The following is a 72,089-nucleotide window of genomic DNA, read 5'->3' as shown; positions in this document are numbered from 1 at the left end:
TCCCCGCCTCTGGCGGCAGCTTAGCTCAGCACCATGTGACTCTGGGCAATAGCTCGCTTAATTTCCATGACGGCCCCCAGCACCTTGAGACCCATAAGGGTGAGTAGTTCATGCTTTACAAATACGGATTTACATTTTGTTTTTTACTCATCTGCACAAACTATCACTCATCAACACCAGCAGCTCGTTTTTTTCTTTCTGGTAAATGTGCAGTATTTCTGCCAATGTCCTGAGTACACTCAAGGTGGCAGCACAAAGGGAATGCAGGAGTGGCATACACACATTTCCAGATAGGAGGCCTGCTCTCCATGAATGTTCTGTGATGCCTTCTATGCTTCCACTCTTCTAGTTAGACCTCATCTCTCCCATGCATATTGGCTCAGAAATGCTTATTATTCCAGAAGGTCTCATAGGCTTTCTTGGGTGCAACTGAGGTCTGAGAGTAGTGAATGTGGGAGACAACAATGCTCCTAACTTAGAACACTTAGCTCTCCTACAATCAGTAAAAAACTGATCTGTTTCATGGATCTGTGGATAAACCTACCAAGGTTAGCAGCTGACCACCTAAGATCTTCCCATGTAGAAGAGAGTGAGTTGAGGTCACTAGACTAGCTAAAAATGTAGCAGCTTCTACGTAGAATTTATCATTATATTGTTCCAGAACTTGGAATCGATTGAGCGAGAAGATGCAGCCAGTGTTTACTACAAGTGGATTAGTGCTTTTTCATCAGCCCAAGAAGGTCCTACCCACTTCTATTCAGTTTGTGGGCAGTGGTGTTCTGTGTCTGAGTTTAAATAGCTATGAAGTTCACTGATTTCAATCAAAACTAACTTATTGTATTTATGGCCATAAACCGCAGTACGGTATCTGTGTATGGAGCTAAAGGTTTAGACCTATTTGAAGGCATACCCAGACACACTCACCCATTTCAGTTCCACTTATTCTTGAAGTTTTCTTCTTGTATACAAGTTAGTAATTGACTGGAAGGAAGCCAGGATCATTGTCTGCCATTGTTTCCACTTACCTGCAATATGCTCCTTGCCATTAGAATCTTACAATTATGTGGCATTTTCCACAAATGTTGGTATTTATCACATTTCCCTCTTATTTCACCGTCTGTTGCAGCAAAAATTGTTCTATATAAAGTTACTAAAAGAAATAAGGAACACATGGTGTGGTGCAGGGGTAACGACTGGTCATAATTCAATTATTGAGTGCTGTATCCAACATGGCAGTTTTAATATCCCCAAATGATGGGCTGATGAAGGAATTTTTCCACAGCATGGAAATTATCCTGACATATTTAAATTTAATTCAAATAAGATTCGCATACTGATTCTTTATTTGTTGCAAAAATGCTCTTTTTTCAAATTCAGCTCACCTAGGTGCAGCTATTTTTAAAGCATTGGTTAATTCAAGAGGGGACTCAAAGTACAGAAAATTCCAAACTTTTGACTTCTCTTTTTCAGGGTTCATGTCTATAATCTTACTGTGTCTTCCGGTGAGAGCCTTGTGGAGTTGGACACTTTCTTATTGGAAACAAGGGCTTCTAAAGGCCATTTGTGAGGCTAGAGAGTGAACCAAAAACTGACCAGTTCTAAAACTTCTTGAGAAAACTTAGAATAACGAATCAAGCTTCTTGTAAAGTATTACATGAAGCGTGGGATTGTTCTGAGTGCAACATTGTATGTTTCTAACACAAATAATGTTACTCTTGCTGTTATGCTACTCTTGGATTTAAAACAAAGGACGTTCATAACATAATGTCCCTGTGCTTCCATGCAAGAAAATAGTAATATTTGTTGAATAATAGAATGTGGTGATTTTGTATTCTTTACATTGCATAGCTCCCAGATCTTTTGTAATCAATGTTAAATGTAATTATAGCAAAATAATACAGCCACTGAAAGCAACTTGAAATGCCATAATTTGAATTTCCTTGCTGCATAATTTTGTCCACCCTGCTACATAATTTGGTACTTCTTTGCCGCATAACTCCAGTGGCTCTGAATGTGCTGTAGCCTCTCTCTTCATGATGTCACATTGCTGCCGAAAAGGAAATCAGTGAACTTGTAGTGCCCATGTGTTGTGTGTGCATTCTTAAATTACACTGTCTCTTTAATTGAATATATTCCTGTTATGTCATTTCTAGAACATAGAGTGTTGTACATGTCATGTTCTGGCATCCTTTGTAAAAGATCAGTTATTCCTGGATGCTGAACCTGCTGGATTAATTGTACTGTGCTCTTCGATTGATTAAAGGATTCTTATCAATATCCTTGGATTTACTCTTCATTTCACCATGCCAGTCGGTATTGCAATTTAGAGTCACTGTACCAGTGTAGCAACCAGGTTCGCTCCTGCAACCCTCACCCCTTGCCAAATTCCTGAAGCCATTGGAGAGAACACAGCATATCTTTGCTAATATTTCTACTGCCGTGCCCTTTGCTGCTGTCTTTGTCTTCAAGGTGTGGTGTTGCCCTTAACTGGGGAATCTGAAACGGAGTTGCCTGTGATAACCAGGAATGCAATCTGTAGTAACTCCTTTGATGTTGTGAAATAAAGTGGAGTTACACGATGGTAGGTTTCTGCTGTACATTTATTCAGGAGTAAAGAGAGCCGTCTCTGGTACAGCCAAGGCATAGATAGCAACTGCCACAGCCAGAACAATAAGAACATACAGCCTACTAACACTCTAGATGACATCATGTAATTCTGACCTCTGACTGTATCACACCACCACACCTCCCTCCTTTTGATCAAATATCTCTTGTGATAACGGTAAAGGGGACAAGATACATAAAGGAAAAAATGGACTAAAGAAAGCAGGAAACAAGCTGAAAAATAAGCAATAAAACTTATACATAGTCGTGTAATTTTCGTGGTCTGACACAAACTCTAGTGCTTTTCCTAACACCACCCCCCCCCCCCCACCCCCCTGAAACATTTTGAATGAGCTTGTCTGTATCGGAAGGAATAGAGTGATCCTTAGCGATATGAGAAGTGCTCCACCAATTTCCATTTGACAACTTAACAGCGTTTTGTTCGTATTTGTACAATTTGTTGTGAGTTAAGGAATTTTGAAAAACCTTTTCTTACTGAAATGGGATTTTTGACCCTAACCCAGTCTCCAACACAGAGTCTGTGAGTTTCTCTTGTAGTGGGGAATTTATGAGCTTTGGAACAAACTTCACTTGAAGTTTCCCTTGCAGATTCCCACATGCACCTCATGTCACAACCAAGATAGAATGTTTTGACCATCCAAAATGGATAAACTTTGGAATATGCCTTTCTGCCCCTCATAAGTTCAAAGGGAGAAAAGTTGGTTGCAACATGAGGTGAGGTGCGATAAGACCAGACAAGATCTTTTACAGCTTGGAACACACAGGATTTAGACCTAAAAGCTGCTTGCACACACTCCACTACAACCCTGTTAAACCTCTCAGCCTTGCCGTTACTTTGTGGATGATAGACTGGAGTTCCGGTGTGTTTGATGCCGCAAGATTGTAGAAATGGAGTCATTTCGTGTGAAAAGAATTGAACACCATTATCGGTGAGAACTTCCTCAGGATAACCTTCCCTGAGAAAGATAGCATTCAAACAATTAATGACGCTCTTGGAATAGGGTGTAGAAATGAGTTCAACCTCCACCCGCCTGGACAGATGGTCAATGAGAACTAGAAAGTGCTTAGAGCTGGAAGGGAGAGCAAGGAAAGGTCCAAGAAAATCCATGCCAAGCTTTTGCCAAGCTCTGCCAGGAGGAGGTTCGGGAGATTCAACTGTACCTTTGAGTACCAAGACTTTGTCGCTGGCATTGCAGCGTGAACATTGTCTAACCAAATAATCTATTTGAATGTTGATTCTTGGCCACCAGAAATCATTCCTAACTTTCCTCTTTGTAATGGTTGCTCCAAGATAACCAGAATGTGCGGCTAGAATGATCTTCTCTTGATAATGAGATGGAGGAACAAGTTTATCATCTCTGACTACTTTTCCACATTCCACTGAAAGTTCGTCATTGACTTTCCAAAACATCTGCAGATCGGGTAACAAACACCTATCTTTTGGCCAGCCTTTCTTAATCAAAGATGCAACTTCCTTTAGGATGGGGTCCTTGTCAATTTGCAAAATACAATCCTCCTCTGCAAAAGATAAGTTGTCTTGACCAATAAGTGCTACAAAGCACTCTTTGACCTCAGTTTCCCAGTCTTGGTCATCTGTATCTGAGATGGGGAGTCTTGATAGACAGTCTGCTCTACAATTCTTTCCACCAGGAATATATTCCACGGTGAAAGTGTATTCTAAGAGTCTTGTAGATAAACGTGCTAAACTTGCGGTAATACTTTTGACGTTTTTACCAGAGAGAATATCGACCAGGGGACAATGGTCAGTCTTGACGATGAAAGATCTACCCCATACGTATGGTTTGAACTTTTCGATGCTCCATACACAGGCTAAAAGTTCTTTTTCAATGAGGGAATATTTCCATTCAACAGGACGAAGAGTCCTGGATGCAAACCTAACTGTGTATTCTTTTCCATTGGTGTATTGTTAGAGAACAGCTCCCAGACCATACTCAGAGGCATCAACAGTGATAATGGTTTGCTTTCCTTCAACAAATGCTTGCAGAGCAGGAGCTTGGGCTATATAATCCTTGATTGACTGGAATCCTTTTTGGCACTCTTCGTATCATACATATGTTGCTCCTTTCTTTAGCAGCGTCCTGAAACACTCTGTGGTCTTGGCAAAGTCTTTCATAAATTTCTAATAGAATTCCCAGAGACCAAGAAAAGACATGAGTTGCTCCTTGTTTTGAGGAGGGGGTGCATCAACTATACTCTTTATGAGACCTGGTATGGGTTTGATACCATGTTCGGAGATGACATGGCCTAGGTGCTCAATCTCCTTCACTTTGAAAATACACTTGTTTTTTTGTAAAGTGACAGCTCTGTTTGCTAAAACTTTAAATACCTGATCAATGACAGAATCATGCTCAGCTTCAGTTTTGGTGAAGATGAGAATGTCATCTTGGAAAACAACAACATGTGTATTGTGTTGAAACATTTCAGTCATCAATCTTTGAAATATGGCAACAGCTGAATCAAGACCAAAAGAAAGACGTCAAAATTGAAATACACATCTGGAGTGACAAAAGCTGTGAGATGTTGGGACTGAGGATGTAGTTCAACATGATGATAGGCGGCCTTAAGATCAAGATTGGTATACCATGAGGAGGAACCTACTTTGGCAATGAGATCTTCAATACGTGGAAGGGAAAAACCGTCAATCTAGATGGCTTCGTTAAGGCTCCTCAAGTCAACATACATCCTCAAATCCCCAGATCTCTTCTTGGCCAAAACAATGGGTCAAAGCCAGAGAGTAGACTCGACTTTTTCAATTATGCCTTGGTCACATAATGATTCTAAATGCTTGGAAAGGTAATTTCTAATAATCAAAGGGACATTGGGAAGTCTATGCTTGACGGGTCCAGCATCTTCTTTGATTTTGATAAAATGTTGGAAGTTAGTGATCTTACCAAGGTGGTCTTCAAAAATGTTACTGTAATTGTTTTCCCAATCATTGACTGATTGAGTACCGGATAGAGAGCTAATGTTTTTACTAAGGTTGGGCTGATGATCAATAAAAACTGGGTTGGGTAGACCACATTTGATAGTGAGGCCAAATTCAGCTTGATGGAGAAGACCGAGGATATTGAACCCCCGTCTTGCTACATATACTTTCCCAATGATAACTACATCAAAAACACTTATTTTAGCCTAAAAAAGCCTAATAAATAAATCCTCTTGCCTTCAAAAGCTACTGTCAGTATGTCGGGAGGTAGTAAACATTTTGTGGACCAAAACGTATACCTATCTTGGGATACAAATGTGAGACGCGCTCCTGTGTCGACAAGAAGTTGAATATGATTAGTTTCAATAGTAACTTCAATATGTTGCGTAACACAATTATCTGAATAATTCTTGACCACAACGACATACTCTTGATTAGTGACATCGTCACAAAATTGGTCATCAGAATCATTAAGTACACATCTTACATTTCCTCTTTTTCCACCCATACAAACATTTGCAAAATGACCCATTTTGCCACATTTGCCACATTGCTGATTAATAGCAGGACAGTTTTTGAAGGAAGAAACATGTGTAGATGATTCACACCTATAACAACTTATTCTATAGTTAAACTGTTTGTTGGATGTAAACGTTTTACTACCTCTATTTGGTGTAAAATTTCTTCCACCCCTAGATATGGTAGGTCTTCTGGGGATAATTGGAAGAGAGGAGGCAGAAGGATTGGCAGTAACAGCAACAGAAATAGTAGAATTAGATAAAGCAGATTCAAGTTGCTTCGCATCATCCATGGAGCTTTCAATGCTCTTGGCAATGTCTACAGCTTTGACCAGAGTGGGATCTTTGCAAGTAAGTAACCTTTCTTGTACTTTTTTACAATAAAATTGTGCAAAGAGTTGATCTCTTACAAGTTGGGATGTAAAGTTATCAAATTCGCATTCATTGGGTTTTTGTGTTCTTGTGAAAAATTGTATCTGTGTACGACGATATTTTTTGTTTTAGTGAAGTACTTGTCCAATTGCATTACCGCTGTGTCGAATTCATCAGGATCTTTGCCTTCAGCTGGTTCATAGGAGGTAGATGATCGAAAACATTTTGGCCCTCAACTCCTAAATGATAGTACATTAGATTCTTCTTTCTCTCAGGTCTGAACCTTTGATCATCGATTGCACCTAAATATGCTTTAAAAGATTTAGGGGAATATGTATCATCTGTTTTTTTAGTCGCAAACGCTGCGATTCGCAAAAAACAGCGTTTGCGAGTAAAAATTCGAAAAATGCGATGTATGAGTAAAATCGCATCGCAAAATTAGGGAATCGCAAAATTTGCGATTCCTTAATTGTGCGTCAGCATTTAAGAAATTGCAATTGCGATTCCTTAAATGCTATGTATGAAGCACCCAAGTTGTGCGATTTCCCATTAAGAAATCGCAAATTACCACCAACTTGGAGTTGGTGGTAATTTGCAATTTCTTTCACAAATGCACTTTTTGGCATTTGTAAAGGTGCCATGTGGCGCACATACATGCCCTTAGGGCATGTATGTGCGCCATATGCGCATACATGTTCATTTCAGGGATGCATCAGGGTTTTCTTATGGCACCCTTGCACCCTCGAAATTATTCTCAATTTGCGATTCTCAAATTGCGAATCGCAAATTGAGAATGACTTCCCAATCATTCCTATGGGCCTCTTGGCCCATAGAAATCAATGGGAAGGTATTCCTTAATTGCGATTTCACAATTTACTAATCGCAATTAAGGAATATTAAAAATTTCCAAAAGAATTGCGAATTTTTACATACATACCGTTTTGCAATTCTCAAATAGCGATTCTCAAAAAATCGCTATTCGAGAATCGCAAACACGGATGTTGAGACATCTGCCCCCTAATCCATACCTTCCATTTGTGTTGTGGTTCTCCAGGTTCTGGCAAAAAGGTGCAGGAGCTGTAACACTCTGCATACTGGTGATTAAGAATAATAATAATAACATAAAATGCAGCAAGAGAGTGAGAAAGAAGAAAAAGAAATATAAAAGAAAAATGAAAAAAAAAATGTATGTGTCACAAAAATAACACTGTAAAAATTCCACCTAAACAGCTACTTATTTACGCAAATATTGCGATTCCTTAAAAGCTATGTATGAAGCACCCAAGTTGTGCGATTTCCCATTAAGAAATCGCAAATTACCACCAACTTGGAGTTGGTGGTAATTTGCAATTTCTTTCACAAATACACTTTTTGGCATTTGTAAAGGTGAAAAGTGGCGCACATACATGCGCTTAGGGCATGTATGTGCGCCATATGCGCACACATGTTCATTTCAGGTGTGCATCAAGGTGTCCTTATGGCACCCTTGCACCCTTGAAATTATTCTCAATTTGCGATTCTCAAATTGCGAATCGAAAATTGAGAATGACTTCCCAATCATTCCTATGGGCCTCTTGGCCCATAGAAATGAATAGGAAGGTATTTCTTAATTGAGATTTCGCAATTTGCTAATCGCAATGTTGATACATTTGCCCCCTAATCCATAACTTCCATTCGTGTTGTGGTACTCCAGGTTCTTGCAAAAAAGGTGCAGGAGCTGTAACACTCTGCATACTGGTGATTAAGAATAATAATAATGACATAAAATGTAGAAAGAGAGTGAGAAAGAAGAAAAAGAAAGATAAAAGAAAAATGAAAAAAAATTATGTGTCACAAAAATAACACTTTAGAAATTCCACCTAAACAGCTACTTATTTACACAAATATGTGAACTTTATTGCAAATTTGAATTAGGCCACAAGATGGCAGAGTTCCACTAGCACTAATTTGTAATATGGAAGAAAAAGAAAGAGATCCATGTAACTGTGTGTGTCAGTGTAAAAGCAATGATGTGACACACGTTGATAAGTGCTGTGTGTATCAGCAAAGACAGCAAAAATATGTAAAACTGAATGCCGTGCGTGTCAGCGAAAAGTAAATTGGCACGCAAGAGCTGACCGTGTCAGCATAGAAACATAAATGCTGCGTTCCACGATGAAATCTCGGTGAGACACAGCATGTCAGAGAAGAGGCTGCACAGAGCGTAACAGATCAGAAAGACGCTGCATGTCACTGAGGGAACAGCGCAGGACGTCAAAGGACGACACAGGAGGACAGACACGCAAAGAATCTCTGCGCTGAGAGAGTTCGATGAGGTGCAAGGGTTGCAGCAGGACAATGGGAGTACACGAGCCAGTAAGCAGGGCAGCGCGCAGAGAAGCTCAAGGGGGTGAGCATATCGCGCAATAACCACTCCACGCATCAGTTAGCGTAAAAGGCCATTTATTAGGACAGGCATGACAGCCAAAATCAACATAACATCATTAACAATTAACAATGCCCCCAAACATCCTGCCTCTCAACCATCATCCACTCACGTACTCCAATAGCCACTCCCAATTCACACCACGACCTGTTCACATATACCATTCACTTCCCCCTTTCACTTCCAAACTCCTCCATCATCTCCATCCATCGCACTCCCGTCTACCACACCCCCATCCTGCACCTGTAACCCCCTCCCCGGAAGGGTGATTCTGCCCGTCATGGATTCCCCACCCCTCCCAGGTCCCACAAACACCCCCCTGCCATCCTGTCCTAAACTGGCTTGCCTTACAACTTGTCGAACCAAAGCGCCCAATACCTCCACTCCTTTAAAACCTTGTAGGGTGGGCGGACAAACTAAACCTATTCCCTGAGGCACTGGGGACAGGAAGAGGAAGTCCTTCCCTTCCTGTCCCCTTAAGTAACCTCCTAACCCCCCACCCCCTAATCCCACCCCCTAACCTAACTTCCTGCCCACCCGTCCTATCGCGTGAACACCCCGGGGAAAAGACGGGTCTGCCGACCTGCTTTCCCCGGGGGCCGCATCGGGCAATAACCACACCATGCATCAGTTAGCGTGAAAGGCCATTTATTAGGACAGGCATGACAGCCAAAATCAACATAACATCATTAACAATTAACAATCCCCCCAAACATCCTGCCTCTCAACCATCATCAACTCACGTACTCCAATAGCCACTCCCAATTCACACCACGACCTCTTCACGTATACCATTCACTTCCCCCTTTCACTTCCAAACTCCTCCATCATCTCCATCCATCGCACTCCCGTCTACCACACCCTCATCCTGCACCTGTAACCCCCTCCACGGAACGGTGATTCTGCCCATCTTGGACTCCCCACCCCTCCCAGGTCCCGCCACCCAGGGAACCCCCGAAGGGCGGTTACCTGCCCCACCAATCGTGCACCTTTCGCACTCAGTCACGCCTACACCATATCGGCTCATTCCACAGAAAACTGATCAGATCCCGCAGCTCCATAAGATAGTACGCAATCCCCATGTGCGAAAGGTGCACGCCATCATCGCGAAAGAGAAGGGGCTCCTCCAGCCTGAGCCCGACATGAGCCAGCACTTTAACCCCATGAGCAGCACAAAAAAGTCTCATTGCCCTGTTCAACTTTCTGCGGGCCCTTTCAACGGCCGCGGGCTTAAGAGCACCCCTCCATATCCGTTGTGGTATGAACTCAGTCCAAACAATACAGGCACCAGCCAGATTGGTCCTCATTGCCTCCAAGTCCCGCTGCATCAGGTGTAACAAGTCATTCTCCCCCAAGTGGATAACAAGCATGTCCGGGCAGCCCAGCTGTGACACTTTCTTTGTGAGCCATGGCAACAATTTGCCCCATCCCATTCCGCTCTTACCCCACCATTGGACCTCATGATGACTGCTCCTCAGGCCCAGGCTACGACCGTATACCTGCCTGTCCGCATACTTTGAGGCCCAGTGTACAAAAGAGTTTCCCACGATCCAGGTGACCGTCTTGGCCCCCGGCCCCCGAACCCAACCTACAAAGAGAAAGAGATTAGTGCCACAGCAAAGCAAGAGTGCAACAACCACTGCAGCCGCCAAGGCTAGCCCGCGCCCCCCCCTTCTACTTGCGTACATAGCATTCACAGCATCGAGACCGCCAACGACCAATCCGCCGAATCTCCTCCCACGACCAACCTAACCCCGCCGCAGCGATGGCTGCCACAATCCGAAACGTGTGCGTGCCAAAACACGCCGGATCCCTGCTAAGCCTCCGCAAAGCCAACCTTAACACCGCCAGCAACTGAAAGGACGTCAAACGCCCCAGGGAAGCGCGCACAAAAATCTCACCAGCCGACCTCTGCACTCGTCCACAAAACCCCCTCCACTCATGTACCGAGCAAACGTCCGCACAACCACTCTCCGTCAGCCACCGTCTTGGAATGTCCCAACCATATACCCAGCCGGGCCCCATCCTACTGCACATCCGCAAACACCCGCCCCGGCGCCCCACGAGCCCCCAACAACTCCGACACCCGAAACGCTCCAAAAAACATCCATACCATGCATAAACGGAACAATGCCACCTCATCCCCATCATAACAGCGAAAAGGTAACTCCCCCAAAATCCTTTCCAACAATTCAAACGTAATCGCCTCATGAGGCAACTCCTCCCCTCCCCCCTCCGCTCTCACCCGTCCCCAACCTTTCAACATAAGACTCAGCAGATCCGTCCTGGCCGGATCAAAACCCAAATAGACCATGCTGTAAAATGAAACGTCTGCCAACTTTGCAGCAATCGTCGTCTGAGGCAATCCTCTGTCCATGCAGTCCAGCACAAATCGCACCACCCCTTGCTCGAATGCGTCCCTGGCCATCCGCCAAGCACCCGTCTTCCAACCCAAAAAGGCTCCAAACTCAGACCACGCCAACCTGTACGACCGCCTAGTGGACTCAGCTATAGACTTTTCCACCAAACCCACCACTCTCCCTCCCCCCAGGCTCAGATACCCTCCGGCACCTTGGTCTTGCAAGCCTCCGCCCCCGGCGCCAGCTTCCTGAAGCGCTGCCACTGCGAACGAGATAACGCATCTGCAATTTCATTAATTACGCCAGGCACATGTTGGGCGCGGAACAGCACATTAAAACGCAAACACAGCAGCATGAAACGTTGTTGCAAGCGCAGCACTCGCAGATCCTTTGCTTTCTGATTGTTCACCAGGTCCACCACTGTCATGTTGTCAACATGGAACAACACCGACCTGTTCTGGAATTCCGGGCCCCACACCAACAGCGCTACCAACAGAGGAAAGAATTCCAGGAACGCAATGCTCCTGCCCTGGCGCAGCCAGTGAGCCGGCCACTGTTCCGCACACCAACGGCTGTCCCAGAAAACCCCGAAACCTGCCGCTCCCATCCTGTCCCACGCAAAATCTAAGGAGACACCACTGAATTCTTCCAGAACCACCAACCAGACCCGCAAGTCAGACCGCACTCCCAGCGTGACCCTGACCCCGTGGTGAGAGAGTACCGCTCCCGACATGGCCATGCCGAGGCGCCTACAAAACGTCCTCCCGGCCCTCACCACCCTGCACGCAAAGTTCAACAGACCCAGCAAACGCTGCACAGACCTCAACTTAATCTTGCGGACAACGAGCACCTGTCTCAAAACCTCCTGCATCTTCGCCACTTTCTGCAACGGTAAGCGCGCCTGCCAAGCCACCGAGTCCAATTCAATTCCCAAAAAGGTGGGACAGCAACTAGGTTCTTCCGTCTTCTCCGGCGCCAACGGCACCCCAAACTCCTGCGCCAACTGCTGAAAATGGCCCAAGGCCGCACCACATTCTCCCGTCTGACCCACACCAACAAAAAGGAAATCGTCCAAATAGTGAGACACCAGCTGGTGCCCACTGCGGTCCACAAAGGCCCACTGCAAAAAGGAACTGAAGGTCTCGAAGAGCGCGCAAGAAACCACACAACCCATCGGCAACACCCTGTCGACGAAAATGGCCCCATCAAACTGCATCCCCAACAAGGAAAAATCTGCCGGATGAATGGGGAAGAGGCGAAAGGCCGACTTGATATCACACTTGGCCAACTCCGCCCCCCTCCCGCTGGCCCGCACCAAACCTATGGCATCATCCACCGACGCATACAAGACCCTGGAGTCCTCCTCCGCGATGAAGTCATTCCCCGAACCTCCTTCCGGCCACGACAGATGATGAATCAACCTGAACTCCCCCAGCTCCTTCTTGGGCACCACCCCCAGAGGGGAGACAATGAGATCCGACATCGGCCACTCATCGAACGGACCCGCGATCCTGCCTTCCAAAACCTCCTTCTTCAATTTGCGTGCCACCACCTCCGGCAATTCTTTGGCAGACCGCAAGCTCTCAGCCCAACGCCTCACCCTCGGCCCCTGATAGCCAATCCGAAAACCTTCCACAAACCCCCAGTACAGTCTCAACGCAGCCTCTCTATCAGGGTACCGGGAGAGCCATGGACCCATGGCCTCCACCCTAACCGGAGTATGGGCCCTTCGGCCCAGCCTGTCCCCTGCCTCTTGCAATCTTCCACTGCTCTGAGGGTGTAGCCAGTGTGAGGCATTGCGTGACCATGTGACGTCCCCTGCACTTGGAACACTCATGCTTAAATTTACAGGAAGGCCGATTGCAGAATCCCTTGTTGAAACCCCGGAAGGCCCCAGTGGATCCCGGCTTGTACTGCTGTCCGGCTGCCCCTGTCCACACTGCCTGAGCTCTGTGCCCTCCGGCAACACCCGGACCACTGGCCCCAGACTGGGCGGGGCGCGACTGAAAAGACCGATAGGTTACCGGAAGACCACTGGCCGTATGTGTAGAAGCCGCCGCCTGCGTCGATGGCATCCATTGGACCCAGAGTTCCTGGTCAACGTCCCCCCATGGCTTGTCCGGGTTAACACTAATCCTGGCTTTGAACTCCTCGTCATAGCTCAACCAGGCAAAACCCCCAAAATGTAACTGCGCCTACCTATATACTTTAACAGCTCAATCGCCCGATCCGCGTGCTTCTCGCAATAGATACTCGCATAGATCAAAAAGGCCGACGTCCAATTCTCCGTCGTCACCGGCACTCTCGGCCGCCTGGTCAACTCCCACTCCTCCTCCTTCGACCCCTCCTTCGCCTAAATCTCCCTGTGCAAGTGTTTAAACACATCAACGTATTCATGCTTCCAAATCCGTGCCTTCGTCTTCTCTGATAAATGAGACCCGAGAGGCATCACCAGACCCGTATACGGCAACTTCTTCCGCACTTTCTCAACCCCGTCATCCTTTCCCCCATGGTCCTCTGTCTTATCAGTCTGCGCACTGGCCGTCACGACCTGTTTCGTACCATCCAGTGGAGCCGGCCCCGCTCCACCTGAGGTCCCTAACTCCAGCACAGATCCATCCCCCACACCCACCGACCGGCAGGCTTTCTTCCTCACTCCTTTCCCCCGATCCCCCCAAGCGCCCCACCAGGCGCCCTCACCTGATAGAGTTGCAGGGACATCCCATTCAGTCCTCCGTGTGTCTGCCGGCTTCAAAGACCTTTTGCGGGCCCGACTGGCGCCACCCCGTGCCTCCTGGAAAACTCCAGGCTTGCCTATTGCCACTATACCCTTCCCCCAGCTTTCAACCTCTCGCACCTCACCTTCTTCCAACTCATCCTCCTCATCCTCATAGTCCAACATCACATCCTCCATCAACTCACGCACCTCAGTCACCACTCTCTTAGCACCTTTCTCTTTCACTCCAGGCACAAACTCGCACTCCAACATCGCCGGTGCCCACTCCCTCGATGGAGGGCAGGCCGCCGCGGACCCCCCTGCTCCTTCGTCCCGGCGTTTGGAGGCCGTCTTGCGCCCCGCCGGCCCACCCCGGCCCCTGCCAGCTGCACCTGCCGGCCTGCACCCACCCCCCCCCGAGCAGTATGCGCCCGGGGAGCCCCCAGTGCCACCAGATCTCTGCGCCACCATGGCAGTCCCTGCCCCCTCTATCCAAACCCACTCCCCAAAGGCCCCAGGAACCCCTACATCCTGGCCTGCTCCAGTCCTCCCCCCACGCACAGGTGCCGGGACCCATTTTGCCCCCAGGCACCCCACACGCCTTCGCCTCCTTGGCCGCACATAAGCGCTGCCACTCACCCTCCGCCTCCTCAATAATGCGACGCTGGTCGCGAATCCGCTCTTCCTCCGACATAAGCTCCCACCTGGCATACCATGAGCCTGCCTCTCCAGGTCCCCTAAGGGACCTTTCCCAGATGGGTCGCCGTGGGGGCCCCCTTCAAAGACCCCAATCCCCCCTGCTGCTGTGCCCTCCGTGGGCCTATGCCCCTGGATCCCTGTGCCTTGACTACACCCTTCTTGCCCTTTGAAAGCTCCACTGGCTGCCCACTGGCGAGGCCCCCTTCCACTCCCCTTCAGACAGCATGAGGGCGAAATCCTCCCCAGCCACCACCTCCCAATCACCCAGGTCCTCCCCCCCACTGCCCTCACTACTCTCGCCATAGTCTATTAACTGACCCCCCCTCCAGACCCCCAACCAGGGGGGCGAGGGGGCCAAACCCATCTGGGGGTCCCTCGCAGGCTGCTGATGGGCCCTGAGCCCCCTCCCAGAGACCACCCTCCCCACCTGGCATCACACCACCTTCTGTGTGGCGAGCAGAGAGGCTCAGCCGCCTCCCTCCGCGTTTGGGGGCGTCCTGCTCCTTTTTTCCCTTCCCCCGCCCCGACATACCTCCTTGAGCCCCCAGGGGCTCGTCCAAGCATGCGGCGACGGCCGCGGCAACCCTCGCAGAAGCGGACCTAGGCAGTCGGGTCATCCCAACCCACGCCTGGTCCAAAACGCCGGGCTGGAGGAGATCGGCCCTCCCAGCCCGGCCGAGCACCTGTAGAGCCTCCCACACCGCCTCTGAATCGGGCGTTGCTATGCCGACTCCCGAAGCGCTCCTCTCACCACCGTGCCAAAACTCTGCCCTGTGACCTCCTGCCTGCGCCGCACACCGGGGCAGCAGTGGCGACACGCTCCATCGACGGTGGATCACCCCCGCCTACACTAACTGCAAAAACACCGCTAGCCACACAAACTAAACCTATTCCCTGAGGCACTGGGGACAGGAAGAGGAAGTCCTTTCCCTCCTGTCCCCTTAAGTAACCTCCTAACCCCCCACCCCCTAATCCCACCCCGTATCCTAACTTCCTGCCCGCCCGTCCTATCGCGCGAACACCCCGGGGAAAAGATTGGTCTGCCGACCTGCTTTCCCCGGGGGCAGCAGTGTCAGGCGCAGGCAAGTTTAACCGATAGGCTCAGCGAAGGTACAACGTTGCGCTATTCCCAATGAAACTCGTATGATCTTCTTTAAATCCCAAAGTCAAGGCACGGAATAAATGTCCAAATGATGTATGCATATAAATAATAGCCAACAGAAGCAGGAACACTGCATAGAAGAGGCACAGGAGTAATTTGAAGGGCACAGCTCTCTTTCCCAATTTTTGCGGACGTGTGCCTTTTGTTTTTTTTTACATGTGCCTTGATGAGGGGATGATAATGAAAGAAATTGACTCACTGTAGGGTCGCTGGGGTGTAAGTTGAAAATACCTCTGATCCAGTGACAGTGAAGTCAAAAGATGTTGTCACTAGGGAGAGCAGAGTAGTATCCCATTTTCTGTTGCCAGTGAAATAAAGTGGAGTAAAGAGAGCTGTCCCTGGTACAGCCAAGGCATAAATAACAACTGCCACAGCCAGAACAATAAGAACATACAGTCTACAAACACTCTAGATGACATCATGTAATTCTGACAGGCCTCTGACTGTATCACATCACCACATGTTGCTACCGCATTGGCCACCAAAACGGTTCCCGCCCATCTTTTCAACGAATGCCAAAAGCTGCTAGAGCTTCTGAGGCACATAAGTGACAGGTCAACACACAAAGCACGCTAGGCACATGGGCAACATGGTGGCAGTGGTACAATCCTATATGTATAAATGTTTGAATAACTGAGGGCAGTTACGTTTCAAAATATCAATGGTGCAACCCCACAATTGGGCACAAATATTGTTACATGGCAGTAGAAACATCTGCAAAGGATCTGACAAATGACTGCAGAACGAACTTGCATGAAGTTGTTTGAATAGACAATTGTATTCAGAAGCGATAAAGAAAGTAATATAATGGTTCCTCAATTGAGCCATTCATTAGAAACAAACATAGCTGCTATAAAAGTAAAAGTGAAGAGATGATCAGTGGTCATATGCTGAACAGAAATGAGTAAGAGAGAGTACAGCACAAGACACAGGCTTGGACATAGGTGTTTCTAAGTAGATTACACAGTACAGCACCAATGTATCTGTCTTTGTTGCAAAACTATTAAAAACCACTGTCCAAATCCATGAATCACTCAACATAATGTTTCGACCCCAATTAGACACTTTATGGGGATCTTCACCAGGGCAAGAGTCCTCTGGAAATAGCATCTTTATAGAACGTAAAGTCAGTGCAGAAATATCACAGGGGTTGTCAATCATAAAAGACAACAAACCAGCCACTAACCGAGACAATGAAGGGACATTCGCCCTGCTAGTCTTCTAATTTCTCAATTGCCCTGCATGGACGATCCTTCATCACATGGCAGTTTTCAACGATAAAGAGCAGATTTTGAGCACCACCACATTAACCCAAGAGCAAGGGAAAAGGCTTCCATACCCCTTGCATTGCCTACATTGGGCTAAGGCTTACCACTGAACCACCCCCTTGTGCTGCCCAAGGGCATGTAAATGAGTGGCGATATCCCTCCAAATTAGTCCAAGTTCAGGGGGAACTTCCTATTCAACTGCTTGAGCCACATTCTTCGAATTTTGTTTGGCTGATGGGGTTTCTCTAACAGCAAAATCAAAGGAATTAGCACAGACATCCATGTTTCAATGTCTAATATGGTTACAAATGTGTACTAATAAAAGGGTGAACACCCTTAAAAACTAACCCATCTTCACCCTATAAATATACCATGTACCCCAAAATCCAAACCTATCCCTAAACCCTAAAAATACCCCTGTACCCCCAAACCCAAACCTAGCCCCGAACCGTATAAATACCCCTGTACATCAAAACCCAAACTTACCCCTGAACCCTAAAAATACCCCTGTACCCCAAAACCCAAACCTACCCCTGAACCCTAAAATACCCCTGTACCCCAAAACCCAAACCTAGCCCTGAACCCTTAAAACACCCCTGAACCCTAAAAATACCCCTATACCCCAACACCCAAACCTAGCCCTGATCCCTAAAAAATAACCCTATACCCCAAAACCCAAACCTAACCCTGAACCCTAAAATACCCTATACCCCAAAACCCAAAACTAGCCCTGAACCCTAAAAATATCCCTGTACCCTAAACCCCAAACCTAGCCCTGAACCCTAAAAATACCCCTGTACCCCAAAACAAAAACCTACCCCTGAAACCTAAAATACCCCTGTACCCCAAAACCCAAACCTAACCCTGAACCCTTAAAATACCCCTGTACCCCAAAACTCAAACCTAGCCCTGAACCCTAAAAATAGCCCTGTACCCCAAAACCCAAAACTAGCCCTGAACCCTAAAAATACCCCTGTACCCCAAAACCCAAAACTAGCCCTGAACCCTTAAAATACACCTGTACCCCAAAACCCAAACCTACCCCTGAACCCTAAAAATACCCCTGTACCCCAAAACACAAACCTACCCCTGAACCCTTAAAACACCCCTGAACCCTAAAAATACCCCTGTACCCCAAAACCCAAACCTAGCCCTGAACCCTAAAAAATAACCCTGTACCCAAAAACCCAAACCTACCCCTGAACCCTAAAATACCCTATACCCCAAAACCCAAAACTAGCCCTGAACCCTAAAATATCCCTGTACCCCACAACCCAAACCTAGTCCTGAACCCAAAAAATATCCCTGTACCCCAAAACCCAAACCCACCCCTGCACCCTAAAAATACCCCTTTACCCCAAAACCAAAACCTACCCCTGAACCCTAAAATACCCCTGTACCCCAAAACCCAAACCTAGCCCTGAACCCTTAAAATACCCCTGTACCCCAAAACCCAAACCTAGCCCTGAACCATAAAAATAACCCTGTACCCCAAAACCCAAACATACCCCTGAACCCTAAAATACCCCTGTACCCCAAAACCAAAAACTAGCCCTGAACCCTAAAAATACCCCTGTACCCCAAATTCCAAACCTAGCCCTGAACCCTTAAAATACGCCTGTACCCCAAAACCCAAACCTACCCCTGAACCCTAAAAATACCCCTATACCCCAAAACCTAGCCCTGAACCCTAAAAATACCCCTGTACACCAAAACCCATACCTATCCCTAAACCCTAAATTTACCCCTGTACCCCATAACCCAAAACTATATCTGAACTCTTGAAATACCCAAACACCCCAAAACATATACCTCTGTACCCCAAAACATATACCCCTATACCCATACTTACCTTATCCAAACATTAAAAAAACATGCTTTTACCATTCATGCATTTACAACAAATTTTGTTGTAAATGTATGCGTGGTAAAAGCATACAAAATGTAATGCCATGCGTTATAATGGCATTGCAGAGTCATGGTACTTTCTTAATAGAGTATGCGGAGTGATGGTCTGTGGAAAGAAATTTGCGGAATAATGGGTGTTTACCCTCCCCCGGTAAGTACATTGGTGGCACGGCGGCCCACATTTCCAGCAACATACTCATATTTTTTCACCACCCATTTAAAAAATACACAGGTCTCTCTCATTGATGGCCAGCACCGACATACACTTTTAGACACACCTCCTGCCACAAGTTCTAGAATTGCGAACTTTAGAGCTGGGGAGCTACATTCGAATCTCGGCATCAGCTCAACATCCTGATTCCAGGCAAATCACTTTGTCTCCCCGTGCCTACCACAAATGAATGTGTTCCTCTGAAATGTAAATTGTGCTCATGCCATATTGTCGAGTTTGTGCTATATAATATTGCAAGGGAAAATAAAGTAGGGAAACTCGAGTTCACACAGTGCTGAACGCGCACTCTTAAGTGCATCAGCAGTGCACTGTGAATCAGAGCGTTTCACAGGTCTGTCACAGATAAGAAATGCTATCAAAACGAAATCCTACAAAACAATATACTACTGGTCGGCAGCAATTCATACTCGGACAACGTCGGGACGGGCTGCTACTATATATATATATATATATATATATATATATATATATATATATATATATATTACCTACTGGCGGTCGCCAGTAGGTAGTTATAGTTAGGATAATTTTCAATGTTAAATCTCAACATTCTATTTTGAATAACTTTGGCGCCGGTTGACGAATCTGCCTGAAATTTTCAGGAAAATGGTCTCATGGCGGTCCGGTCCTTCCCTGAAAGTTTGGGGGGGATTCATCAAGCGGGGGCCGAGATAAAAGGGGGGTCCCAAAACGCGTTTTCCCCATGTTAATTTCCATAGGGCGGTCGATTTCACTTTTAGCCCGAACGGCTGAATGGATTTCCACCAAACTTGGCAAAATTGTAGGGACTGGTAGCCCGATGTGCCTTTGCTATGTCTCAAGATATGTGCTCCAGTGGATTTTGAGTAATTAAGGTTCAAAAAAATATATATATCTATAGCCGCGCTCCGGTACGCGCACCGGTACGCGCACCGGGCGCTTACCGCGACTTGCGCGGAGAAAGCTGATTGGCTCTGGGGGGTCTGTAAACATTCTAAACAGTCCGGAGCGGCCGCCATCTTGTGTCTCGGTAGGATCGAGACACAAGAGGTGGCCAAAACAAAGGGGGAAATGACCATAAGGGGGCAGAGTAGACCCCCCTTGACCCCCTAGGTTTGATGTGGGGGCCATAAAAGGGCCCCACGGGGCAAAAAAAAAATAAAAAATTTTTTTGATTTTCGCGGGGTGAGCGCCCGGTACGCGCACCGGTAAGCGTACCGGGGAGTGTACCATGGGGAAAAAGAATGACAGTTTTAAAAGTAGCTGATTAGAAAAAAAAATGTTTAGTTGTTTTTTTTATATATACACATACATATATATAAATGCATATGCACATATATATATGCATATATGTCTATATGTGTGCGTGTAGAGAGAGGTAGAGAGGTAGAGGTGTAGAGGTAGAGAGGTAGAGAGGTAGAGAGTAGAGAGTGAGTAATAGAGAGTAGAGAGTGAGTAGTAGAGAGTAGTAGAGAGCAGTAGAGAGAGTAGCAGAGTGAGTAGTAGAGAGTAGTAGAGTGAATAGTAGAGTGAGTAGTAGAGAGTAGTAGAGAGTGAGTAGTAGAGACTGAGTAGTAGAGAGTAGTAGAGAGTAAGTAGTAGAGTGAGTAGTAGAGAGCAGTAGAGAGTGAGTAGTAGAGAGTGGGAGAGAGTAAGTAGTAGAGAGTAGTGGAGAATATTCCAAAGTTTGGCACAGCACCACTTTCACAATGAGTCCAATCAAATCATATCACTTAGAGTACTTATTGAAGCGCTGAATCTTGGTGTATATTCAAATGCTTTTATTTTCCTTAAGTTTATGTACCACAGCCAGCCGAAACGTTTCGTTCTGTACAACAGAACTTCTTCAGGGCGTTCTTATTTCCTTCAAGTTATGTCGGTATCCCGTTGTCATATAACTAGATATTTCTTCCAAATGTTAGACGAGACATAAGTATATTCCTATTCAAAGTGACTAGGTATCAATTTTACCCACACAATTCGGGCAGACTTGAGTAATTTATAGCATCCTCAAAGTCAGTCTTTCAAAAATTCCAAAGTATAGGACATGATAATCCAAATCCAAATGTTTCTCAAGAAAAGTCATTTACAATCGTTCGGAATATCGGTGTTTGGGCAGATATGATCCAGGGACCCCCAGTATGCAAGGGGAATTAGTCCCCCCTCTGCAAAGGCGCCAGTGGCCTGCATTGCAGAGAGGTGTAACAAGGGTGTGGCCTCATTACACTTCTCTGCAATGCAGCTCCCTCGTGCATACTGGAGGCTCCTGGTGGACTAGTTGACCCCAGGGACCCCCAGTATGCAAGGGGAATTAGTTCCCCCTCTGCAAACGCGGCAGTGGGCTGCGTTGCAGAGAGGTGTAACAAGGGGCATAGTCTCATTACACCTCTGCAATGCAGCCCCAGGCGCATACTGGAGGTTCCAGGTGGGCTAATAGGCCCCCAGGGGCCCCCAGTATGCAAGGGGAATTAGTTTCCCCTCTTCAAACATGCACGGGGGCTGCGTTGCAGAGAGGTGTAAAAAGGGTTGTGGCTTCATTACACCTCTCTGCAATGCAGTCCCCTGGCGCATACTGGAGATTCCTGGTGGGCTTTCAGGTCTTATATAGTTAGGAATTAGCATTAAAAAAACCTTTGAAATTCACTGAAAAAACCACAGGTTTCACACCAGTTATAGTTAGGAATTAGCATTTAAAAAACCTTTGAAATTCACTGAAAAAACCATAGGTTTCACACCAGTTATAGTTAGGAATTAGCATTTAAAAAACCTATTAAATTCACTGACAAAACCAGTTATAGTTAGCTGGAAATTTTACTGATATAAAACCAATGAAATTCCACGTTATAGTTAGTTGGACTCACTATAACTTGCGCGTGCAATGCACTGCTGATGACGTCACATATTACATCACTCATGACATGGTCAGTGACATCACTCATGACATCACTGATGACACCATCCTTGTGACATAGTGACAGACCTCCTTTCACTGTAATGTAACCCTTGAAACACATATTCAAAAATAGAAACTGAAATTTTAAAAAAAATGGAGATACCCATATCAGTTACAACAAGCAATTCAGTAATTCCACCATCTATATGCACATCCAGTCATTCACCAACAGTTCTATATAGTCACTCATACATATACTCACTTATCATATGAAGTGATACACCTATACATCCTGTTACACACCGACAGTCATCCAAAAGTTACTCACACACATACTCACACGTGCAAATAAACTATTGAACATCCATTTATTTGAATATAGAGTTATACACACACTTCCACCTTACTTGTATTGAAAATTACACATATTTATTCTCTTAAACAATCACTTATAGAAACACATACTTATTTAAACAGGAACTCTTACAATCTCTTACTCTCACATATACTCACTTATATACATCAATATTCACATATACTAGATTAAAACATATGTAGTTACTGATAAAGACACTAGTGAGACAGTCATTCACTCACTAACAAACACATATACACACTCATCCATCCATACAGTCCTGCACATATGCTGTCTTCAAAACACATACAAACAGCGAGTCAGTCACTCATGCATCTATGTGCTAAGTAATACCCCCACCAAACCATATAGACACTCATACTGATACTAAGAGAAACATCTAATAACCCATATACATACGCATGTAGCTACTTACCAACACATGTAGCCACTTATACACAAAGTGAAACAATAATATATATATTTAAATATTTAAACATTACTCACTAATATTTATTTTTCAGAAAGACACATATTCACTGGATGGTGTCATCAGTGATGTCATGAGTGATGTCACTGACCATGTCATGAGTGATGTAATATGTGACGTCATCAGCAGTGCATTGCACGCGCAAGTTATAGTGAGTCCAACTAACTATAACGTGGAATTTCATTGGTTTTATATCAGTAAAATTTCCAGCTAACTATAACTGGTTTTGTCAGTGAATTTAATAGGTTTTTTAAATGCTAATTCCTAACTATAACTGGTGTGAAACCTATGGTTTTTTCAGTGAATATATATATATATATAACCTCTTCACTGCTAATGACAAGGGTAACTCGTCATGCCCCTCCCATTCATTTCAATGGAAATCTCCATTATATAAGCTGGATACCCTTAGCATCCAAGTGGATATTACTTACTGGCGGTCGCCAGTAGGTAGTTATAGTTAGGATTTTTTTCAATGCAAAATCTCAAAATTCTATTGAAAACAACTTTGGCGTCTGTTGACGAATCTGCCTGAACATTTCCTCAAATTTGCCTCGCGGAGCTCTGGTCCTTCCCTGAAAGTTTCGGGGGGATTCGTCAAGCGGGGGCCGAGGTAAAAGGGGGGTCCCAAAACGTGTTTTCCCCATGTTAATTTCCATAGGGCGGTCGACCTAACTTTTAGCCCGAACGGCTGAATGGATTTCCACCAAACTTGGCAAAATTGTAGGGACTGGTAGCCCGATATGCATTTGCTATGTCTCAAGATATATGCTCCAGTGGTTTTTACAAAAATTAACTTTGAAAAAATATATATTGGGCTATATATATGTTAGAGCCCAAATGTAGCCCAATGTAGCCCAATGTAGCCCAAAGATGGCCTCCAGAGACAAAAAAAATCAAATGTAGCCCAAATATCAGCCAGATGTAGCCCAACTATAGCCCAATGACAGAATGTCCCAGAGTGTTCTAAAGAACAACTAGAGCCCTAACAGTCTTACTTATGACAAAAGTATGGCACACCTGAAGTCATCTTGATTGGAATAAAGTGTTAACACTTAAAACATTTATTTGCAAAGGAACAAAATGAGGGGGTTCATTTTGCCATAGAAATTATGATTAGTGCTGAAGAAAGAAAAATTAGGGCACATTTTGAGTGACTTCTCAAATCCTCTTATATTTCATTAAAAAAATTCTGATATGCAGTCTCCCAAGATGGCCACCAGAGACAAAAGAGCCCAAATGTAGCCCAAATATCAGCCAGATGTAGCTCAACTATAGCCCAATGACAGAATGTCCCAGAGTGTTCTAAAGAACAACTAGAACGCTAAAAGTCTTACTTATGACAAAAGTATGGCACACCCGAAGTCATCTTGATTGGAATAAAGTGGTAACACTTAATACATTTAATTTGAAAAGGAACAAAATGAGGGGTTTCATTTTGCCATAGAAATTATATATATATATATATATATATATATATATATATATATATATATATATATATATATATATATATATATATATATATATATATATATATATATATATATATTCACTGAAAAAAACATAGGTTTCACACCAGTTATAGTTAGGAATTCGCATTTAAAAAACCTATTAAATTCACTGAAAAAACCATAGGTTTCACACCAGTTATAGTTAGGTGGAAATTTTACTCGCATAAAACCATTGAAATTCCCACGTTATGGTTAGTTGGACTCACTATAACTTGCGCGTGCAATGCACTGCTGATGACGTCACATATTACATCACTCATGACATTGTCAGTGACATCACTCATGACATCACTGATGACATCTCAAATGACATCACTGATGACATCATCCAGTGAATGTGTATCTTTCTGAAAAATAAATATTTTTTATATATGTATATCTAAAGGTTGATGGAAGAATAAATGGGTAAATAAATGTCTAAATGGATGTTTTTTTGTGTAAAATTGATTGGTTAACTGACTTATTAAATGTATCTTAGTGAATACATATATTAGCGAGTAATGTTTAAATATTTAAATATCTGTATCTGTGTCTCACTTTGTGTATAAGTGGCTGCATGGGTTGGTGAGTAGCTACATGAGTGTGTATATGGGTTATTAGTTGTTTTTTTGAGTATCAGTATCAGTGTCTGTATGGTTCGGTGGGGGATATTACTTAGAGCACAGATGCATGAATGAGTGACTCACTATTTGTATGTATTTTGAAGACAGCATGTGTGCAAGACTGTATGGGTGGATGATTGTGTGTATGGGTGGGTTAGTGAGTATGTGTTTTTATAATTGATTGTTTAAGAGAGTAAATATGTTTCAGTTTCTGTAGAAGTATGTGTAGTGGTGTGTATATAGCAGTATAATCAAGTAAATGGTTTTTTGATCGTTTATTTGCATGTGTGAATTTGTGTGTGAGTAACTATATAGATGAGTATTAATGTGTAACAGGATGTATAGGTGTATGAGTACATATGATGAGTAAGTACATGCATGAGTGACTATATAGAACTGTTGGTGAATGAGTGGATGTGTATGTAGATGTTGGAATTACCTAATAAGTTGTTGTAATTGGTATTGGTTCTCCTTTTTTAAGAAAATGTTAGTTTCTATTTTTGAATGTGTGTGTCAAAGGTTATTTTATGCTGATAGGAGGTCTGCCACTTTGTCACAAGGATGTTGTCATCAGTGATGTCATTTGAGATGTCATCAGTGATGTCATGAGTGATGTCACTGACCATATCATGAGTGATGTAATATGTGACGTCATCAGCAGTGCATTGCACGCGCAAGTTATAGTGAGTCCAACTAACTATAACGTGGGAATTTCAATGGTCTTATGCAAGTAAAATTTCTACAATTTCCACCTAACTATAACTGGTGTGAAACCTATGTTTTTTTCAGTGAATATATTTATATACTACTATATATATATATACAGTGACATGACAGTCAACACTAAGGGGAGCGCAAATCATTGTACTGCATGTACCATGATGCAAAGAAGTAAACTTTTCTGGGCTATGATGTAGTGTCCGGCAACACCCTTTTTACTGCCCAAACTAATTTTTTTTTACCTCCTCCACCAACTTTCACACTTTCCTAATGTTCCTCTTTGTACAAAATTGTATTCCGGCCCATTCAACCAGCCCAAGCCTGAGGGTACAGCTGGAGCCGGAGAGTACGGCCCAGGTGCGGAGAGTACGGCCCGGGTGCAGAGATTCCCGCCCGACTGAGGACGTAAAGATACAACTCATAAATGACCTCTGTGAATACCAAAAGTCGTAAAGTTACACTGTTGTCTCAGATTGCCTTTGTGAATCGGGCCCCATGTCCTTTGACCAGACCACAATACAAAGGAGAGCATATGGGCTCAGAAAAGTTGGACATGGTCAAAGTCTTGGCTTGTCCATAGTCAAAAATATGTTATTGCAATATCTAAAAGACACTGTAAAACCTTTGTAAAGGAAGGTGGTGCTTCTTTATTGAAAAGGCAGAATGTATGCGATAAAAACCACATTGAAATTCAGCTAATAGAATAAGGTGAAGGGAGTCTACACTAGTAACGAGACAAACCCAGAAAATCAATGAATGTTGCCATGTGTGGTGAGTAACACAAGCATAATGTTAGGCATTGCTAGGACGTTTGAGAAAGAACATTAACCAGCAAGTGTATTAAAGCGTTATCGAGAAGCACATCCAATGCACTGGGTTTTCATCTCCTAGATCTTGAATCACAATCCTCATACTGGCTCTTGATGCCGCACTCACAATTTTACCTTGATATCGGTGTAGAAGTTGCCACTTTGTAAGTGTCTTCAGCACTATAGAACTTCTAAAGGGGGGCGGTCACTGGCTGATGTATTTCTCTCTGTGGTTTAATATGCTAGTGTACAAATATACTTTTTTATCAGAACCATTTCCTTAATCTGCAGTATGCAGGCATCAATACCTTAGAAAAATTGTAATTCCCTGAGCCGATATGAGGGGTCAAGCACCAATAAAACTAAAAGAACCTATAGATCTGGTGGTATCCTATTCAACTAAACCTATGTCTTGTACATGTAAAATCCATCACAAACTCCACTAGACAATCTACATTTAATAGCATTACCTCATAGGCTATAATCCCTCCTACAGTGTGTTGCTAGTCATTGCTGCAATAACTGTAAAGTGTGTTTTTTAGACATTAACAGTTATCGGACTTCTGAGGACTGGTGAGAGACAGTTCATTTACTAATTTGCCTATTGATTTATTTAAACTTTTCTAGAGTGTAAGATAGGTCACCAGCCCCACAAGGACATTCAAAGAAAAAAGAACAAAACACATATCTAAAAACAATCAATGACAAACAAAAAACAAAGCTTGGGTAACAAATTGTAGCAACTGAAGAGCAAATAAAAACGAAACAAATCTGCAATAAAGAAAACCTCTCACGTAGACAAAGATTAAACAAATAATTTTTAATGCCTTTGTGAAGGGAATTACACTCCAATTTATCCTCCAGAATACACTAACCTGGCCACCCCACTCTCTCCACCCTCACTACCCTTTAAATGTGCCCAGAAATTCTCCCTTTTACTAGTAGTTACTGCCCATTTTCCTGTGACTCCACTGTTCCCTGCCACATTTACTGCTAAGTAGAAACCTACATTTCCAGCTATGTCTGCATAGAAGATATAGTTTCTGTAGTTGTCCACTCATAGTTTGTGTACTGTATTTTGTTGTAATTAAATAGTAGTCCTGTAGCACTACTGTATTACAAAATTTAGATTGTGAACCCGGCCCTATGTGTCACTTTATTTGCATCTGAGAGGCAAACCCACGAAGGACAAATTATTACTCTGTTAAGAATGTGCTGGTCTTAAATATACTGAATCAAAATTGTCATGCACTTCACTAAACCTACACATCCATTCTAGAGATACATATTGCATAATGCATGTCATATGTTATTGTAGAATTTTGTATGTGACGCAGGACATTATTATTAAAGGAATGTTAATGCTTCAGTAATTTATCTATCTACACCTCCATCCAATCAAAGGTACTCATCTTTTATGTGATAATGTCCATACAATCACCCTTTCATATTTATTGTGTTAGTCGCCTACCGGCATCTAATGATAACTTCTGAGCGCTTCAATACACAGAAGATATGAGAACATAAAACAGTAGAACAACCGGGCACCTAGAACCTTGTATTTCACAGGACGTCCGCTAGGTGGTAGTGTTTGTCTGTCAGTGACTGTACCATGAGCTACACTGACTGGCATCAAACGCATACAGCTTTGTAAACTAACTTTGACAATTCTAATATGCATAGGTCTGTGTTTTAAGTAAAAGTCCCGATTGTTGGGCTGATGATGACGTAAATGGAAACGGAGTGATAATTCTTTCGTTACCTGACGCTGCTGTTAGAGCCCTGGCCGAGAGCTGGTGAGTTGGAGGGAGAGCTAAACTCAATAACAGATTACCAATAAAAATAATCATCAGAACAATAATACCACTACTACTACTATTACTACAAGTACTACTAATAATAATCATAACAATACCACGACTACTGCTTCTAGTAATAAATAATCATATAAATAATACCACTACTACCACTAATAATAATAATCATAACAATACCACTACTACCACCACTAATAATAATCATAATAATAATAACACTACTACCACCACTAATAATAATCATAACAATAATACCACTACTACCACTAATAATAATAATCATAACAATACCACGACTACCACCACTAATAATAATCATAACAATAATACCACTACTACCACCACTAATAATAATCATAACAATAATACCACTACTACCACTAATAATAATAATCATAACAATACCACTACTACCACCACTAATAATAATCATAACAATAATACCACTACTACCACCACTAATAATAATCATAACAATAATACCACTACTACCACCACTAATAATAATGATAACAATAATACCACTACTACCACTAATAATAATAATCATAACAATACCACTACTACCACCACTAATAATAATCATAACAATAATACCACTACTACCACCACTAATAATAATCATAACAATAATACCACTACTACCACCACTAATAGTAATCATAACAATAATACCACTACTACCACCACTAATAATAATCATAACAATAATACCACTACTACCACTAATAATAATAATCATAACAATACCACGACTACTGCTTCTAGTAATAAATAATCATAACAATACCACTACTACCACTACTAATAATAATCATAACAATAATACCACTACTACCACCACTAATAATAATAATCATAACAATAATAGCATTACTACTAATAATAATCATAACAACAATACCACTACTACTACTAATAATAATGTGTTAAAATTATAACAAACATAATTATAAGAAAACCAACATCAATAATATTTTTGATAAGTTGTATTATTATTACTGCTGAGCTATAATGATTATTGAAATTAATATCATAATTATTATCGATATTAAGTAATGATAATACATACTATTATTTTGTTGGGATGATTATGACTTCTGACCTAAGCAGCTTGTGCTATGGAATATCAAGGCTAAGGGCCTGATTATGAGTTTGGCAGTCCTCCTGGCGGCCTGCCAATAAAGCACTGACAGGAGGACCGCCAAGCCCGCAGTGCACCCGCCCGGCAGATTACGAGTATAATCCTTGGAGGGCGTGCGGTGCTGCAGCGGTCTCACAGTGGTGGTCTATTAGGCGCATAGGAGAGCCTTAACAGCAGAATGCCGCCGTAAAACTGCCTGTTGCACCTTCCTGCACGGTGTGGCATGCATCACATTGTGCATGACACACTGTGCAGAAATGGTGCGTTTCTGGGAGGAGGGCACAAAATGTGCCCCCTGCATGCACCCCTGGGCCCACAATAGGGTGGGGGCCCTGTTAGGGCCCCCTTTCCTGCTTGTCCACCACCCTTTTCATGGTGGGGTCACCACCATGAAAAGGGCAGTGGATTTCCAGGTTGTAATACGCTTGGCAGTGTCCGCAGCATATTGGGGGCATTTGCAGACTGCCAGCGCAGTGGGATCCTTGATTCCGACGGAGCCGACAGTCTCGTGGCGGTCCAACCACCACACTCGTAATGCAGCGGGTGGTGTCTGCCACTTATTTCTTTTTGGTGCGGAGATCTCCACAAGTGCAGAGATGTCTTCACATTTACACCTATGTTTTGGAAGTAAATGTGGGTTGGACAAGGGCGAGTGGCTGGAAAATGGAGAACATTTACTCTTAAATTATTGAGGTTTACAGAGCGTTAAGGAGGGGTTTTTGGAGGGACATGTAAGTATAAACACCCTGCCAAACAAGCATTTACAATGCAATGGTCTCGGCATCATTAAAGGTAGAGCTGTTGGCATTGCTCATGACATTTCTTTTTTTTTTCTTTAAATCATAAATAAATGGCATTGTCATTTACATTGCCAATACACAGCACTCTGCACTCAACAGCACACAGCACTCTGCACTCAACAGCACACAGCACTCTGCACTCAACAGCACACCGCACTCTGCACTCAACAGCACACAGCACTCTGCACTCACTACTCTGCACTCACTACTCTGCACTCACTACTCTGCACTCACTACTCTGCACTCAGTCTTTAATACACCAATTTGACGATCTTTTAACAATCGTCCTTTAAAGAACAGATACATAGGCATGGCGATTATGTCTTTAATGGACCAGTACGGCCATTTCTCAAAAATAACATCTATAAGTGTACAGTAATGGCACGTAAAAGATCTACATCTGCTTGGCTAGTGAGTACACACATTTCCGGCGCTGTAGGTCATGAGAATCAGTGTTCGTGGCTTGAACCATCTCGCTTTACATAAAAATATGTTTGTCATAGCAATCCAGGAAAATGTAGTTCAAATCGAGGTCTCTGGCGCTGTAACCACATGGAAAAAATGCTGATGCATGTACGGAATATTAGGAATGTGTGACATGCGCATGCTAGTGAGAGACTGCTACATAACATGGTAATTCCGTTTTAAGCACAGTCAGAACATGAAAGAAATACTCACAAAAAGGTTGGTACCACCGCTTTAACATACGTACGCTTTACATGCACCAAATACAACAACAAACAGGCTACAATAAAACAAGACAGAGGGCATTGCTGTGGGGAGGGGGGGAGGAGAAATGCGACACGGCGGGCAGTTGAGGGGGCGGAGCGGGGAGAGCGGCGATGAGGGTGTGAAGCAGCAGGGGCCTTTGAAGTGAAGCTAAGCTTCACCTCAAAGGTGTGGGAGGAGTGCGGCTGAGGGAACAGATGGCGATTTGATGATGTGCACGCGCATTTTAGGTCAATGCGCTTGCGCATTGACCTAAAAGCGCACGGGCACAGCACCAAATCGCCAGTTAGTTAAAGTCTGTTTAAAGCCCTATAGTCTCGCTCCGCTCAATGTGCATGCACATTGATAGGTCACGAGACCTAAAAACACAGGGCAAGGAGTGGTATGAGTGGAGGAGATGTAAGGGGGCATATGAGCACACATAATGGAACAGAGGGGACAGGAATAGGTAGGGCATTAAGTGGGCCGGGTCCTGCTGGTACTGTATATTTTTGGCCTTCCCCTCAGAGGAGAACTATCTTAATTCTGCAGCAGTACCACCCTTGACTGCCTTTGATGTAACCTCAAAGAGATTCCTTATAGTTATTTCACAGTCTCATCCTTTCAGAACTGAAGCATTTTCAATATTATACACAACAAAGCCATAGTTGTTACTCTCTCATCTTATGGAGAGAACAATCATCAACAAAGTCAACAGTACTGGCTTGTTTTAGGTGTAAAGTGAGCTGCTGTATTATATATCTGGATGCAAAGTCCGAAAGAAGCAGCAAAATACCAGTGGGAAGGCACACTATGCTAACCACAGCTTTTTAGTTAAGTGTTTTAAAGCCACAGCCTTAATTACATAGGCCACGCCCCCGTGATAGACTCCCACCGTTTTTTCATCCCAATTAAAGCCCTGGGAAGGGGTGACACAGGACCATGAAAGGCATTGGAACAGAGGATGCTGGGGCAGCGAGGAGTGTCAGATGAGCACCCAGGGGACAGACAGCAAGGGGTGAAGAAAACGCAGGGCAATGAGAGAGATGCCAGGGCGGCAGATGAGCACACATAGGGGTGGGATACAGGGTGTCAGGAAGGGGTGAGGGAAACACACACAGGAACGGAGACGCAGAGCAGCACTGGGAGGGGAACAGAAGGCACAGAGAGTAAGCGGGGACAGAAGGCTCAAGGGGTAACACAGAGGCTGCCCCTGAAAAGTGATGGATAGCACAGTGGGCAAGGGAAACCGTGAATGTAGGAGCAAACCACTCAGAGGATAAGGGGGAACTAAGCCACAGAAGACAAAGGTGAGGGCGCAGCAGGTACAGACAGGAGCAGGTCAAGTGTGTAAGGGCAGCAGGGGCCTACCAAGGTAAGGTCACCAGATAGCACAAAGTGTAAGGGCAGCAAAATGCACAGAGAGGAATACAAAGTATGGGTAGGATACACAATAGCGGGTAAGAAAGAGATCAGTGCATACGGGCAACAGCATGCACAGCAGCTAAAGGGATAGCAGGCACTAGCACGTACAAGCAGTAAGAGCAGCAGGAGCCTAAGAGCAACAGGAGCCCCAGAGCAGCAGAAGAGACACATACATGGTGAGAGCAGCAAAAGACACAAACAGGGTGAGAGCAGCAAAAGACACCCAGGGTGAGAGCAGCACAAGACACACACACAGGGTAAGAGCAGCACAAGACACACACACAGAGTGAGAGCAGCACAAGACACACACACACAGGGTGAGAGCAGCCCAAGACAAACACACACAGGGTGAGAGCAGCCCAAGACACACACACACACAGGGTGAGAGCAGCACAAGACACACACACAAGGTAAGACCAGCAAAATACAAAAATACAGGGTGAGAGCAGCCCAAGACACACACACAGGGTGAGAGCAGCCCAAGACACACACACAGGGTGAGAGGAGCCCAAGACACACACACAGGGTGAGAGGAGCCCAAGACACACACACAGGGTGAGAGGAGCCCAAGACACACACACAGGGTGAGAGCAGCAGAAGGCACACACACAGGGTGAGAGCAGCAGAAGGCACATACACAGGGTGAGAGCAGCAGAAGGCACACACACAGGGTGAGAGCAGCAGAAGGCACACACAGGGTGAGAACAGCAAAAGACACACACAGGGTGAGAGCAGCAGAAGGCGCACACAGGGTGAGAGCAGCAGAAGGTGCACACACACACACACAGAGTGAGAGCAGTAGAAGACACGGGGTGAGAGCAGCAGAAGACACACACACACAGGGTGAGAGCAGCAGAAGACAGGGGGTGAGAGCAGCAGAAGTCACACACACAGGGTGAAACAGCAGAAGACATGGGGTGAGAGCAGCAAAAGACACGGGGTGAGAGCAGCAAAAGACACGGGGTGAGAGCAGTAGAATACACAGGGCGAGAGCAGCAGAAGGCACATAGGGCAAGGACTGCAAAAGACACATAGGGCAAGGACTGCAAAAGACACATAGGGCAAGTACTGTAGAAGACACATAGGGCAAGGACTGCAGAAGACACATAGGGCAAGGGCAGCAAAGACAAACAGGGTAAGGGCAGCAAAGACAAACAGGGTAAGTGCAGTAGAATACACAGAGGGTAGCGTCGGTAGAAAGTGTAAGGAGCCAGAAGAGGACAGGCGAATGCTGAAAGGGTAAGGTCAGCAGAATATGAATTGATAAAGACGGAAGATAATTAAGGTATGAAAGTGAACGGAAACATGTAGGGGGCACGCATTACACTAAGAAGGCACAGTGAGATGGAAGTGTATCCAGATAGGACATAACGCAGGGGACGAAACGTGCTGTCAGGTCTCCACTTTAAAGAACACACAAACAAGGTCCTGCCTGCCGACCAAGTTTACGGAACACTTTACGCGTCCGGCACAGTTTACACCTTTGAACAAATCTAGTCAGCGAAGCCCTGTTTCAGCACTTCGTTTGCTCAGTTTTCGTTCAATTTTCAGTGCACTGAAATGTGGCCGTGTCTCGGTCACCGCTCCGAAAGCTCCGAGCCTGCAGCCATTTCTGCGGTTCCTGCCCGCGGTGGTGCCAGGCATAAGCAGCCCTGCTCTGCCCCGGGAGGCCGCACAGCAGTGGGTGGGGGTGTCCAAGGGGCCGTGGTGTACACAGAACAAGGGGAGAGGAGTCAGGGGAGCTTCACCAGCCAAAGGGGTAAACACTCGGATCTCTACCCCGGACCCCTAAGGGGGGGCTGGGCCTCGATCACTCACCTCACTCCGCGGGACAGTCCCGTCTCCCCGGGGGCAGCGCTGTGGGTGAACAACGGCCTGACAGGGCCGGGAACCCCGGGCGGGAGGCGCACAAAGTCCCGTCCTCCGGCCACCGCACGGATCCCTCGTCCCTAGCTCCTCGCAGACCCGGATCGGCGCTCTCCGGTCCCACAGCGCCTAGCACAGACGGAGCTCGGCTCTCTCCAGTGGGCCCCACACTCCCTGGGCGGCCAGTCACAGTCCCGGGACCACCCGCCTCCTCCTCCAGCCGACGCCGCGGTGCAGTCAAGCGCCGCCCGCTCTCCTCCCCTCCCCCGCCCGCCCTGCTGCTGTCTGAGGCAGGAGGAGGGTCCGGACCCGCTCTTCGGTAAAGCCTTTCATCTTGGCCGAAAATGGCAGGGAGTAGATGGAGCGCCCGGCCGCGGCTGCCCGGGTATCGGCGGGGATCAGCAATGCACCTGAAGGGAGAGGGCTCCGGGGTGCCAGTGCCCCCTGCGCTACAGACCCGCGTTAGATCTGATCAGAGCGAACCCCCTTTTTGCGCTGCAGTACATTTTGTACCACTCACTGACAGCGTAAAACAAGAGGACAGCAGAAGGCAGGGGGAAGAAGGCAAGAGGACAGCGAGGAACGGCTCACCTTCATTTCGAAGGAATCAAAATGGCGGCCTCAAGCTTCAGGAATTTTTCGGATTTGGGGGCGTGTTCGGTGTTCAGAATGGGCGTGGCCTAAAAGTGGAATGAAGAACACCGAACACACCTCCAAATCCGAAAAGGACGGAGGCTCTTTGGAGTGACAGCTCTCTCCTCCAATGGCTGGCCTCCGTTTAGGAAGCCAGCTAATGGGAGAGAGCCAAAATTAGAGGCGGGATAAAGAGCCCCTCTAAGAAACATAAGATCTCGCTACTTCCGGTTCTACCGAACCGGATAGTACCTCGACCTAAAAAGGAAGCCCTTGCTACTCTAATGTTACTCCTGTCAAAAAAGTCCCAAAGCAATAGTAAATGTGCTCCAGGTCAGCCTTGGAGTAAATCTAGCACCACAAGTGGCCACTCAGAGTTGCTGCAACTCACACTCATGGAACAAAAATAAGGCATGGACATAAAACAGCACACTATAAAATAGGAAATAAATTAGTATTTCCTGTATTAAAGTTAAATATTGATAATTAACTCATTTTAATAATTAAAGTACACTAATTAAAATATTTTAAATTAATACAAAAACAGATAATTAGTAATTATCTTTAATAAATATTAAGACATTAGTGGAGGTCTTTTTTCAATTTTAATTATAAATAATACTTTCATATTACTAATATGGTAATTTAAGAAACATTTACTTTGATGAGTTAAGGTGCTGTAACCTCTTATTTTATTAGTTCTAGGTTAATAATAACTATTTTAAATGAATTAACATATGCATATTAACTAGTTTGAATATTGTTTTAAGAAGTATCAAACATTATTCATTTTCTCTATATTTTACTATAGGGAGATCACCCCGGTGGCAGAGAGCTCCACCTACATGTGAAGAGTTACTAGTAGTAACTTTACACTTGTAAATTCAGTCTTAGGTAACTCCATGCTGAGCTGTAGGGCTGGAGTCATGTAAGTCTGCACTTAGTTTTTACAATATCTTCTCTTCTTTCACATTTGCCAGTTGACTATGGACGGATATCTGATTTGAGGCATATGTGGAAGCTGTGGTTCAAGATGGTATAGAGTCAAAATATCGAGTTTTTAATATCGACTAGACATAATATCGAGTAAAAAATATAGAATGGACATAATATCGACTAGACATAATATAGACTACCAAAATATCGACTAGAAAATTTTAATATCGAATAGAATGGACGTAATATTGAGTCAAAAATATAGAATGGACATAATATCGACTAGACATAATACAGACAACAAAAATATTGAATTTAAGGTAAGTTAATATTAATTTTTATTTTTTGTGTAATATAATTCTGTAGCGGGTTGTGGGTTTATAGGGGAATAGGGTGGGAAGTAATTTAATTATAATTAATGAAATATGTTATTTTATTTATTGGTATTTATTTAGAATTAATTGTTAAATATTTATTAATTGGTAATTAATTAAAATATAATTGGTAATTAATTGTAATTGATTCATTGATAAATATGTTAATTTTAGTTTATTTTCTGTAGCAGGTTGTGGGTTTATAAGGGAATAGGGTGGGAAGTAATTTAATTATAATTAATTAAATATGTTATTTTATTTATTGTTATTTATTTAGAATTAATTGTTAATTAATTATTAATTGGTAATTAATTAAAATATAATTTGTAATTTGTTGTAATTGATTAATTGATAATTATGTTACTTTTATTACATCATTTTCTGTAGTGTGTTGTGTGTTTATAGGGGAATAGCTTGGGAAGTAATTTAATTGTAAGTAATTATTTTTTTATATATTTTTTGTGTCTAATTTTTATTTATTTTTATATTGAAAATTAATTTATTGGTAGTTGGTAAATAATTAGTATTAGTAAGTAATTTTTATTATTAGTTAATTTTTATTTGTAATTTAATTGATTAATTAATATATTTTATAAAATTGTAAAATATTTTAATTATTTTGTAATTGGTATTAATATTTATGTTATTTATATTTATATATGAAGTATTTACTTTCCCTACTATTGCACTCACTGGAGTGGGAATAGTCATTTTTACCCCTACGCTATCTGACGCTTTCCCTGCTGTTGCACTCACTGGAGTGGGAATAGTAATTTTTACCCCTACGCTATCCAACGTTTTCCCTACTGTTGCACTCTCTGGAGTTGGAATAGTAATTTTTACCCCCTCGCTATCCAACGCTTTCCCTACTGTTGCACTCTCTGGAGTAGGAATAGTAATTTTTACCCCTTCGCTATCCAACGCTTTCCCTACTGTTGCACTCACTGGAGTGGGAATAGTAATTTTTACCCCTACGCTATCCAACGCTTTCCCTACTGTTGCACTCACTGGAGTGGTAATAGTAATTTTTATCTCTACACTATCCAACGCTTTCCCTACTGTTGCACTCTTTGAAGTAGGAATAGTAATTTTTATCCCTACGCTATCCAACGCTTTCCCTACTGTTGCACTCACTGGAGTGGGAATAGTCATTTTTACTCCTACGCTATCCAACACTTTCCCTACTGTTGCACTCACTGGAGTGGGTATAGTAATTTTTACCCCTACGCTATCCAACGCTTTCCCTACTGATGCACTCTCTGGAGTTGGAATAGTAATTTTTACCCCTACGCTATCCAACGCTTTCCCTACTGTTGCACTCACTGGAGTGGGAATAGTAATTTTTATCCTTACGCTATCCAACGCTTTCCCTACTGTTGCACTTTCTGGAGTAGGAATAGTAATTTTTATCCCTACGCTATCCAACGCTTTCCCTACTGTTGCACTCACTGGAGTGGGAATAGTAATTTTTACTCCTACGCTATCCAAGACTTTCCCTACTGTTGCACCCTCTGGAGTGGGAATAGTTATTTTTACCCCTACTCTATCCAATGCTTTCCCTAATTTTGCTCTCTCTGGAGTGGTAATAGTAATTTTTACCATCTCACTATCCAACGCTTGCCCTACTGTTGCACTCTTTGGAGTTGGAATAGTAATTTTTACCCCTACGCTACCCAACGCTTTCCCTACTGTTGCACTCACTGGAGTGGGCATAGTAATTTTGTATCCCTACGCTATCCAATGCTTTCCCTACTGTTGCACTCTCTGGAGTGTGAATAATAAATTTAACCCTCTCGCTATCCTACGGAAAAAATATTGTATATGTTTTGTTAATAATATGTATATATGTATGTATATATATATGTTTTAAAATTAATTTATTTTAATTTTTTTAAAGTTTCATTAATTATTTATTAATGTTAAGTTTATTTAAGTATTTTAATTATGTTTAAATTAATTATATTTGTTATTATATTACTTTAAAATTACCTTTAAGATATTTAAAAAATTTGATATTTTGACTGTCTATATTTTTTCCTATCGATATTTTGGAGTCGATATTTTTGTACTTACCTGTTTGTAGATAGGAAGTCGATATTCTGGCAGTCGATATTTTGACTGTCGATATTCTATCAGTGATCCGTTCAAGATATATTCACAGCTTTGAGAAAACTAGAAATGCTTAAGAAAATGCAGCGGAGCACAGGGACGTTATGTTTTAAAACATCTTCCTCCTCTGTGGTAGTTGACAGTCCTCATTTGAGCCCGTGGTTGCGGGTGGGCACCACAAGCACTTATGTTGCCTCAACACACTTTGATCATGAACAAGCAAGAGAAAAACACAAAAGGAGCAAATGAGGAGGAAGAAAAAGACAGAAAAACTGTAACAAAAGAAAAGTAGGAGTGAAAGAAAATCTGCATGAGTCAGATAAGGGTGCAGGGAGTGTGTGAAGATGGATTAAAGAGGCATGAGGTGCAATCAAGACTACACAGCTTTGGGACTTAGCACCTAAACTTCAATAGCACCAACTGTGGGTTTTCTGAGCTGGACTTTTTGTCCCGGCACTTACTGTTTTACAACTTAAGCCTTTATATTTAAAGAAAAAGAAGAGATTGCTGAATATAGCCTACATATTGTAAATTGGATATAATTATGAGAAGATAAAACATTAAGGGGTCCATTAGGATGGCGGGCGGAATAAGTCCACCCGCCACCCTAACGGAGATCGGGACCACCCGCCTAAAGGGCGGGGGTCCCGATATTGGCATTAGGATGCGCCCGCCAAAGTGGCGGGCACATCTTTCATTTTTAGCATTGTGGCGGGCGGTGCACTCTGCACCGCCCGCCACAATGCTAAAAATGCATTTTTGCATTTGCATATACAAAGCGGCAGGCACCGCGCGGTGCCTGCCGCTTTGTATATGCAAATGAAGGGGGGTACCACAGTTACCCCCCCCCGTGTGCCACCCCCCTATGGCCGTCACTCTGGGGGCCCACATGGGCCCCCCAGAGTGAACACCGCATGCCTTTCCGTGGCGGCATTGCCGCCACGGAAAGGCATTGAATAATGCCCATTGTAATATTGCGGGCGGTGTCTGACAGACACCGCCTGAATGTTACTCGTTTTCCGCCCCGGCCGCAAGGTGACCGGGGCGGAAAAGTGGCGGGCGGTGTTTGCCCCCGCTGCGGTCCCCCCGCCATTGTAATGTGGCGAGGGGAAAAGGGTGGCGGGCGGGCATTTCTGTCGGGCGGATCGCCACCGCCTCCATGGCGGTGGCGATCCGCCCGACATCATAATGGAGTCCTAAGTTGGAAAAGATTCAGATTTATGGGCCGGTTGCAACTTCCTGGGGAACCTGTGAAAAACTATATAGCAACACTCAGTTCACTGGTAGATACAGGCAGCTAGAAGGCATTCCAGGATGAGATGATAAGAGACAAGCAAGTACAGGAAATTTACAAGAAGGTTAAAAACAAAAGTATTGGACACTGAGAATTTAACACTGAAGAAAAGAGCAGGAAGTATGTCTCAGGTCTTTTATGGCAGCTAGTAGCGTCAAAAATAAACATAACATGGCAGCTTCCAGGGGGAAAGAGGATTACAAGAGAGGACATGAAACTAGAATAATATGATAAGAATTCCTAAAAGTCATAAATCTGCACTCATGTGAGGATGTAGATCTTTGGGTTCCCACTCACCAACTCTCCACACTGCAAATAGAGATTGTGAAACAATTTCAGAGCCGCTTTTGTTAGTAACATATGCAATGGTAGTGGTTGCGCTAGGTGACAGCTAGAGGTGCAGCTGTAGCACACCTCGGCTCTTGATTTGCATCCTGGTGCCAAGGTCTTTAACTCACTAAACGTGGACGTTTGTAAACAGATTAGTTTGTGGCCATTAACAAACTTGTCCAACATTTACCTCTTCCCTCATATGAACTCTCCACTTTACACCCTCACCCCCCTCTCTAGAACTGGCTCTGCCCTTTGTTCCTGATCCAACTCCCTTCTCCCTTTCTGTCCTGGAGGACAGTGCCCTCATCCTGTAAGGAGTGAGCACCACCTCTCAGCAGAAGTGAGGAACATTAGAAGCACCGCAGATGTGTGCTTTCTTAGAACTGGGGGTGAGTGTAATTTCCCCACAGAGTATGTTAAACTGCAGCAAATGCTGTTTTAAAGGGGGTAGATATAGTAGTAGATTTCAGGTAATTATTGAAAAATCTTTGATAAATAAGTGAAGTAGAGCACCTGCTTGTTTCTTACCTAATTTACCCTCATTCCTTTTAGGTTTCACATGAACATTGCTTAATAAGACTAGAAGAAAACCATTGAGAATATGCAGATATTTGTCACTGGCCTTGTTGCAGCAGGACCAAATCTTGGGCCATATTTATGAAGCTAATGCGCATTCGCAAAGGCTGAAATTCGCAGAATTTCGGCTTTAGCGAATGCGAATTTGCTAAATGGGATGTATGAATCGCAAAATTTGTGATTCCTTTTTTTGCAATTGCATTTAAGGAATCGCAAATTTTGCAATTCCTTAAATGCAATGTAGGAAGCTAAAAGAAATTGCTAATTGTCCCTAAGGAATCGCAAATTACCACCAACTTCAAGTTGGTGATAATTTGCAAATTTCTTGAAAAATGCCCATTTTTGCATTTTTCTAAGTGCCATGTGACGCACATACATGCCCTTAGGGCGTGTATGTGCACCACATGTGCACCCATCCTTATTTCAGGGGTGCAAAAGGGTGTCCTTTGTAACCCCTGCACCCATAAAATTATTCGCAATTTGCGATTAGCAAATTGCGAATCGCAAATTGAGAATAAATTCCCTTCCTTCCTATGGGCCAGGTGGCTCATAGAAATGAATGGGAAAGTATTCCTTAATTGCGAATTAACCGTTTGCAAATTCCCAATTAAGGAATATCAAGAAATTTCTAAAAAAAATGTGATTTTCTTGATACATACCAATTAGCGTTTCTGAAATAGCGATTTCTTAAAAATCGCTATTACAGAATCGCTAATTGGTATCTTGATACATATGGCAATACTTCCATAATGTTTTTGGCAGAGGATACAATGTTGCCCAATGAATATATCCTGGATGACAGAGTCGTTAACCCATTGTTAACCACAGCAAGAGATTTCTCTAAATGAATACAATCAATTTCTCGTATTCTTTCTGCGGCGTCTGCTTGGGTAACCTTCCATATTTCATTATAAGCAGCATAGATACCGGCATATATGAAATGTTTTTGACGCGGTTTTCTTAGACCTAGCAAGAAATCCCTACGGTCTGTGCCTTCTTTAACTAAAGATAACTGTTGTTTCACATCCTCTAGTGTAGATTTCTGAGGCCATTCAAGGCATAATTTTCCTACACTGTATGTTGTTTCAAACCCTGGATGCTGTCTTTGAACATAACTTGGGTCTGGCTTATAGATTGTAAAACCCTGTTTTCTGTTCAGGAATCTTTCTTGACAGATGTTTGTATTTGTGGGCCAGAGCAACCATTTTTCCCAATCAGGATCTGATCTGTTGTTTTGTAAAATAGTATGTACGTCGACCTTTCCCTGTGTAGTACTATCACTTGCAGGTGTAGGTATGGACTGAGTGTTCATGTCTTTGATCTTGGCTAATCCAAGGCAAGACGTTTGTTGGACAGTGTCATTCAAAAACATTATTTGCTGTGGAATGATGCAGGCTGTAAACAAAGCTTCTATCCCCTGTACTTGCCAATCTTTTGTACCCCAGACAGATTTTGTCTTTCCAAAAGTCGAAACCCTGTCTAGCAGTTTGGCAATAAAGGATGCAGAATAAATCTGTTTTGTATTGGTTAACATATTTTTCATTCCTGTCTTGTTCAGATTTTTAAATAAAACGTTTCTGGACTGGAAGTGTTGAACCCTGAAAAATATGGAAACTTCAATACAAACGTTTATGAGCTACCCCTTGGTGGTGTAGGACAATGTTCCCATTGGTTATACATAAATACATTTCTAGGTGTTGCAGATTTATGCAAGAAATGATGACCATAGTGGTTGTAACAAAAAAGCTTTTCATAGTCTTTTGAACCCTCTAAGTATTCATTGTTAGTGAATGCGGCAGACATTTCTAGATCAGACATCATGTTATTAACAGTCTCAAAGTCCCAATCATCAGAATAGGTACTGGAGGCAATAAAGGGCCCGATGTAGGTAATCTAAATTTACAGATTCTTAAATACCGAATTTTACCGATTCGGTATTTAGGAATCGGTAAATATGATGTAGGTAAAAATCGGTCAAATTTACTGATTCTGTAATATTTCTTATTACCGATTCGGTAATACCAATTCGGGAATAAGGAATACCTTCCCATTCATTCCATTGGGCCTGCAGGCCCATAGGAATGAATGGGAAGCCATCACTATTACCGATTCGGTATTACCGAATCGGTAATAGCGGGAGCATATTCAAGGGTGGCAGGGTGTCACATGTGGCGCACATAAATGCCCAAGGGCATGTATGTCTGCCACATGGCACTTTGAAAAATGCAAATAATTGCTTTTTTAAAGGTATTCGGTATTTACCACCAACTTGTAGTTGGTGGTAAATAACGAATCCTTAAAGCAAAAATGCACTCACTTAAGTGCTACCTACATAGGTTTTAAGGATTCGGTAATCTACCAATTCCTTAAAATAAGGAATCAGTAAATTACTGAATTCTTATTTACAGCCTCCTACATTAAGAAAGGCTAAATATCGGTTGGTAACGGGCAATTCAACGATTTTCGACCGTTACCAACCAGTATTTAGCTACCTACATCTGGCCCAAAGTCACTCAATGAAATTTTAAATAAGTGTGGAATCTTCAAAAGTTCCGGCAAGCCGAATATATTCAGTTTTGTCCCAAACTATACCATCTTGTATAGGAACAGCTGTGATGTTCACTGCTGACAAGTCTCTTGCTTCACGATGGGATGATTTGAGTGGTTTCAAAAGTAAGTCCACATTTTTACTTTTTGTGTCCAAGTGAATATATCTTCCATTTATCAGCATGCTCAGAGTCATTACTAAAGCTAGCCAAAGCAGAAAGAAAAATATTCCAGAAATAATCCATAGTTCAATCCATGGTGAAACTAGATAAGTCTTTTTCAAGAGATGAAAAAAGTATTTTGCTTGTTCTTTGAAAGTTTTTTTGCCGGGCGTCATTTCAGGTTTGCTTGGATCCTCGGAAAACATATCAAAGTCAATGAAATAGCCAGAGGCAGTTCTGTCAATGGTAGTAATTGCATCAGGATTTGTTGAAATCGCTGGCACCAGTTGATCATGTGTTACATTGGTGTAGGCAGGTCTATCAGAATGAACTGTTATTTGGGTTTCAAGAGGAATACGTCCCATAGCATTGTTGCTTAGTCCTTCATTTCTCACTGTTGAATTCTCAATGGTGGTGAGTCTTTCAGTTTGAACCTCTTGGATAGTAGCTAGAGGAGGGCATCTGCTACTCAGTCGGAGTTCACATGGCCTACTGCTTAGTATTGGCCACATATTCTGGTTTGATGAGGTCGATGGACACAAATCTTTTCTCCTTTTTTCCAGCAAGGGGCGGCAGAAGTACTGTTCTTAATCCGTGTATGGCTAGGAAAGGTACTGGTTGTCTATAAGAAGGCCCAAATTCCTTCTTGTCCACGATCTTCTCTCTGACTAGAACCCCAAGCTTTGAGATTCAGACAGGCCTTGCTGGGATGGCAGGATTTTCCCCAGTCGTGGTTGGCTTCAGGAACATGTTGCTTTGTTTTGATCTTAGTTCATTTAAGTCCTGTAAAAAAGCCAAACGATCTTTGATATAAAATTGGACCACTGTGCCTTTGCATTCGAGATCTGAGACCCACATTCTTGTCCCAAACAGGTCCTCATAATAATAATAATACTTCCACATTGGTAAAGCGCGAACACTCACCCGTAAGAATCTCTAGGCGCTGGGGGCCGTCGGGGAGATTAAGCGATCTATTGTCCAGTGTCACATGGTGCTGGGCTGACCTGCCGCCGGTGCCAGGGATCAAACCGTGATCCCCAGATTCCAACGTCAGTCGCCCTGGCCACGGCCCACACCTCTACCATGGAGAGGTATGGAGTGGCACCCCCAAGAGAACTTCTTGGCAAATTGTTTAATGAGCGCTGGATCCCATAAAGATGTTTGACCCACCCATCACCCAGACCTAATACTCTAGCTGTTATAGACCGCTTTATGTCCCGTTTTTTCCTTTCCACAACCGAATTTCCCTCAGGATGGAATGGAGAGGAGTACCGCAATGCAACGCCCAAACTGGCCATGGCTTCTTTGTAAGCTCGGGAGCTAAACACAGGGCCATGGTCAGAGTGAAGTGTGCCTATTGCGTATGTGCCGATAAAGACTAGCAAATCTTTTATAACAGTTCGAGCATCAGCCAAGAGCTGAGGCCACATCCATAGGAACCTTGACTTGTGGGACTGCATTTCTCCAACAGGACGGATGTATGTTGATATCACGCATACCTTTACCACGCATACCATTAGCACGCATTTTTTACAACGCAGGATACCTTACAACGCATACCTTTACAACGCATTACACTACAACGCAGCTACTATTACAACGCATACCATTACAATGTAAGTATAGGTAAGTATATATTTTTTTTAAATAATGTAATTAATATTTTTGTAATTAATTTAATTATTTAAATTAAATTTTAATAAAGATTTTGTTAATATATATCTAAAAAATACCCCTGTACCCAAAAACCCAAACCCAGCCCTGAACCCTAAAAATACCCCTATACCCCAAAACCCAAACCTAGCCCTGAAACCTAAAAATACCCCTGTTCCCCAAAACCCAAACCCAGCCCTGAACCCTAAAAATACCCCTGTACCCCAAAACCCAAACCCAACCCTGAAACCTAAAAATACCCCTGTACCCCAAAACCCAAACCCAACCCTGAAACCTAAAAATACCCCTGTACCCCAAAACCCAAACCCAGCCCTGAACCTTAAAAATACCCCTGTACCCCAAAACCCAAACCCAACCCTGAAACCTAAAAATACTAATGTACCCCAAAACCCAAACCCAACCCTGAAACCTAAAAATACCCCTGTACCCCAAAACCCAAACCCAGCCCTGAAACCTAAAAATACCCCTGTACCCCAAAACCCAAACCCAAACCTGAAACCTAAAAATACCCCTGTACCCCAAAACCCAAACCCAGCCCTGAACCCTAAAAATACCCCTGTACCCCAAAACCCAAACCCAACCCTGAAACCTAAAAATACCCCTGTACCCCAAAACCCAAACCCAACCCTGAACCCTAAAAATACCCCTGTACCCCAAAACCCAAACCCAACCCTGAAACCTAAAAATACCCCTGTGCCCCAAAACCCAAACCCAACCCTGAAACCTAAAAATACCCCTGTACCCCAAAACCCAAACCCAGCCCTGAAACCTAAAAATACCCCTGTACCCCAAAACCCAAACCCAGCCCTGAAACCTAAAAATACCCCTGTACCCCAAAACCCAAACCCAGCCCTGAACCCCAAAACGGAAACCCAGCCCTGAACCCTAAAAGGTTAAATTAAATGATATGCTTACCTATACTTATACTTACGTTGTAATGGTATGCGTTGTAATAGTAGCAGCGTTGTAATGTCTTGCATTGTAAAGGTATGCGTTGTAAATGATCCAGCGTTGTAAAGGTATGCGTGGTAATGGTATGCGTGGTAAAAAATGCGTGGTAACAGTTACATACCAACAGGACGCTTGCACATAGGCAGTCTAATGTTGTCTAACAATGGTGTCTGTACTGGGTAGGCTACTTTGTAGTATGGTGGCTGGTGTCTGGTGGAGTTCTGTACTGTGATCTCTAGTGCCGTCTATGCAGTTATTGATGAAGATGTGAATAAGTGTATTTATTCCAGGCCACCAGTACCTCTCTTTTAATGTTAATATTGTTTTAGAGATCCCCTGATGTGACAGACCCTCTCCCAGATGTGCTTAATACAAAAAAGCTGCTCTACGTTCCATGTTTGGAATTACCCTATCCCCCACTCCAGGGATTCGAGCAAACGGAATGTTGTTCACATCAATTACATACGAGTATTTGAGTGGAAACTTTTTAGGTAAAACTGCACTACTGCCTTTGCTTGAAGCATTGACAGCCAATAATATCGCACTGTCTATTCTCGTTTTTGAACGAGTGATTGCAGCTACGGAAGCCATTTACACAGCCCCCTTCGTAGCTTCGTCAGCCAATAAATTCCCTGCAACGTGAACGCCATCACGTTGATGACTCAGCGAGTGTATAACGTGAGTTTTTTTGTAGTCCATCTCGCAACTGAACTGCTTGTTCCCAAAGCGTTTTATGCTTGATTGTGGCACCTTTTGTATCTTTGTAACCATTTTGAAGCCAATTCTGTAAATATTCATTATATGATTCAACACATTAAAAAGAATCGTACACTATGAGTGTGGGGAATTCCCGATCCGTATTTTCAAGTGCCAATTTGAATGCTTGTATTTCAGCCCGCTGAGCTATACAATCTCCTAGAGATTGAGGTTTAGTGACCATCGTTCAGAATTTACCATTGCGCATACAACCTTTAACGATTGCGCATGCTACACTGTAAGCGTGCTTACTTGCCGTAGCAGGTTGTGCTGATCAGTCAGTATAAATTATAAATTCGTACTGATCAAGAGGGAGAATCTCAATAGGCAGAGGACATTCGTGTTCGTATTGCAGGAATGCTTCTGTTTTTAAATAAGGATCAAAAACATATTCAACGTCTGTTGCAGCAAAAGAATTAACCCATTGTATCCATCTTGGATGTAAAGCTTTTGCATTTGGAAAGCTCGCTTTTTTAACTGCCTCTAAGGCTGATACTGGAGTCACAACAATGATCCGTTTTCCCTGGGCCAGGGCTCTCTCTTTTTTTATCTACAGCGGTTTGAACTACTGTCAGAATTTTTTCTGTTGAAGTAAAGTGCATTTCCGCTTGTGTATACAAATGTAATTTGTATGCACTTGGTATTTTATCACCTTCATTGAAAGTTAAGTAGGTGAACCCGCATTGAACCAAAAATTATTCGGATCACTAAATTGCCTGTATTTATGCATGTTTGTAAGTGATTCATAGCTAACATGTCAACTTGAAGTGAACGCAGGATATCTGTGTTTTCCTGTGTCCAATCTTTGATTTTGAAATCAGTTTTGTTTAATACATAGAGAGGTTTAACCCTTTCTGTGTAATTTAGAGTGTAAGTTCTTCCAAACTTTAGGAAACCTAGAATCGACTGTAAGTTTTCAGCGTTTTTGGAGGTTGGAGCAGAGCACACTTTTCTAAAAAGTTAGATGCCAGGCTTTTGCCTTCACTTGAAAGCTCATATCCTAGGAATAGGACATTGAGATGGGCAATTCTTGATTTCTTAAAATTTAATTCGTAGCCCTCAGAGGCAACGCCCAGTATTATGGTATTCACCCTGTTCAAGTGCCTATCCAGGCTATGGTCTGTCAGATAGATATCATCGACATATGTCAATGCCTCGTCATCATACATTTGTAGTAACTCTGTTACTCTTGCTGAGAATAACCCCGGGCTGTTCTTGAACCCTTGTGGGAGTCGAGAAAAATGACGCTGGGTCCCCATTATTGAGAAAGCTGTCAAATACCTACTTTCAGGTGTTATGTTTTGACAAAAGAAACCGTTTGAAATGTCTAATGTGGTTTTATATTTTTTACACACAATGTTATTCTTTAATGCTGTACTATGTGCATTTTGCACTGCAAATGTTTTAGAACAAGTGTTCAGGTGTCTGTAATATAAAACTAGACGATATGTATTGTCGGGTTTGGAAACAGGAAACAAAGGATTGTTCATTGATGAGGTGCATGTTTCAATCACCCCTTGGTATTCAAGTTGATCTAATGTCTCCCTGGCCTGTATTTTAGCTTCTTGCTTAATTGGGTACTGCATTTGTGCAGTTGGTTGATTTTTTGACCGGATCTTGTGGTGAGTTCTCATTCCATCTTACATGATTTTTATATAATGCTGTGGCCGGGGCAACTGCCCATTTCCTGGCATAAGTATATTTTAAATGTATTGGAACATGGTTGGAGAAGGCTGGCATAATGATGTCTTCGCCATGTAGGCACTCCTTGACAAATTGTGGTGGACAGTCCCATTCTGCTAGAAATATATCATAACCCTTTGAAAGTTTTTCCCAAAAGAGTGCCTTCACTTTTCTTGGTATGTCTCCCTCCATCCGGAGTGTTATTTCATATAACCTTTGTGGAGCACTAACCCTGGTGTCTACAGTCTAAACTGTGATGTACTCATTCAAGTCCACTATCTCCAGAAGTTCCTCCAGGTTCTGGTGAGCTATAGTTACTTCTGTGCACTGTCCAACATTGTCAGAGCCCATTCTCCATTCTTGAGTTGTGTTCTCAGAATCGTTGGCATGTCTGATCTTCAGACCTGCTACTTTTTTCTTATAGAATTGAGGTTTTGGTTTGTTTTTCTGAACGTGTTGATCGTCTTTGGACATGACGCATTCTTCTTTGTGATCTGACCGTCCTCTTCTTTCCGATGTCTGTGAAGATGTCTGAAAGGTACGAGAGGAACTTGTATCTGTATCTTGATACCTGTCAGGTTTCTTTCAAATTATCCCTATTCCTGAGGTTATACCTCCTTTAAGAGGGCTCCTTTTGAGGAGACCTACCTCGGGATTGAGAGCATTTCTCTTTTGAATGTTGTTTGTTATTATCCCACTTCTTTTTAGCAGATGTAGGATTATGTTTAGTAGAGTGCTTCTCAGGACATTCAGACAGTTGTGGTTTAACTGGTTTTCCACCCAAACTGTCTCTGCCTAATTCTTCATAGGATTTTTCTATTATTCTGGGTAGTTCTTGTTGATGTTCTGTTACATCAAATTCCCTTAAGCATTGGCGGATCGCCACTGATGCTGCCTCCCCTTTAATATTAGATAATAATATTGTTGAGACCTGGTCGACGTTTTTCAGTAATCTCATACCTATTCATTTTGAATTTGTTTCAGGACATCAGGCATTACTGCAATAGATTATCTATACGAAAACACGATGTGTTTTAGTATAGTTGGCAGCAAAGACTGTGCCCCAAGTGGTGCTGTCTTCCAGATGTGGTGTGATCCCCATTTGGTAAACAGATTGTTAGGATTCTATGTTTCTCATAATGGCTAGTATTAGGAAATACTGCTTCGGTTTGAGTCTTTTTTTGAGCTATCCAGAATGGAATTTGTTCATGTTTTGTGGGCATTTTACCCATAACTGCGTGTAAAAGTCTGTGGAGTAATTTTTAGTGTATTCCTCTGGTGAGGGGTTTGATTTGGAATGGTTATTTGGAACACTGTATCCTTCAAGGTTAAACAAACCAAACAGCTAATACATAGGTTCTCGTCCTACTCAGCTATGGCGTATATAACCCTACCCACTCCAGATGTCTTATGGAGTATTATGAGTAGGGGTCTCTGAGAAAAGCACGACTGAGTTACTTCAGTATCTAGCATTAAATTAGTGCTTTATCAAACCGTTGGGCGCCATGTAGTGTAGTTCCTATTTCCCTTGTAGGCTTTGCGCATTTGAATAATATACACTATAGTGTTGGCAAAGGACTGAGGTCAGTATGCCTCTATCGAGTACATTAAACTTAATTACTTTGTGTACCAGCTAACTCAGAGGTCACTAGAAACTTCTCAAATAAACAAGAAGGGAGTAGTTTCTGACAACCGCATAAACATGACAACTTTGTATACGTTAGAAGCGGAACAGTCTCAGAATCGTGGAAACAATAGATAACAGTTTCACTCAATCAATCGTGCATGCTTAGTTTCTTCAGAGTTACACAACAATAGATAGACGGGTGTTTTAATAAAAGGATTTATTGAACAGTCTTGTTTCTCGTGTAAGAGATATGAGTTGTTACAATCGCAAGACAGTGTGCGAGATATAATACACACAGCGTGAGCAGTAAGAAGAAATAATACTGCAAGAGCACTATCTTTTAGCTATAACATATATTCATATACACATAGATAAATACCACAGGATAAAAAGTAGATACTCTGCTGATGCTATAAATAGTTCTACTCCAGTGTACCTAACCTAAGTGTAGTACGAGGTAAGAAGTAGGTGCTGTTTTCTTTTGTATGATATATAATATGTTTGTATGCCAAGAGTCCCTCTAGGTTCTAGTCAGCTCCATACCTTAGAATGAGTAAGGTGGGAATCTCTTTCCAGATCTCAAACTCTAACACCCCGCGAAGGGAGTCAGAACACTGGAAGCTGGATTCTCTGGGAGCAGTGTTGACAGCGTCTGGTCAGTGCATCAGACGGGGACTCAAATTCGTTCCGAACTTGCCGTATCGAGCTGTGTAGCAGAGGTTTGCCATGGTAAGTGAAGGTATATTTATACCTGGAAGGTGCCTAGGAATGCTAGCATTGACGTAAAGTTGGGCAGAAGAAGACATCATGAATGAACCCCTAAGGAATATTAATTCATGCATAGTAGATGAGTTCTTGGAGAAATCAATAATCCAAGCAGGGAAAGTCCCAATGGCTTAGGGGTCTGGTTTCTAAGAACTCGTTGTGACGTGGGATGAACGGATGTAGGTGACAATGCCTATATTTGGATAGCATGGCTAATGCCTAAATAAAGACTGGGATTCTATGCCTAAATAAGGGCAATGTGAGTTGTATAAGGACATGATTCGGGAAACCTATGTACGGGCATCTAAATCGAAACACAACAAGAGGTTGGTGGAATTGAGGACGCATTTGGGCTCCATATTATCAACAAACAGTGTTGCAAAGTTTGCGAAGCCCTACCCATTCATTAGAGGGAGCTTTCCCTGGATTAACTCCTCTTTTTTTTAATGTTTTTATTTTAGCTTTGCAAATTACAACAATATGAGAGATATCATGTATCACATAAAGTTGACCATACAGAGAACCATCCGCCTACAGAAGACACGCATTACAGTTGATTAGCAGCTTATGCCAAACATGCAAATGGGGTTGTCGTAGACGCAACTACAAGCTTAGGCACAGCAGGTTATATATATTCCGCCAGGGTAATAGCTTCCATATGCTTGACGTGGTTCTTGTTTGGATCGTATAGTACGGATAAGTGCACAGATGTTATAAACACAAGAAAACAACCAACCAAAAGTTCTGAACTAGCAGCCGCATCATGTAGAGAAGTGCAGGTGTATGTTTCGCACCCTGCCTCTCCCCCCCTACATGCCCCCCTTCACGTCCTCCCTCCCAGACCAGCCCCTCCATCCGTAGTCCGTGCCACAGCACACCTTAGATGCCAGGTGGTATGCGCACCCTTACCCATCCGCACGGTTACTGACTATCTGGTCACTTCCCCTCCTATGAGGGTATCGCCACAACTTCCCCCCTGTCCCCTGGGGCCATCCCCTCAATGTGTATCAGGGCTTGAAGTATCCCCTCCCATTGTGCTGCTATGGGTGTCTTCCGTAATCCCAGCGTATCCTCCCGTAAAATGGCGATCCCTTCTGCTTTGGCCCACGGTAAGAGTGAGTACCTCCAAGCTCGTATGTGTGGTGGGTCTTTTGCCTTCCATTTCTTGGTTAGGAGTCAATGGCTACCACCAAACCTAAGTCTAGGAAGCGAGAGGATACCTTCATAGTCGGAGACCCGCTGAAATGGTGTAATAGACGGACCATTCAAAGGGTATGTCTCGGCCTGTACAGGTGTGCAATGCTGCGCATACGGCCTGCCAGTAGGCGTGTAGCTTGCGGCAACCCCATAACATGTGCACTATTCCCACCCCCACTTCCATACACCGGGGGCATAGCACATCTGTGCGATGAAAGTAGCTGTTTATCTTTTCGGGTGTGAGGCATTCCCTATGGATTATGAATAGCTGTATTTGTCGGAATCGCATATTCCTGGGGATCCGCGTTGGACTTTCTAGTATCCTTTCCCTTTTCCTGTCCTTCAATGGCCACTCCAGGTCTGCCTCCCACTTCGACGCAACGGGTCTAGGGCTATCGCTGCATGTATACGAAGGGACGCTGCAAACCATTGAATCAAGTGTCTGCCGCGGCCCATTACATGAAGGTACTGGATGTTGAGTTGGTGGCTGGGTTCCTCCTGCATGCCTCCCCATATTGAGGACAAAGTCTCAATGAGTGAGCAGTGCCTTAGAAATTGTCCCGGCGGCAGCCCCATCTCATCAACCAGGGATTCGTATGGCATGAGCTCACCATCCCGATATAGGTCTCCCAATGTCTCTATGCCCGCTTCGTGCCACTCCGCGAGCTCAAAAGGTGTAAGCAAACCAGGCCCGCTGGGGGAGCCTGCCAGTGGAATGGCCGGTGCATAGGGGACCAGTGTCTTGGTAAGATACAGGCAGTGGCGGAAGCACCTGTAAGTCACCGCTAGCAGGAGAGGGACAGGCATCAGGGCCTTGGAGGCAGGGTGGAAAAGCCTGGTGATAAACTCAGGAGAGTGGGGGGGGCCAAGGTTGCAGTGTCCTCGCGTCCTTTATCAGCGAGCCAGCAAGCTACCCATTGCAGTTGTGCAGCCAGGTAGTAGTGTTCGAAATAGGGTGCAGCCAGTCCCCCTTGATCCATGGGCAGGTATAATTTTGTAAGCGCCAGCCTGTGACGCGCATTGCCCCATAAGAAGTCCCGGAGCCTCTTAGTAAGCATGGCAAAGAAAGTCACCGGGACCTGGAGTGGCAGTTTGGCAAAGTAATACAGGATCTTTGACAGTGCCACCCTGCCCGGGACTGTCAGTGGTAACGTACTCCAGAAGTTCACTTGTGACTTGATGGCAGTCACTGCCGATCCCAGGTTACCGTCAAATAGGTCTGCTGGTTGACGGTATATCTGGATGCCGAGATAGCGTACCCTCCAAAACGTAGCCCGGATTCTGCATGTCGCCTCTAAACAGGCACGACTTGTTGACATTCACTCAGAGTCCCAAAAGAGCAGCAAAATCGCGCAGCACAATCTCCAGTTGGGCCGGTATGTTTCCCACATCTCGCACGAATACGAGGAGGTTGTCTGCATACAGCAACAGCTGGTGGGTCGCATCACCTAAAAGTATGCCATCCCCTAGTGTCTCGCGCATGGCCGCAGCCAGAGCTTCAATCGCTAAAGCTAACAGGAGAGGCGATAGTGGACACCCCTGTCTCGTGCCCCTACAGATAGGGATAAATCGTAAAGTAAAAATAAGGGAACCCTACTCACAAGGGAGCCTGGGTGATTAAGTATTTTAAGAAAAAACAGTGGCTCCAGTGGGAAAAATACTTCAATGCTGATTCAAGAATTGGTGAAAGGTTCGCGTATATATGCAGGGATTGGGGTGAGATTTCAGATAGAGAGAGACACAGACACACTGATTCAGTTCTTCAATGTTTGTATTGAAAATACATTTTTCAGTGGAAACAATTTTTAATGATTTACAAGAAATATTTACAGTTGTGTAATGTGTCCCAAGTGAAATGCGTAGTGTCTGCGGCTCTTCGCAATGACCGGCGTGCACGCTACTGTCACAGCCGGAGACAACCTTTTTTTGGGGTAGAAATAAATAGAAACTGAATGCGCACGGCCAGTGTCATTGCACCTCGGGAAGACTGAGACTGGCGGTCCTTCTGCTGAAAGACAGGAAAAGGTATGTAAAATGCCAGGCTATTCCTCTTACTAGAGCGCAGAGGCTTCTTAACTATTAAGGGAATTGCTGATACCGCAATAGATTGGAAACCGTGACACATGCTTAAAATGGCCCACTATATAGAAACAGACCCAAACGAATAGAGGTTCTTTTATTTTAACTCAGAGGCTTCACCAACTATTAAAATGGAAAGTATCAATTTGAACGCAGTACCTTGCAAACGCCATTGGGAATCACTTAATTAATCAGCGCTCCAAACGATTGCGTAGACATGTGGAAAATGATATACACATATTGGAAATAGCCTTAAATCCGGTCTCCCACCACAAGAACCACCCCTATTTTTTAACCCCTTTTTTTAAAATTTTAACATTGATTGAACATGCTTCTATGCCAACCTCAAATTAAAAAACAATTGCAAGGTTATATACCATAGTAGATGTACACTATGTAGCGTAGAGACAACAGCTAATGAGGGAATATGTTTCCTATCACAAAAATTAACCCTTTCCGCGGAGAATGCAAACAAGCACCCGCGTTGAATGAGATATTAATACCAGGCTTTTGAATCTTCACGCAAGCCAGAGAATCTAAAGGACAGCCATTGTGCATCCCAGAATTGCTGCAACTCACACGCTTATTAGGGGTAAGTGGCCTGTTACCCATGATACTATAGACATCACCCACATATCATGGCTCTTCTTTTTCTGTCTATCACATTGCCCTTATTTCTTACTGTACCTAAAACAAACCTTATGATTTTGTCTTCTCTAACAGAACCCGGCTGGGTTTCCTAGTAAGTATTTTACTTCACCTGCACACGGTTGATCACATGAACAACGAATATTCAAGCAATTTCAAAATCAGGTATCCCTCCTGCCCCTTACCATTATATACCACACCCCAAATTCATTTTTGGATATCATATCTAAATACATACCTCTATTTCCCTAGATGTCCCCCACACCGTAGGTCCTGAAGAGACCCTACATCCATATTAGGGTCGAAACGCCGTCGACAATTGAGAAAAAGCGTACCATTGCAACTGGCATTTTATCATTATACTAGCAGCCCGGCCCAGCGTTGCCCGGGGCAGAAGGGGGCTGGGGGAGGCATTTCAGGCTTGCGTGCACTCCCGCCCCGGGCCGGCCCGCCACAACATTGTCTGTGTCCCGGACAATGTTGTGGCGGGTGGGGTCTGGGGCGGGAGTGCACACAAGCCTGAAATGCTGCCCCCAGACCCTGAGCCTTACCGCAGTTGTTCCGGGCCAACTTCCCTCACCAGCTCCCTCCCGTCCCGTGTCCCTGAAATGCTTCCCCCAGACCCTGAGCCTTACCGCAGTTGTTTCGGGCCAACCTCCCGCACGGGCTCCCTCCCGTCCCGTGTCCCTGAAATGCTGCCCCCAGACCCTGAGCCTTACCGCAGTTGTTCCGGGCCAACCTCCCACACCGGCTCTCTCCCGTCCCGTGTCCCAGAGCCTTACCTAAGCCGCCGCTCCTCCCCGAGCTCCTCACTTCACCGCCGCTCCTCCTCGTCATCACGTACGTTGCGGCCAGCGCTACGTCGTGGCCATCAGCGTCTTGGCCCGCGCTACTTTCAGGGCACTACTTTTTTTGTAAGTTATATTTTTTAATTTACGTTTTTTTTTATTTTCTATAGCCTATGTCCATCTGCACACCCTGAGGATTACAACAATGTATTGGGTGCGTGGATTGGCGCTGTGGTTCCCGAGTTTACCTTGCCAAAAGATTTGTGTTCTCTCTCTATAATAGTAGTATAGATAGATGTTATGTATTTAAAAAATGAAAAAAGATAGTGGTCGCTTTTTGTAAACCACAAGGTGAATCTGAAACCTCACACATATTGCTATATAAATGTTATTCTTATGTTTTTGATTCATAATTTCACTTGGGACACATTACACACTGTAAATATTTCTTGTAAATTTTTAAAAATTGTTTCCACTGAAAAATGTATTTTCAATACAAACATTGAAGAAGTGAATCAGTGTGTCTGTGTCTCTCTCTATCTGACATCTCACCCCAATCCCTGCATATATACGTGAACCTTTCGCAAATTGAAGTATATATCCCACTGGAGCCACTGTTTTTTCTTAAAATACCTACAGATAGGGATAGCATTCGAGATATATGGTCCCAAGTGCACTCTGAATGTAGGGTTTTTATATAGCAAGTCGACCATCTGGAGGAACACCCAACCCAGGTCGTACCGTAGAAGCACCGCCGCTAGATAGCTCCATTTCAAGCAGTCGAAGGCTTTCTCGAGGTCAAGAACCAGACATCCCGCCCTAGGCCAGTCCTTCACCCCATCTGTAGCCACTCTAAAGATCTCTGTAGCTTTAGTGATGTGCTGTGCTTGGGCACAAATTCGTTCTGGTCCGTGTGGACCAGCTCAGGGACTACCGGCGCCAACCGCTCCACCAGCATTTTGGCGAGGATTTTGTAATCCACGTTTAGGAGCGCCATGGTCTGTACGATCCTAGGTTTTCAGGGTCTCTGCCCAGTTTTAACAGAGGCACTAGGTAGGCCTCCCTCATCGACAGGGTTAACGTGTGTTCCTCCAAGGCCATGGAGTATAGGGCATGCAGATGCCTCATCAGGTGATCTCGGTAAGCCTTGTAATATTCGGCTGGTAGGCCATTTGGACCTGGCGTTTACCCGTAGGCCATCGACCCTATTGCTTTGCTTATTTCCTCTAGAGTAAGAGAGCCATTGAGCGCCTCTTGATGTGCTCCTGAGGCCGTGGGTAATTGAGCAAATTCCAGGAACCTCTCCAGGGCGGGGCTGGAGCATCGCACTCTGGATCGGTACAATAGTGAATAGTGATCCGTCATTACTTTGTGTATTTTCCTCTGTGTGAACACTACATTTCTCTCAGCCATGCATAAGGCTCCTATTGGAGCATGCCTACCTTTCTGCTTTAGTAGCCAAGCCAGCAGGCGACCTGCCCTATCTGCTTTGGCGTGGGCTGTGTGTGCAGTGTAGTTATGACACCTTAGCCTTTCTATGAGCTCTGCATGTTGTGTCATGAGGTCCTCAAGCTGGCTATGTTCGCCAACCCTCTCCTTCCCACTCATACTGTAGCAGCCGTGACTCAAGGCGAGTAAGCACCGACTAAATTTGTTTGCGGACGTTCCACGTAGCACCCAGGCAGTGACCGCTAATGGTGACTTTGTGAGCATCCCATTCCACCCATCTGGAGCTCGCCGATTCCTTGTTGAGTTCAAAGTACTCGAGAACTGCCATCTCTAGCGACGCACGAAACTCTGGGTCTCCCAGCTCAGTTGGCTGGAGACGCCAGCTGGGCATCGGGGGCGGCCAGGCTCCCAGTTTAGGCGAAGTGACATAGGGTTATGGTCAGAGTGTGTCCGTCCCAAGTATTCCGCTACTTCTACTAGGGGGATAAGTGATTGGAAGCACACCCCTCTGTCAAGGCGCACGTGCAAGTCATGCACTGCCGAGTAATATAAGTAGATGCGATCTGTGGGATGGAGGACACGCCACAGGTCCAGCAGCGCCCACTGCGACAGCCAGTCAGAAAGCGCCTGTGCATTTGATCCAGCTACTGTCGTCCAGAGGGGTGAAAAGGATCTGTCTTTGTGTACATCAAGTACCGAGTTGAAATCTCTGGCTAGCAGCCAGGGGAGACCAACATAAGGGGCCAGGGCAGCAGACAGTTGTGTCAGAAACAAGGGTTGGTCCATAATTGGGGCGTATATGGACCCTAGTAGTATCTGTTGGCCAATGAGTGTCCCCTTCGCTAGCGTGTATCTGCCCACGGGATCTACCACAGTGTCCGTAAAAATGAATGGGGTACCCGCCCTTATCCAGATTAATGTGCCCCTTCCGTGCGCCGAATACGTTGTGCCATATACTTGTCCCCTACACCGGGGGCACTACGGGGCACGGAGGGCAGGGGCATGCATGAGTGTGTCGGTGTGCTGCAATAAAATCATCAACAATAAATGCGCTATAAACCATAACAACAACATAACATCTGGGGCAGGCACTGCGTGATGTCTGTCCAAACCTCATACAACAAATGAGTGAGATAAACTTGGCCAACGTGCCACCTATCAGGTTGCATGTACTAGTGGTATTATACCATGGCCACCCCTTTAAGTCGAGTGTGTGCAATTTGCCACCCATCTAATCCTGTGAGTCAGCTCGTAAAGACATTATGTTGCTGGCTCATTGATATGCGTCGGGTATGAGCATGCTTTCTCATAATGTGAGTGTGGCGTGAATGACTGAAGTATTGTTGCTGCTTAAGTACAATGCGACCAGTTTGCCCAGGATAATCAAATGGGCCCAGCTTTGACCACTCTAGTTAGCAGCGGCAAAGATGACAACAAACCTAGTTGTTCTTTGCATGGGCTGCTTACAGCAGTAGCTACCACATCAGTCCCTCTTTGTATGCCACATCTGCAGCTTGCCGGGTTAACTTTGGCAGTCTGAATATGTTATCTGTCTGGGTTTCAAAAATGACTCCTGGAAGTTAACAGCATACCGCCTGGCAACCTAGACAGGCCTGTATGCGCCCTCTAATGTATCCCAGTTTGGCCCAATGGCGGGCGCTCTATTATGTTGCCTACTCAGATTTAGGGTTGCATAATGTGTAACCCAAGGGGCCTCCATCTTCCAACGTGCTATCTAGCAAGATAATATACTACAGGAAATAGGTGCCATACGTTGTCCCGCTAGTTCTCCCCCTCCCTCCTGCATCGCGAATGAGCCACACCAGCCCACAACCTGGTACTTGTGTGTGCAGTCCTGCACAATGTTCGTGTTGCTGACCCGCTCATCCCAGGACACCATCTGCAGGGTGACCACCGGCATGCAGATTTCTTCGGAGAGTTCAGTCAATGGTGTTGACGATCCGCACGACACCACTGTGTGTTGCATAGAGGACTCCCAATAGGCCTGGGTGCGCGGTTTGGCAAGCGTCGTTACCACTTCCAAGGCATTTCGTTGTTCCATTCTCATCTTTTCTGGGCTCGGGGCAACTGCTCTGGCCGCTGCTCCTCAAGGTGCCCTACGGTGGGGTCGGCGTCTATTCCTTCTTCCCGTGGCCTCACTGTCGTCCAGTTCTGATGGCCTCTTACCCGCCCAAAGACCCGATCCCTTTAGCCAGTCCCATGCGTCTGCCGGCCTGTCAAAGAAGTGCCTTCTACCTTTTGCCACCACTCTCACCCTGGCGGGGAACAGGAGGGAGTATGGGAGCTCCAGTTCCCTAAGTTGATGCTTCACCGATGCATAGTGGTTTCTCCGGCGCTGCACCAGGGCGCTATAATCAGGGAAAAGCATGATGGCACTGCCACCGACTGTGAGTTATTCCATTTTCCGGGTCTCCCGTAGGATTGCGTCCCTGTCCCTGTAGTTGAGTAGTTTAAACAGGAACAGGCGCGGTCTGGCTCCTGGTTGAGGCCTCTGGGTTGGTACTCCAAGGTCCCTTTGCACCGCAAACTGTTTCAATAGTGTTCCCTGTGGGAGTAGGTCACACAGCCAGTTCTCTGTATATTGCTCTGGGTGCCGCCCTTCTTTCCCCTCCAGCAGTCCCACCAGCCTAATGTTGTTTCTCCGCGAGGGTCCTTCCGCGTCTTCCACCCTGTCTTCTAGGGCAGTGTTTCCCAAACTGTGGTCCGCGGACCCCCAGGGGTCCCTGACACATTCCCAGGGGGGTCCGCAGGCAGCAGTTTTAAAAGCACTGCAAAGTATCTTGTTTAATTAGCTGTGTTCAAAGAACAATAAAAGTGTCAAGATAACAACAGTGATTAATGTCCCTGCTGGAGAGACAAGAGAGTTTTGTCCAGTGGCAGCTTTTACTGAACTAATGTAGCACAGAGGGTTAATATGCCTACTGCAAAGAACTTGTATCATGCATTTTCAAAAACAGTATTTTATATGGAAACTGTCATCAAACAGCTGCTTGCAAACTGCAAGTACAAGTTAGTGACTTATGTTTTTTCTCAGTCTTTCCTTATCCTGATGCTTCTAAAAAGGTTTATTTGGGTTGAAGTACATTTTTATTGTTAAAGCCAATGCTAACCACTGTGTTATGTTCTGAATCCTGACTTTGTGCTTCTCCAGACCAGCACTCTTTAAAAATGCCTACCAGTATGAATTACATGTGAATTCTACACCTTGTAGTCCCCTTTGCCTTATGTAACCTTTTCTCTACACTGATTGACACACATGATTCACTGTCTCTATATATGTGTGATGTAAAGTGCTCTGACATCCTACAATGGTATGAGAGATGCTATAAAAAATGAAATACATATGACAGAGAGGATATGGAGCGATGAGAGGCACTGTTGGAGGGTGATAGTTGGGGAATCATTGAAGAACCCCCAGAAAGATTGTCGCATTCTTGTGCATAGTCAGGTCTTCATTTATTATTCTTTAAAAGCTAATACTATTCAATATATAATGATAAATCTGTTGTAGAATGCACCATTATTTCCTAAATTTCTTAAGGGGAGAGCCTCCCAAAGCCCCCTTTGTAGGGGTCAGGCTCAATCACTGCACTTGGTGTGCACTGGTCTGAAATATTTTGCCAGGGCTGCTTTGGGTTTCCAGTCTGGCCCGGGCAGGAGCAGGAGCCTTGTACTGCGAAATAAAGGCAACCATTGAAAAGTCACGGAGATGCAGTACCAACCTTCCCATTAACTTTTTTTGTTTTCTTGCAAATTCTTTCAATATAAAATGCAACAGAAGTGGCAGATAGTGTCACTAGCCTCCTTGGCTTAACAGCACACTTAGCCACTTCAGAAACGCAGGGCTGCACCATATTTACAAGAATATGATGCAGCCCTGCGTTTCCCCAGTGCTGTGTACAGGAAGGTCCCCCTTGCTGCACACTTCTGTGTGCTGCTTAATACAGCACACATGGAAGTTACAAAATTTCATTTCCTAAAAGGTTGTTGATGTGCAGGAAGGGTCACCCTTCCTGCACATAAACAATCAAAGGTGATTTGCAAAAATAAAGAGAAATGAAGCATTTCTCCTTGTTTCGCCAAGTTCAGACAAGGTTTTCCCTGGTCTTTATTTTGGCGCTGCTTCCCATTTATGCTGCCCTTGTAAATAGGGGGCAGCGTCAAAGTCAATGGATGTTGCAGGTGAAACGCCCATCGCAACACCCACTGCCCACCCTTTTCACGCTAAACATTGGGTGAAAGGGGGTCTTATTTACAAGGCACCATTAAGCCACTTTAAGTGGCTTAACGTTGCCTTGTAAATAAGGCAAATCCCCTATCGCCACGGTAACATCTCAAAAAGTGATGTTCCCATGGTGATAGGGGCTTTAAATATGCCCATAAATCATTAGTAATTCGAGTATTTGTTTTGTGTGCACACGTGTGTTAATTATTTCTGAATTACTGTTTTTATGTTTGAAATTTAAATCCTACAAATTGCTTGGGGGTCCCCGGCTTCCAGTGGTGGCTCAATGGGGGGTCCTCAGGAGTCAAAAGTTTGGGAACCACTGTTCTAGGGCATTAATCTGCTCCATCATGTCTTGCAATGCAGCGGCATGGCTATTAGTAACCGGTTGAAAATCCTGGAGCATTTGATCCTGTGTTGCAAACATGATGGTTAAATTGCGGTGATCCGCATGAAGAAGCGTGATATCTGACGTGACCTTGTCCATCCGTGATTCCAAAGATGTTCTGGTGTGTTCTAATGCGGCTCCTATTTTCTCCACTGCCACTAGGACGGAATCCATTTTGGCCACCAGTGCTGCGGACACTGACTCCATTTCGTTCTCCTCTCTCATGTGTGGAGGGTTTGGTTCATCGGCTCGCAACAGTCCCTGTTGCGTTTTGGCCCTCATAAGGCCCATCACGAGTTGTTGCGCCGTGGGCATTCACAGCTGGCACTTGAATTGACTCACAATAAACAATAGTCCTGCGCTGAGTATGCAGTGGGGACCCAGCTGTTACACTGGGGCGTGTCACTGGGGCTATCTTTCCTGATGGAGTGCCGCCTCAGAGGTGCATATGCACCTAATGTTCAGTTTATTGCACCCGGAGATACTAGTGTATGTTGGCGGCAGTAACGCCCGCCAGCCAGGCTGACGTAGTGCCCTCTTGGAGTTAGGTCCGTTTCTAGCGTGGCAGGGGGCACCCCGCAACCGGTGAAGTCTAGGCGAGTCTAGGTCGGTGAGTGGGTGGGTGGGTGGTATCAATCTGCAATGCACATGAACACAGCACTGAGGGCTTCGTGTGTGCTTCGTAGTTAATTTCTGCACCATCAACACGCACAGTCGTATCTGCTGGCTTGCTGTTAGGTCTTCTTGTGGCTCCGTGCCACCCCTCAGCTCAGTGATAAGTGGCTTTGGCGTCCCAGGTCCCAGTCTCTGGCAGGCCGTGTCACTTGCCTGCAGAGGGGCACCCTCCCCTACGCCCCCCTGCGGCAGACCGCCGGGTCCACTGCACTACCCAACAGGGATGTCCCTGATTGCCACCTCCACCTGTCCACTGCTCCTCAGTCTTCTGATTCAGCCAACAGCCCAGGAAAAGCGGCTTACCGGTGCAAGCAGTGCACTGTGTCCTCATCCAGCATAATCCTTGCAGGCGCCATTTCTTCCATTAGCAATGTGCTCCCCAAAGCTTCTGGGCCTGATGACGTCCGAGCGCTGGGCCTGCCAGCACAGCCCTCTTTTTATGTCTCTGACTTCACCCAAGTCCTCTGGGACGCCCTTACTTGTGGGTGTGGGTGAGTGTCTGCATTAGAGCCAATCTGTGGTGCCCCACGGTATTCCCGCAACTGTTGTTGGCCCCAGTGAGAGCCTCCACCAGAGGGTCCAAGCACAGGCCTTCCCCCACAGCAGGGCACGGGCCTCTGCCACGCCCGGGGTCTCCCGCCTAGGACTTCCTTTGCAGCGGCGTGCTCTCCGATGGGCTTCCTTTTAGTTCCGGCAACAGTCTGATGAGCCAAAGGATCTCCCAGTTCCTCGACTGGGTCCTCACCCCGGGTAGGTCTGCGTGTCTCCCGGGTAGTTCTCCCGCTCCGTACTCCCGCCAAACGTCCCAGGCCTCTTCACTGGCAAAGGCGGCGTCCCTCACTACATACCTCGTCACAGCACAGACCCCAGGCCACGCTCCGGATCTCCTTGCCTCCCTTGTCCTTAAGGGTGGCAGTCTCACCCCAGGAAGCAGAACAGGACCCCCGCAGCAAGCTTGCCGCAGGTCCTGATGCACAGGCTCCGTGCCTGCTGCAGTAATGCTCCGGACAGCGTAGGCAGCCGCCTCCCAGCGGGGTGTCCGCCTCGCGGTTCACCTCTTACAGGCCCCAGACTGTCTTCGGTGAAGCACTTCGTCCACAGCGACAGGAGCCATAAGAGAAGGGGTTCCCCAAGCGTCGACTCTCTCCAGCTACCGATTGATGCAGGTTTCAGCCGTGAGTGGCACACATGGAGGAGAATTTCTGTGGATTACTGGGGCTAACGGTCGGAGCACTACAAGCTCACGTCCGCCATGTTGGCCGGCTAGCCACGCCCCCCCTTCAAGCTTAATTTCCTGTAAATTTTACGCAGATTTCTGTTTTTTCTTTTTTTTTAGATACTGGGGGCTCACGCCCCTTCCTGATGAAGACTTCCCATTACCAGAGGTTGAAATACCATGTACAATAGACTTATATAGACTCCCATTCCATTGTATAAAACAAACTTAAGGAGTCATATGTCTTTTAATATGTGATGCACTTTTCCTTTCGCTCTGCTATCACTGCAGCCCTCTTCACTGAAATGTGAGCACTGGATCTTTGTTATAACACCACAAAAAAAGCATGAGATTAGTTAAAATATGCAATGAATAAATTAATTGTAATACAGCATCATGTATCTGCCTGTTTTGTACTTGCCTTGGTAAATTGATAAATGCTTTGTCTTCAATCAAAGAAGACATACTGTTTCTCTACTGAGACTGATGCCTCAGTGAACCACTGTTTCTTTAATGCATAGTATTGCCACTGGTTCTCAAACGTTGTAGGGTCACCCTTGTTGAAACATACCCTTCTGAACAATTCAGCAGCAGGTCATTTGCATAATGTCAAAGATGCCTGAGTGTTCACCGTATTTGACTGAGCAGGGTCCATTAAGCACCTGCCTTGTCAATGACATTCACACTGTCACTGTGCAGTTACGTGGAAATCAAGCATCCCGCTCAGAGCGGAAAGTAAGAGGCAGCAGTAGGTAAGGATTTTAAGATGGTTTAAACTGACATGAGTCTTTTGTTGAGTGCTTATCTGCTTGTGTCTGTATCTCTGCATATTTGTGTTGAGGCAAATTCGAGAGAGAGAGGGAGAGAATGAGACACTCTCAGAAGGTATTTTAAAAGAAATATAAGGAATGTTTTTATGTGCATGTCTGCTTGTTTCTCTGTGTGTGTGTGTGTGTGTGTGGGTGCACGCAGGAATATATAAGTAAGGTAACAAATGCAAGCAAATAAGAACAGTATGGCATCAAGACATTAAAAATATCACAAAACAAGGATACATTAACACATCATAGTGTTTAGTTTCATTTTATGTAATCAATTGCTCCTTTTTTGTTCTAATTAATACATTGCTCACATGATTTTGTATGTCCTGCCACTGATTTAGAAGTCTTTATTAATGGTGCTTTTTAGTCCGTTTCCAGGGACACACTGATTACTAACCCAATAGTGCCAATATTAATAATAATAATCAAATTTGTAAAGCGCATGGTTACACTAGGCTGGTGTGTCCCCGCGCTTTGGTACAATCTGATATTTACAACAAGGGGTGGTGAGGGACAGAGTCTCTGAATTAAGCAGAATACTCTCACCCAGTCAAGAGATCAGGGCTAGATCCAACACCGTTTTTTAGCTCACTGCACCATCCCAGCTCAGAACCTGGCTATTTGCAAATTAGTCTGTTCCTGTCCCAGTGCATGATGGGAACAGGGCAAACCAAACTACAAAAGCCAATTCTTACACTGGGAGAGAGGACCATAAAATAGCTGGACAGTAGACAGGTTGGCTTAATCAGAGGGAAAGAGATGAGTTTTCAGCTCCTTACGGAAGATAGTCTCCGAAACTCCAGCCGAAGCCCCCGAGGGAGTTTATTCCACTGCTGTGCTGCCAGAAGGACCGCCCACCCATCCTTGCTCTCCTGATGGTAGGAATGCTCACCTGCTCCTCCCGCTAGATCTCAATTGACGGGTAGGGTAGTAGGGAGTTAGTAAGTCATGCAGGTAGGTTTGCTATTTTCCCTATATATTTATCTTGGGACAACATAATTTTCTGGGTCTGATTGCAGATCAAGGAAGGTGGTGAAACACAATGGGCGTGGGGATTCGGCTGTAGGATGAAAAGTGCTGTTATTGATGGCTTGGTTGCAATCATGGTTTCTATGCTTCTTCCATTGTGATTTAGGGACTGGTCGCACCGCACAATATTAGCTTATGCAAAAGTAAAAGCCTTCCCCATGTCACCTTGTAAAGAAAGGCTGGCCCTGAAAGGCACCCCATTACACTCTATTGCATGCGAAGCTGCATTCAGTCTGCACCTCCCCAGGCGTTTTCATCAAATGCTGCGGGGTGCTTTCAAATTCAGAAACCACAGAAGAGAACTAGAGATGCACTTTAAGTTAATTCAATAACCAAGAGGGTGTGGCCTAACGGCCAGAGCTGATTACTTCGGAGAGTGGGATCCATGTTGGAGCCTCGGGTCTGCTCAACACCCTGTGATTCTGGGCAAATCACTTAATCTCCCCGTGCCTATGGACAGCGCCTGGAGCACTTACGGGTGATTAGCCGCGTGACACAAATCCAAGTATTATTATTATTATTTTAGTATTATTCCACTTACACTGTAACTTCATAACAATCACAAATACAATGAAAATGTATTTTATATATAGCACGCTTCTGCCCTGGGGCGTCTTGGAGCTGTCAGCTGTGGAGGCAAAACAAAGGAAAAAAGAAAAAGAAAAGCTCAAGAACTAACAGTTTAGAAGTAGCCTATTAATCCCTTCATCCGGCTAACTGTGAAAAGCTTTTATGTCTTGTATTATGGCTATATATGTCTCTACATCAAGTGCAATCAAATGTACTTCTCAGCATGGCTGGTAAACATTTAATGAGATGTACGGTCAATTACCTCTACATAATGTTGGTGCATTAGCAGCACTTGTCTCAATATACAGTGCTAGACCAATCCTTCTAAATAGAAAGTGGTAGGTAAGATCACTCAAGGTTATGGCAGTATCACAAAAATGGACCCCGCCCTCGCAGCCCCGGGGACCACCACCTTCCTGGGGCTTTTTTTGAGTTTGAGTGGGGGGACACGTTTCTCCCCCGCAGCCCCGGGACCATCACCTACCCGGGCCAAAAATAAACAAAGGAGGGGGGCCGCACAGCCCCCTTCATGGAGCCCTAAATGGCCCTGGGACCGCCATCCTACAGGGCTGGCTCCAGCAATGTCCCAGGGTGCCCATCTGAGTGATGTAATATGTAAGGTCATAAGCATTGCATTGCGGGGGCATGAGTTATAGTTAGCTCAGCTAACTATAACTGCTGAATTTCACTGGTTTTGTACGAGTGAAACCTGAGCCTAACTATAACATCCCTGTAATCTTTGTTTTTTTCAGTGACAGTATATATACTTGGCAGTAATTTATTTATTCATATTTGATTAATTAAAATCATTACATATATGGACCGTTACTTAAATAAGAATAAACTCATTTTTTAAGCAAGAAATGCTGATTGATTCTGATATTACATCAAAATGATAGTCAGTAAAGATTGTAATCAACTTTAAAACCTCAATGTTCAAGGATTTTTAAAAAGTTTAAAGTGCTGAGTGCTTGGTGCGCATCTCCAGGTGCCTCCAGCTGTTTCTGTACCAGCTGCTAACGGCTGGGGGCCTTAGTCACCGCTGTCTGTTTAAAAAATAAAATAATTATTGACATTGTGTCAGGTTGCAGTGATGATAGAGGACCAGGTGCACTGTATCCACTCCGGGCATCTTGGCGCGCCTTCTGCATGTGCAGGGGTTGCACACAACTAGACTACGGGTCATGGTGAGTACGAAGTGACTGTCGCTTATTTGTTATTTCTCCTCCTATCTATAATCTATATGCAAGCTTCAGAGCGTCATGAGGTGATTGGGTTTTGCTCTCAAGCTTAAAAGATTCCTTGACTGAGTGATGGTTCAAGCCCGTGACCCTTTGGTGCTGTTCACGTAGACCATGTTCTTGTCGGAGCCAAGATAAAACTGCCCCTATGGTCTGTTTGCAAAATGCAAGGCCTATGCTGTTCGTGGTTGCTGCTTCAGTGAGTAGGCATTGAATGGTGTTGGTGAATTTCCCTAAAATTGCCAGATTCTGGTGGTGTTTTCGCTGAAGCACAGATCGGATGCCTCTCTGCAGCGCTTGACACGTTTCAGTCAGAACAGCGGAAGGAGCAGACTGTGCCCTTCCTCAGCCAGTTCAGGGCAACAGCACAAAAGGCGAGACCAAGATTCTTTGCGATGTTTGCATAGCCTGCAGGCGGGTGCTGCCTCTTGATTGGCCCAAGCGGGATTGAAGTCGGCGATGGGGAGGGCGATTAGACTCATGTAAAGAATTTTCCTGCGGGCCTGGGCAGAGAATGAGAATTGCCATGGGGATCCTACTTCTTCAAACATTTCCTATAGGTGGTACATGAGCGAGAGCTCAGGGGCATGCAGGACCCTGAGGTAGTACTTTAAGGGGAGGGGTAAAAATTACTACTTCAACTCCCCTTTGTGCAACAGTGGTGAAAGTGCTGAACTCAGGAAGGGTAAAATGTACTATTCCCATTCCATTCCAGTCAGTGCAACAGTAGGGAAGGTGTTGAATAGCGGAGTGGTAAAATGTACTATTCCCACTCCAGTCTCCCGTCCCAACGTTGTCCGGGTATGAATTGCTGCCGGCCAGTAGTATATTGTTTTGTAAGATTTCGTTTTGAAAGCATTTCTTATCTGTGACAGGTCTGTGAAATGCTCCGATTCACAGTGCACTGCTGATGCACTTAAGAGTGCGCGTTCAGTAGTGTGTGAACTTGAGTTTCCCTACTTTATTTTTCCTTGTAATATTATATAGCGCAAACTCGACAACATGGCATGAGCACAATTTTCATTACAGAAGAACACATTCATTTGTGGTAGGCACGGGGAGACAAAGCAATTTGCCTGGAGTCAAAGGATGTTGAGCTGATGCCTAGATTCGAACGTAGCTCCCCATCTCTAAAGTTCGCAATTCTAGAACTTGTGGCGGGAGGTGTGTCTAAAAGTGTATGTCGGTGCTGGCCATCAATGAGAGAGACCTGTGCTATTTGCAAATGGGTGGTGAAAAAATATATGAGTATGTTGCTGGAGATGTGGGCCGCCGTGCCACCAATGTACTTACCGGGGAGGGTAAACACCCATTATTCCGCAACTTTCTTTCCGCATACCATCACTCCGCATACTTTCATTACGAAAGTACCATGACTCCGCAATGCCATTATAACGCATGGCATTACATTTTATATGCTTTTACCACGCATACATTTACAACGAAATTCGTTGTAAATGCATGAATGGTAAAAGCATGTTTTTAAAAAAAATGTTTGGATAAGGTAAGTATGGGTATAGGGGTATATGTTTTGGGGTACTGAGGTATATGTTTTGGGTGTTTGGGTATTTTAAGGGTTCGGATATAGTTTTGGGTTATGGGGTACAGGGGTAGTTTTAGGGTTTAGGGATAGGTATGGGTTTTGGGGTACAGGGGTATTTTTAGGGTTCAGGGCTAGGTTTGGGTTTTGGGGTACAGGGGTATTTTTAGGGTTCAGGGCTAGGTTTGGGTTTTGGGATACAGGGTTATTTTTAGGGTTCAGGGCTGGGTTTGGGTTTTGGGGTACAGGGGTATTTTTAGGGTTCAGGGCTAGGTTTGGGTTTTGGTGTACAGGGGTATTTTAGGGTTCAGGGGTAGGTTTGGGTTTTGGGGTACAGTGGTACTTTTAGGGTGCAGAGCTAGGTTCGGGGTACAGGGGTATTTTTAGGGTTATGGGGTAGGTTTGGGTTTTGGGGTACAGGGGTATTTTTAGGGTTCAGGGGTAGGTTTGGGTTTTGAGGTACAGGGGTATTTATAGGGTTCAGGGCTTGGTTTTGGGGTACAGGGGTCTTTTTAGGGTTTAGGGATAGGTTTGGATTTTGGGGACAGGGTATGTTTATAGGGTTAAGATGGGTTAGTGTTTAAGGGTGTTGGGGTATTTTAAGGAGTAAAGGTGGGTTATGATTATGGGGTGCAGGGGTATTTAAAGGGAGCAGGGTGGGATCAGCACACAATATGAGACATGGCATGAAGGGCGGAACATACCACACGCCCCCAGGGTTTGTCACGCCCCCAGCACACGCCCACAGAACAACGCAGGCACGCCCACAAGGGACTACTTTGCTGGCACGGTTCTATTACCTTTTAAATGTATATGGTGGGCGTCTGCATAGCCTATGTCCTTCTGCTGCAACTGCCCTTTCCAACGCTGTACTGGGTGTTGTGATTGGTGCTGTGGTTCCTGAGATTACCTGCCTCAAAGGTTTGGGCTCTCTCTTTATTATATTAGTATGGATAGAAGTAAACGTGCATGCAGCTCAGCAGAAGATAAGCATGGGAATGAATCATACCATTCCAACAGAACAGTTAATACATTCACATTCTATGACATAACCTAGCTTATATTTATTTTCATCATTAAAGGTATATAAAAATTACTACAACTGACCTCTGCAGCTGGAGGAGCGACGTATACCTATGAAATGTTACAGGCAGTACTTTAAATGAAAACCTACAAAAAGTGCTGGTAGTTATCCCCAATACCTATTTCCTCCTCCGAAGTGCCACTGATCTCCCATTAAATATTACAGCATTGCTGAGAAGTGCAGGGGCTCTCTCTTTTAAATTAAAGTTGTGCAGGTTCCTCAGTACCGCACACCATCTGCCCAGTTACAACAATAGTTTACAGGAAGATGTTTGGATTTAATGATCACTCTGGTAAGGTTTTGTAGCATGGAATGGCAATTTTAAACTGAGATGGTTGTCATTCAATTCAAAAGAACTTTATTCGGTGTATTTCAACCATAAAAGTACATTAAAACATACAGTACATGCATCAAATTTCATTATGGATCCAGATGAAAGAGAATTGCACACATTAGTTCATTCATTGGTCCAGACAAAGACGCAGTTTAAGAACCAGTTTTAAAAATTCAAGAACTTGAAGGACACTTTCACTGTATAATAGTTGTAAATATAAAAAGGCTGGTCGTATCTGTTTAAAATTCATTTTTTTAAAAGGGCAATTAAAAAGCGTTTGCGGGGGAATTCATAATATTTACATAAAAACATAAAGTGCATCATGTCCTGTGGAGACTTTCCGTCGCAGCCACAGGACGAAGGTTTTTTACAGAAGCTCTCCTTTTTAGGTCTTATGATCAGATGATGAAACTGGTTAAATCTAAATCTTGTAAGCAAGAACTTATCATGGGTGCTAAAAGTGCCAAGTAAATAAGGCTCAGTTGTCAACCATGTTTTAACCATGATAAATTTCCTCACGCTGATTTTTTGTAGTTCAGTACCCTCCCTGTCAGCCTTCTTTCGCTGAGTAAACACCTGCTTCACTAGGTCAATGTCCGCCTTCACAATTCCTAATGGATTTTCAAATAGATCCGGGCGGCCCATCTCATTTAAACATGTTTTTAAATACTTCAGCCAGGGAGTGCTTAATGCGTTCTCAAGAACCAAGAAGTCGTTAACAATTAGATGGTTAAGGGGGATTTCTTCACATAACCACATTTTCAACCAACATAATAGAGGTCGTAGGGACAGGATATCGCTCAAATACCCCACTCCTAGTTCCTCGTGTACCATAAAGTTGGAAGTAGAGGCCGGAACACACAAGAGTCGTTTAAAAAACGTATTTTCTGTGATCTGGAGTTGGTCCCCGACCATATAGCCCCAGAGCTCACTCCCGTATGCTGCGGTTGCTGCAGATTTTGCGTCATATAATTTAATCATAGCAGCCGTGGGTTTTTTACCAAGCTTTGACGCAAAGTTAAAAATAGAGGCATTGACCCTAGACACATCACATTTTTTTTTGGCAAGTTGCGGGGCCCAAGATAATTTCGAGTCAAAGAGTACTCCTAGATAGGAAAATGTGCTAGAGAATGGTATAGCTACATTATCTAGTTTGAAGGTGTATTGTCTCTTTGGCTTTTTCCCCACCTGCATAATGAACGATTTGGAGTTGTTCACTAACAAATCTCTATCTTTCATGAACTTTTTGAATGCATTGAGCAACAGTTGGAGGCCTTTTTCTGTTCTTGCTAACAACACCGCATCATCTGCGTATAGCAGAACGGGGATGCTTCTATTCCCCACTCTTGGACTATCTGATTTCACCTCCCGCAAAACACCATCCAACTCATTTATATAAAAGTTAAAAAGGAAAGGGGCTAATATACAGCCTTGCCGTACCCCCTTCCCGGTTCTAAAATCATCCGTTACTGACAGGTCTTGAGAGTACCTTATATTTGCACTCGTATTATTATGGAGATCAACAAGAAAGTTTACAATATCGTTGTCCACTCCCTTGTCCCTCATGGACCCCCACAGCTTCCCCCTATTAACGCAGTCGAAAGCTGAGGATAGGTCCATGAAGGCCAAGTGGACTGTGCCCTTTTGTACAACGGTATATTTACTTAGTATTAGAAAAAGGTTCAAACACTGAGTTGTGGTCGAGCGGCCATTACAAAATCCGTATTGGGCGATAGACATAATATTGTTGTCCCGTGTCCAATCTGAAAGTCGCCGCAATACTATTCTCCCCACAAGTTTTGCCATAGAGTTGATCAGGGAGATAGGCCTGTAGCAAAGGGGACTATCCCTATTCCCTTTTTTGAATATCGGCACAATGGTGGAGAGCCCCCAGGATGGCGGGCATCCCACCTTTGCAGCAGCATTGATAACTGCCACAATAATCGGGGCCCAGAATTTGGGATCAGATTTAAAAAGATCCGGGGGTATCCCGTCTGGTCCGGGTGATTTG

This window comes from Lissotriton vulgaris, chromosome 5, assembly GCF_964263255.1.
Source record: "Lissotriton vulgaris chromosome 5, aLisVul1.2, whole genome shotgun sequence".
Taxonomy (NCBI): Eukaryota; Metazoa; Chordata; class Amphibia; order Caudata; family Salamandridae; genus Lissotriton; species Lissotriton vulgaris.
The sequence above is the reverse complement of the archived record's forward strand: the minus strand, read 5'-3'. Positions refer to the sequence as shown.